The sequence below is a fragment of the Myodes glareolus genome, chromosome 6, assembly GCF_982192425.1.
Source record: "Myodes glareolus chromosome 6, mMyoGla1.1, whole genome shotgun sequence".
NCBI classification, from domain to species: domain Eukaryota; kingdom Metazoa; phylum Chordata; class Mammalia; order Rodentia; family Cricetidae; genus Myodes; species Myodes glareolus.
This window is the reverse complement of record NC_142031.1, coordinates 116,334,266-116,390,953: the sequence shown is the minus strand read 5'-3', so window position 1 is coordinate 116,390,953 and position 56,688 is coordinate 116,334,266. Positions and strand designations below refer to the sequence as shown.

General features: G+C 46.0%; 1 protein-coding gene across 1 annotated transcript; it reads right to left on the bottom strand.

Annotated features, from left to right (window-relative positions):
- Positions 1-22,533: 22,533 nt before the first annotated feature.
- On the bottom strand, positions 22,534-38,757 carry Htr5a (5-hydroxytryptamine receptor 5A). The gene is made up of 2 exons (XM_087907533.1): positions 37,421-38,757; positions 22,534-25,498 (listed from the first exon to the last, which is right to left on the bottom strand). Exons 1-2 carry the CDS (start codon positions 38,159-38,161, stop codon positions 25,166-25,168), a joined length of 1,074 nt encoding a protein of 357 aa, XP_087763659.1. The 5' UTR covers positions 38,162-38,757; the 3' UTR covers positions 22,534-25,165.
- Positions 38,758-56,688: the final 17,931 nt, after the last annotated feature.

Below are 56,688 nucleotides of genomic sequence, written 5' to 3'. Positions count from 1 at the left end.
CACCTAACCTCCACACTAGCTTACTCACGGAAGAAACTGTTCACGGTGCTGATGAGGAGAACAGGATTCCCGCTGTGCCTAAGTATTTAGCAATGTGTGCCCAGCATCTGGTAAGAGCGTGGTATCACCACAGTGCCCAAGGAGAAGATAAGTCTGTCCTCAGGGCATTTCCACTCAACACTCCGTGCCCCTTATCAAATAAAGCAGACAGTTATGAGAACTCATGGAAAGTTGGAGGGAGGTGCTTGGCCCACACTTTCCCTGCCTGCCTGGCTCTGGTGCCAACAGACTGTGGTCAGAGAAGCAGCCGTCACCACAAAGACCCAAAGGAGGAGGCTGAGCATTCAGTCCTAAAGGGGCACCCTTATTGACTCTACCCACCTCGACCACCATCAGGAACACAGCAGAAGAGGAGGCAGAAAGAATGTAAGGGCTGGAGGATGAGGGAGGCGCTGTGAAGTGCTTCTGGACACAGCATGGCCTTTGTAATCATAAACTCAGGGCAGCCATAGTTACCTGAAGCCTGAATTCCAGCACAGATCGGGTAGATGGATGAGCCTCAGGTCCCACCGCTTCCCGAGGAGGAGCTCTTAGCATTGGAGTGTGTGTGTGTGTGTGTGTGTGTGTGTGTGTGTGTGTGTGTGTGTGTGTGTGATTACAGAGAGTGTGACCATTGGTAGGTCTCCTGTGCTCCAGTGAGTGGTCCCCCCACCACCAACACACACATGGGCAGCACTAACTGGACCTAGTGAGTCATTATTAAAGAAAAAAAAGACATGAAGTTGGGAGGGCTGGAGAGATATGCTAGTAGCTGAAGAGGGGAATGGCGAACAGATATGCTCATATTTCATTTTTTCATTGAGATGTTTTTATACAATATATTTTGATCATGTTTTCCCCTCCCTCAACTCCTCCCATATCTTCCCCACCTCCTGACCCACCCAATTTTATGTTCTTTTTCTTTCTTTCTCTGAAGAAAAAAAACTGAAAATTAAAACAAACAAATAAAAGATCAATAAGACAAAAACTTCCAAAATAAAACAAAATGAAACAAAAAAGTCCACAAAAAAACACACACAAAAGTCCATTTGTGTTGGCCCCACTACTCCTGGGCATGGGGCCTGCCCCGGAGTGTGGTTGATATTCCCAATGAGAACTATTGAAGAAAAATGATTTTCCGTTTCCTAGCAGATATGAACTGCAGATAGTTGATTGGTCAAGGGTGGAACTTTGTGTCTACTCCTCGCTGTCAGTGCTGGGACCCTTGTGTGCAGGTCATGTGTGCACTGCCACACTCTCTGTGAGTTCATATGTACATCGGTCCTGTTGGTGAAAGATGCTAGTTCTTAGAGTTAATACAGGGGACCCCTTAGAACTGAACCTCCTAGCCTCCTCTGCAGCATGGTGACGGTGATGAGTCTGCGGTGACAGCTGCCCACTGCTGCTTCTCCAACCTCAGTTGGGAATAGCCTGGGTCTGTTGGCACCAGATCCGGGCAAGTGGGAAAAGCTTGGCTGAACACTTCCCTCCTATTCACCACCTCTGGCTCTTACAATCTAAGAAAAAAAATTGAAAAATTAGAAACAAAAAAAGACTGATGGGAAGGGCTCCACCCTTCTCTGAGGATCTATATGCTGTTAATGGTTGCTATGGAGACAATTTCTTCAGTGGTGTATCCATTGGTAAGATCCCCATGTTCTTGTAAATTGTTCCTCAACCATGTTCCTGTAAGCAACCCTAATGGAACTCACTGGGTCACAAACAAAAGAGGCATAAAAATAGAAGGGGGGCTATATGGGAGGAGAAGGGGTTCAACAGGAGTGGGAGGGAAACAAGAGGGTGGTGGGGTGAATATTATGAAAATACATTATACATAGTATGGAAATGCATAGCAAAATCCATTATTATACATAATTAATGCTAACAAAACATTTTATAAAGCTTTGAATGAAGCTACATCATATTGATTTAAATGCTTTTTCTTACTGAATGCATATGTTGTGTGTGAGCGCAATCACACAAGTGTCATGAGTGTGTATGAAATCCAGAGGGCAACTTTTAGAAGTTGATTGTTACCTTCCACCTGCTGAAACAGAGTCTCTGTTGTTGTTGCTGCTCTGTGAACTCAAGGCTGGCCGTGGACTCTAGGCTGGCCGTGAACCCTAGGCTGGCTGTGGACTCAAGGCTGGCTGTCCTGAAAGCTTCTTGCTGTTCTGGATCTGCCTCTATGTGGGTGCTGGGGATTGAATCTGGGTCCTTTGCAAAAGCAGCAAGTGCTCTTAACCACTGAGTCTTCTTTTCAGCACCCACTTTCTTGCTTTCTTAAGTTAAGTACATTACAGTATTTGAGTGAGCTTCGGACAAACACAATGTGTAAATAACTACAGTTAAATAGCTGTTGGGTTGTATCTGTGACTGATGCCTGGGAACTGTGCCATTCCTGAGGGCATTGCTGCCCAGCTCCTCCTCCTTGTGTTCCAGACTTCTCTGCCCTACTCCTGTCCCCAAAGGGATGCTCTCACCTTCCTGGTGTGACGGAATCCACACGACAGCATACTTCCTCTTCATTAAACCTCCCTCCCCCGTTGCAGTCACTCACCTCCATGGCTGTCCCCTGATTGAGGGTGTGGGGTGAGCTTGGCTGTAGAACCATTACAGTAAATGTCATCTTCTAGGGACTAGGGTTTTATAACATACAGGCCAAATGGCTGGTTTAAGAAGTATTCTGCAGAGCTGGACTGTGGTGGCACACACTTTTGATTGTAGCACTCAGGAGACAGAGGTGAGCAGGTCTCTTAGTTCAAGGTTAGCCTGGTCTACAGAGGGAGTTCCAGGACAGCCAGGGCTACACAGAGAAACCATGTCTTGAAAAAAAAAATGAAAGAAAGGAGGAGGAGAAGACAAAGAAAAGAAAGAAGAATTTTGCAAAAACCTAGTTAAGAAATTCCACAGATTTATTTTACATAGAAAGGAATGGAGGGAGAGAAGGAAGGAAAGAAAGAAGGACTATTCCCTCTTGGGGAAAGACACTAGCAAGGACACAGAAATGAAAAGCCATTATGAGTTTGTGGGTTTGAAGAACGAGCAGTGTCACAGCGCCCGTGTAACCCACAGCAGTCTGCAGTAGTCACCAAAGCAGCAATCCTGCGCTCAGAGTCAGTGTCAGAGAGAGGACCAGGGTGTCATCTGCACTCCCAGGCTCATGCAAGATCGTCTGCAGTAGTTAAGCTATGGAGTGAACTCAGCATTCACTGGTAGATGAGTGGAAAAGGAAACCATGACATACTCACACAAAGGATTGCTACTCAGATATAAAGAATAGAAAAAAAAATCTGTCATTAGCAGCAACATGATGGGAACTAGAGGGTAATATGTTAAGTCTAAGAAACCAGACTCAGAGCCAAGCATGACATTGTCTGCCTTTAATGCCAGCACTCTGGAGGCTGAAGAAGGAAGAACTCTGTGAGTTCAAAGCCAACCTGTTCTGCATAGTGAGTTTCAGGGTAGCCAGAGTTACGTACAGAGACCATGTTTCAATACAAACAAACAAAAGAATCCAGATACAGAAACACAAACAGCACATATTCCCACCCACAGGCAGAAAATGTAAGAACTCCCATGTCTGAAGCAAATGAGTGGGGTGCCTGGGGTTCATGTTCGTGTGGATTTTTCAAAGCAGTCAGAAAAGGACATTTTGACCGTTCTTAGCACAAGGAGTCAGTGCTTGAGATGACAGTTATGCTAATTATACAGAAGACATCACTGCACATCTTATATGTAGCTGTGTGTATTTATACACATTGAAAGAACACATTACAACCCCAAATATGTACAGTTCTGTATCTGTCGACAATTAAAAAGACCCAAGGGGATCCAACATCCTCTTCTGACTTCTGCAGGCACTGCATGCATTTGGTGCATGTATATATCTAGGCAAAACAGTTAGACATACAAAATAAAAATAAGTAAATCTTTTCTTAAAACTAATTATCTGCTGGAGCTGGGGCAGTAACTCAGTGGTTATGAGTACTTGCTGCTCTTGCAGGTGACCCAGCTTCAATACCCAGGACCCAAATCATTTGGCTCACAAGTGCCTGTAATTCTAGTACCAGGGGATCTGATGCCCTCTTCTGGCCCATGGGGCATCTACATACAGACAGGCACACACACATACTCAGAAATAAATAGTTTTAAAGATCTACAGATACCAATGGGCTTCCTAGCACCAGAAGAAATGTTGTACGCTCCATCTTTGGGTCCTGATTTGGGGGTGGGGGTGGGCAGAAGCACAGAGCTGTGACCCTGCCAGTGTCCTGGAGGACCCCCAATCCCTGCCTGTTCCTCATACAGAAACTCCCCTGGGGGCTGCCCTTCTCTGTCTGTTCTGCAGTTTCACACATTGTTCTTAAATGTCATACTGCACCTGTGTGAACAAGCTGTTCACGGGGGAGGGGGAGATTGCCCCCCTGTCTAGCCCCTGCAGACAGCCTCCCATCTCCTGGGGGACACGGTGACATTGCCGGCTCATGTCTATCCAGACTGAATCCTGCTCTCTCTCCCACACCAGTGCGTCTCAGCTGGACATTTATGGGATGTGTCAGAAGACTCTTTTTTTTTCTCCTTGTAGTGTTTGGGCCCAGGCAAGTGAGAGATTTGGGGTTGACAAGTTGTTTGCCTCAATGAAAATGTGTGTTTTCTGCCTTACATAAGGCATTGGGGAAACCAGATGTAGCCCTTTGAATATTTATGGCCTCACAGCTTCTTTTATTAATAATTCATAGTGCATAGTTGCGTCTACCCATCAACAGGGTTACATAGCAAGAAGGGACAGGGAGAGTCCCCCTCCTCCCCTCGCCCTGGAAGTCCCTGCACCCGGAGCAGACAGATGGGCACCGCATGCCTTGTTTGGTTCACCCTGCGAAAGATAATAAAACACACTTTGCTGGAATTTTCTATAACAAGCCTTGATTACTTTAATAAACCCACGGGGGGACTCATCAGGAAGCACACAGCACTTTCCCAGCCAGGCTTCAAAGAGAAACATTTGGCTGCTTTTGTCATTATTGGGCCAAAAAATTCTTGCTAAACTAGTCTATTTGAAATACATTAAAAAGGGCCCTTTGCCACCCAAAGCTTGGTCTCCGGCTCAGGTAGCTTTCAAGGTTACAAACACTTTTGTTTCTGATTGAAATTCGATTCTTGACAAGCATGTCAGAAAGTATATTAAAAGAGAAACTAGCAAGTCACCTGGCATGTAACCCAGCTCCGGTTGTGTGGCCTGAAGTTTTCTGGGCAGAAGAGGCCACAGAGGTCATCAGGTGCTTATTAAATTGGTACCGTGTGGCATTGTGAAGGTGGCATCACAAGGATGACATCTCTAGAGTTGTAGTGTAAGGGTGGCATTACGGGAGGAGCACCGGGAGGGTGGCACTGTGAAGTGGCATCATGGGGTGGCATCATGAAGGCAACATCTCTAAAGTGGTAGTGTGAGTGTGCGACATGAGATCGCATCATAGGGCAGCATCATGCTGCCTTTCCTTCTTTCATAAAGTCCTTCAAGGGGAGTTGTGCTATAACCCCCCCCCCTTCTCATAGTTTACACAAGCACCTGAGCTCAGTGACACTCCATGCTCTCCTGGTTGACAGTAAAGTTGTGTCTCCATTTTTCTCTTACTGAAAACAGTTAAAACACATCACAGCTTCATTTTGTACAGCACACACCTGGCACACAAAAATCCCTGGATTCAATCCCTAGCATCTTGTAAACCAGGCATATGGGACATACCTGCAATCCCAGGAATTGGATGTGTCTCTCCTGGCAGAGACGATCGTCCTGGTCTCCACACACAACTCCTAGGAAGACAAACCCCACCAGCACCTGTCAGGAGCTTGACCTCCTCTTTGGAAAGTGGAAGTCCTGTCCCTGAGACATCCCTGCTTCTTCCATTCTTTTACTTCCTGGAACCAAAACAATTCTCATCTTAGGACTGGGAGACAGCCTAGTCAGTAATGATGCTCTCTGTGCAAGTGTGGAGACCTGAGTTCAAATCCCCAGAAACCAAGTAAAAAGTCAGATATTTGCCTGTGTAGCGGTAACCCTAGACTTGAGGGGCAGAGATAGGTGGATCCTAGGAGCTTTCTGGCAAGCGAGTCTAGCCAAAATCGTGATCGTTCAGTTCCGTGAGCAGCCCTATCTCAAGGCAATAAGGGGGAGATAGCAGATTATATCCAGTGTTCTTCTCTGGCCTTGGCATGTACACACATCCTTGTGCCTGTATACACCACACACACACACACACACACACACACACACACGCACGCACGCGCACACACACACACACCACATTTCATACACACACACACACCCCTTACTCTCTCTGCTCCTCAGGTTCATCTCTGACTATGATACAATATTACTCAAACTATGAGACTCAGCTTCACTTCAGAATGTGGTCTTATTTTTGCTGCATAGCCTGAGTCTCTTTTGAAAGAGAAGGTCCCTTCCCTAAGGGTAACATCCAGTCTTTGTCTTCAGCAGTACAAAAATCAAACAAGAAAACCCAGACATGACTTCCTAGAGCTGTCAATCATTTCAGGTTGGCTTTTTAGCTGGAATGAGAGTAAAGTCTTCAAAGACAGCTGTGTTCATCTCAGGCATTTCTGTGTATCTTGGGGGGGGTCCCTGCTGCAGAGGAAGGAGTCACAGGCAAGAGCTTTCTGTGTGATACACTCATTCAAGGCTCTGTTTAAGTAGACTTGAGTAACTGGGCATGACACCAGTGCTTTGGAAGGATAGAGGCAGGAAAACTGAATCCAAGGTAACCTCGACTTCACAGTGAGTTCATGGCCAGCCTGGGTTACAGGAAGCCTGAGAGAGAAGGAGAGAGGGAGAGTTTGGGAAGTCCTTTCAGATCAGCTCTCTCAGGACTTAACGTTGTCTTCTCAAAACTCCTGCCCTGGTGCCCCTCCAATTGAATCGGAATTCTGGCAGATAGACGGATGCCCTGGTGCCTGGGGAGGGAGCAGCATGCCTTGCATGACTGGAACACATGTCCAGTCAGCATGCTTCACAGACAACATTTTCCTTGAAAAGTGTGTTCCCGACTTGTGTTGTGGGTCAACAGCAATAGTATTGGTCCGCCCAAGAGGCCGTGATTTGGTCAGCACCATGGAGAGGGCAGACGAAGCAACTGAAAACTAGGTGCAGAAAGTCAAAACTGTGAAGGCTTTGCTTGCTGTTGAGGGCTGCCTGGCTAACTCACAACCAAACCCAAATTAAGAAGTCCTAGCACGTTAGGGAGGCAGGACTCTGGAAGTGTCCATAAAGCCATTTCCAGACAGGATTGGCAGAGGGTACTAGCCTAGGCTGGCCTCGCACTTTTCATCCAGGCACCCAAGTGCTGGGATTTACAAGTGTGTGCCACTATGCTATGCTTGAGGACAAAAGGGGTTGTCAACAGACGTCTTCCATGTCCCTCTTTCTCAACTGTGCATCTGCAGTCATTGATATCACCGCCAAACTAGCTTGTTTGCTCTTTGTGGTCCGAGGGAGTATGGATCATGGGCTTCCACATGGTTTCTGGTGTCAGAACAGAACACTAGCAGGGTTCCCAGGCGGAGTAGGGCCATGGACTCAGACAAGGCTCGCTAATGCAACAGGAACCATGGACACCAACAGGGCTTCAGGCTGCAGCGCAGACCACAGACATCTGTGTGGCCTTTGGAGGCTGGACCTCAGTAAGGCCACTGATCTAGACGTGGCCCTCTGCAGCAGCACAGACCTGGATATCACCATGAATTGAGGTGGCAGCACAGGCCACTCAGATCAGTATGGCCCCCAGTGGCAGCACGGTCCATGAACATCAACCTAACTTCAGGCTGCAGGACCTCAACCCTGACATGGCCCTCAGTGACAGCCTAGATCCAGATACCACCATGATCTCAGGTGACAGTGCAGGTCACTCATGTTAGTATGGTCCCCAGGGAAGCACAACCCATGGACATCAACATGAATTCAGGTCATGGCACAGGCCATGAACATCCAAATATCATTAGGTGATAACATGGTCCTTGGACGTCATCCTGGGCCTCAGCCACATCAGGGCCACTGACCCACACATGGCTCTCAGCAGCAATACAGGACATGATGGTCCTTTGAGGAGGTTCAATCCTGAAAGTGGATCTCATCTCTGGCTTCTGTCATTGCCCAGAACTAGGGCGAGCCTGAGGCCAGGGAGCTTGCTTGGGAGCTAAGTCTGTACTCTGCTTAAGCTCCGGTCTGCTACACAATATCCTGTCAATCCCACTGGGCAACGACGTGACCCATCATCAACCTCAGCCCTCTCTCACACCTGTCGCTGCTCTCACGTGGCCAGCCCCACCTCTCTCCACGGTGCACGCACCGCTCTGCTCCTCCGTCATTCCCATCTCTCCATTATCTGTCCCCTCCCTGCAGTGGCACCTGATGGGCCCTCCACACCTGTTTGAGTGATGCTCATCACGTTTTTTTTTTTAAAGTTAGCTTTTATTGTTTTAAAGATTCACAGGGAAATGTGATTCGTTAGAAAACAAGCAAGCCAAAAACAAAACGACAACAATAAAACAGAAGCTGGCACTCAGGAGGCAGAATCAGGTGGATCTATGTGCATTCAAGGTCAAGTGGTCTACATAGTTCTAGATCAGCCAAGAGTGCATAGTGAGACCCCATCTCAAAAAAGAAACAAATACCTTGAGTGTGCAAAAGAAGAAACAATTATCTAGAGTGTGCTAAACTTTTGGCTAGTGTTAAGAATTTCGGCAAATGTGGGTAGAGCTGCTTGCAAGGACTGGCACAATAGACCTTCAATCTCTAGCTGGAACTTCAGCCAGCAGGCATGTGCTTAATTTAGAGAGGAAGTGGTCTAAGGGCCTGTGAATTGGCCATAAACATGATCCTACCTTGCTGGTTGTGCCTTGGCACTGAGGGGGAAATTTGGCAAGTAGAAGAAACTTAGTTCCAACAGCATCCAGGAAGTGGGGAACTGGGGACTCTGCTATCACCTGGAGGAAAGACTGGTCCCCGCTGTAAGCATTGCAGCTCAGATGGAAAGGGATCCTAGCAGTCAGGAGCCAAGGAATACTAAGTGTTAATGGCTCAGATGTAAAAAGCATTTTGGCGATCAGGAGCCAATACCACAGGTCACAGTAAGTATAGCAGCTTGCAATGCTGCTCTAGGGAAAGGTTTCCCCCACTGTAACAGGTCAGCTCAGGGAGTGAACAGGCCCCAGCAAAGTTGTTAGAGTTCTCCTCCGGTCCCCCAGAGTAGAACAACTGCGCTCTACTAGGGGAAGGTTTAAAGTGCCTTGCTCCACTCTGCTCTGCGACGCTCCACCCTGGCAAAAGAAGGTCTCACTCTAACCTCATTCAAGAGATTTATTGGGAGGGAAGAATCCAGGAGGATGGCTGCCTCTGCCAGGGTGGAAAAAGGAAACAGCAAATTGAACAGGTGCAGGGCTTATCTAGGGCTTCTTAGGGGCGGAAGTTTTCCAGGAGGACAATTTTCAGGATGGTAATTGGTCAGATTTCAGTTCCTTGAGCTCAGATTGGCAAGATCTCATGCTTAGGGATTGGTTGGTTGTCTGCTCAGGGGGCTGGTTTGTTTTCCTGTTCAAGGTGTGGTTAGCTTTCTGCTTAGTTGGTCAAGGGAAAATTGTTTCTTTCAGTGGCCCTTTTTAGCCTTTTGGCTCCAATTTCATAGTGAGGACATATTTCTTTTACTGGCTCTAATTCTAGAGCCAAAGTGTGTTTCTTTTGCACTGGTTTCAGGGCCAGGGTGGGTTTCTTTGGCTGGCCCTTTAGCCCTGCACTCACCATCACAGTGAGGCAGGAGAGCATCGGGATGGCTAAGCGACCTGGCACCACCTTTGGATGGCGCTGTAAACACACCCCTCTCCTAACAGTATACCTGGTGACCTGGTGATGCAGGACCCCCACCTGGATCAAACGGCCTGCACATCCTACCTCAAATGGTGGAGTAATGGTGGCACACGCCACAAAACAAAAACAAAAATAGGAAGTAAATTGCTCCTACCTAGTACCCCTGTGGTAACTTCTTTTCATGGTTAGTTTCTGTTAGCATTCAGACATTATGCTGGCCTGCCCTTGGGGACCTGGCAGGACGCATAATCATTGTGCACGTGGGCCTCCTAGTACTCAGGCAGTCCTCTGACCTACTCAGGATCCTGACAAGGTCATCTGCTACGTCACTACGTCACTACGTCGACCACGTGTGCGTGTGCTACATCCTGTCATAAAAGGCAGGTTCTGCACCCTCTCAGCTCTTCTCTCATCTGCAGGTCTCCAGAGGCTGCACTGTGCATGTCTTCCTTCCCCTCCCCCAATAAGCCCGGCATTGGTCACATGCGGTAAGTCTCTCTCCAGTCATTTTTAAATTATAACAGTGTTCCCAAACCTGTCCCAAAACATATCCAACAGCTAGAAGCAGAGGGTTGACCCAGACTACACTGACTTGGGGTCCATGCACAATAAGGCAAACTATGTCCTTTGAATGACTTTTAGGGGAAAAACAAACAACCCTGTTCACCATCTTATTCTTATGCATGATTAGACATGAATATGATTAGAATCAGATGCATCATGAGAAGAAGGAAGATACAGTCCAATAAAGGCTTACATAACACAAACCTGTCAAAACAGAAAGCCTGCCATAACCCATCCTTAGCAACCAACTCCTCTTCCTTCTGCCAGTACCCACAAAAGGAGGCCTCTCTAGCTCAGGTAGCCCTCTGCTCTCTTGCAGTAAAGGGCCTGGCCCTTCACTTTGTTACGGAAAAGTCCCCCAGGCTACTTTGCTATTTCTGTGTGATTCTTTAATTCTCCCAACAAGATGCCAAGGACTGGGAAATACCTAGTCTAAACAAGACCACCGAGGGGACTGAAAAATCATCCATCATACATTCAGACTGAGGACCAGAACTTCACCTCAGCAGCAGTGACAACTTTCTCCAGACAGTGTGGCCTGTGGGTGGTGTCCAGCGTCTGCCCTCCCATCTCCAGTTCTATGCCCTATGTGATTCCAAGCATGGGGAAACGTCACAGGCCTTCCTGGAGCCCAAGAAGAGAAGAAGCGGTATTGGTCAGAGAGGCAGCCTTTTCTCACGAATCTCTGAAGCTCACTAAAGTCTCATTGTTAATCCTTCTGGGCAAGAATAAGACCACTACCATAATTTTGAGCCAAAACTGAAGCAAACTTGATTTTGCTGGGGTGTACTTAAGAACTGGCCAGGCCCCAATGCCTCCTAAGTTAAGAAGAGAGCAGCCCCAAGTCTATTTCTTGGGTCCCCTTTATAAAGTAAAATCACAAGTAGTTGCCAACAGGTTTACAAAGGAGAGACAAAGGGGCAAAAAGAAAGTACAGGAATATATATATATATATATATATATATATATATATATATATATATATATATATATATATAGTTGCTGTGTGATCAGGGAGGGTCAGCAGGGTCTTCTAACAAACTAGTCAAGGTCATGGATGGGTTGGACAGGTCAGACTCCGGGAAACAGACTTAAAAATAATCTCAGCTCTTGTGGTAAATGAAAACTTAACTTTTTGTTTGGTTTTATTTATTTTATTTATTTATTTATTTATTTATTTATTTATTTATTTATTTATTTATTTATTTTGGTTTTTCGAGACAGGGTTTCTCTGTCTAACAGTTCTGGCTGGCTGTCCTGGAACTTGCTTTGTAGACCAGGCTGGCCTTGAACTCACAGAAATCCACCTGCCTCGGTCTCCAGAGGGTTGGGATCTGTGCGCCGCCTCCACCCCGCAGAAACTTATCTTTTAACAATACAGCATAATGGTTCCTGCCTTCAAACCGGAGTCAGCCAGGTTCGTCACTATCAGTACAGCAACTATGCTGTCGTTTGCTGTTCTGCTAAGCCAGGAAGGGAAACAGCGATGAGGGTGTGAAGAAGTTAACAGGACAACTAGAGGGTGGAGCTGGGAGTGCTGGAGGCTGTCGTTTCTTCAAGAAGCCAAGTCACACCAGGGGAAAAGCCCATCCCTGGATAATTCTTCCTTCCCACAGCTCTTAGGTGACACTGAGAAGGAAGCCTGGCTCTCAGAGCTCCTCACTCCACGGGGTCTCCACCAGCAGTCTGGATGCTCCAGCAGAAAACAATGAATATTCATGAGGTGGTGGGTACCGAAGCCTGGGTACTTCCAGGTTCCCTGCGGTCCAAGGAAGGGAAAACCAGTGTTTGAACCAGGAGGCTTCTGTTGCTCAGGCCTCCAGAGAACAGGAAGACGCCCCCAAAGAGAGGCCTGCAGTCCGAGGGAGGAAAGTAACCCCGGAGCTTCAGCAGAGGTCTTTCCAGACCTGCCCTAAGAGGGCGGAGCACGGCTGATAGGTCTTCAGTTCACACAGCCAGACTGCGGGGGCGTGGGTGGGGAAAGGGTTGTGAATACAGCGCTAGTTGGGACCTTGGCAGGTGAGGGCCCCAGGTGGGAGAGAAATAGAGCTTGGGTGTGGATTATTAAGATAAAGGGATAAAGGGAATGGGGAAAGAGAGAGAAAGAGAGAGAGAGAGAGAAGAAGAGAAAGATGAAAAGAGAGAGGGACAGAAAGCTACCTTCTCAGAGAAACAGTGGAAAGGAAGAGAGCGGGAGTAGGCGGGGCTTGTCTCTTAAAGGAACCTTTTGCACCTGTGTACAAAAGGTACGTAGGACCTTGGGCTGTCCAGTTACTGCCTGGGTGCATCCCGCCAGATGACAGGGGCTAGCACATCTGAATCCTAACAGAAGGGTGGGGGGGGGGGGCTGTGGGCCAGCTATAACTCTTTCCTAAACATACCCCTCGTCTGTACTCTTGAGGCTGGTGGGCACCAACTTCAGTGTGGAGATGTGGTGGATGGTCTTCCAAATGGCTTTTGTTTGTCTCTCTGAGTAAAGAAGTAGAACTGGGTTTCCTAGTATACGCCATAGCTTTCCAGAAAGTTCTTTCTCCACCACCACACAAAACTTCGTCCGCCTTCCAAGGCCAGAGCCAAGCTCTCTTAGGCAATAAGGAGAGTGACTTCCCAAACACGTTGACTCCTCCTTCTTGAAGGACGGACTTACCTCCGCATTACAGAGTCTGCTGGAGGCACAGTTAGGTGTGGTGTGAAGGGTGGAAGCGACTGATGACCTCCTCTCCTGGTGAGCTTCTGTGAGTGTGATAATATGTCCTGACAAAAAAATGGGTTTATTCTACTTCCAGTTGCAGGTTACAGTTCTCTTTAGGAGGTCAAGGGAGGCTCCTCAGGCACCACGTCAAGGTTGTCCTTTGACACACATGGATGCACACACGTATTCATGAATGGAGGCAAAGATAAAGACATTTTCAGGTAAGCAAAAGTCTTACCGCACCCTATAAAAAAAAAAATTCTAAGGGTAGTCTTTCAAACTGGAATAAACAGGATCCTGTTTGCCTAGGCTGTGCTCAGCTAGCTTTCTGCTCTGTTAAACAGTACAGGGCCCAGCCTATAACATGGAGCCACCTACTTTCAGGTCTACTCACCTCAATTAACAATCAGAACACTCCGCCACAGGCCGCTTTGATCTAGATAACTCCTGAACTGAAACTCTTTCAACACTGGGGTGTGGTGGCACACACCTTAGACCCTGGAGGCAGTGGTAAGTGGATGCATCTTTCTGAGGCCAGCCTTGTCTACATAGCAAGGTTGAGGGCATACTGAGAGCCTTTCCGTGAAGAGAGAAAAGAAATTAAAAAAGAGAGAGAAACGCTGTCCTCAAGTGGTTCTAGGTTTTCAATGAACATTTAAATTATCCAACACACTTTCCAAAGTAGTCAGGTCTCGCCAAAAGAGAAACAAGACAAAGCAAAACCCACCCCAGCTCCAGATGACTCTTCCTTCCCATGAGACTTAGACCAGCAAGCTGGAACATTTGCCATGGCTGCCTGGAAGTTGAAAGTGCTTTCTGTAAGGGGTTTTAGTGTGAGAGTCAGCATTGTTTTAAGTTTGAATTACTGTACCCAAGAGATCTACGAAACAAAATGCCTCTAACCTGTAAGCCCCTCGCTCAAAGACAGATACTTCCTGAAATGCTGGAGGCCATTGTTTATGAGAGATAACAAGTCACATGTTTTTACTGCCCTAAACAAGCTTGTTTGACCCAACTACACCTGACATGCTAGATCACGTGTAGGTGGGAAGTACATAGGCAGGAAATACATAGGATGTATGCTTGCTTCTGATTGGACCTGATGGAAAATGTGGTGGCTTTATGGGGTTGCCTTTTTCAGCGTCTTCAAAATGTGACTCATTGTCATTCCCTGGGAACCCAGGAATGGATCTGTCCAGACTCCCATCATCCTGACATGTTGTGGAATGATCTTTTTGTACACTGTGAATATGTGTCACTCTGACTGGTTTAATAAAAAGCTGAATGGCCAATAGCTAGGCAGGATTCTTGGGGTAGAGAGAACACTGGGAAGAAGGGCGGAGTCTGAGCAGGGTGAGCAGTATGTAGACGAGGTAAACGGCTCGGGGCAGCACATAGATGGATAGAAATGGGTTAATTTAGGTTATAAGAGCTAGCCAAAAACCTAACCTATCAGCCGAGTTTTCATATTAATAAGAAGTCTCTGTGTGGTTGTTTGGGAACTGGCTGGTAGGACAGAAAAATCTGCCTACACTTTCCAGTATTTAATTAAAGCTTGTTCCAAATTTGGCCCAAAAATTGTGGCAGTGATCTTATCCTTGCCCTGCAGGATTAATACCAGGAATAGGCAGAAACCCTGTACAAGTTTGTTTGGGTGGAGACAAGCTGTCCTTTAGCCTCCAGGAAGCAGTGGTGAGAGATCCTAATGTTGGATGGACCACTTTCCCACCCACACCCCTTGGCTTATAGAGTGGATAACCCGTTTTCACACATGGCTTCTGTGAGTGAGTTCTGTATCTTCATCACACTGGGGAGGGAGCCTATTGGCCGGTTCTGGATATGTGAGAAGTTAAACACTCTGGAGGGCATCAGCAAAGTCCTGCACAACTGTCCCAATACCTTGTCCCTGATGAGTCACTGCTGAGATCCCCAGAAGGGTCTGAAGTTCTTGTCTTGTGCCTGTTGGAGGACACCACCATAGTCTGCCACCACCACCCTCCCCCTTGTGCTTCCTGGGATCAGTTCCCAGATACAGAACACCTGGCCCTGGCACGGAAATGATACCTAAGGAAGCAGCCACCACCTCCCAATGGAGGGAAACCAGGAAGCTTAGAAACCACTAAGCTATAGGAGCCCAGAGGTTTATGGCCATGGGAGGAGCTTGGCCATGAGAGGAGCTCAGCTAGGGTCCTGAAGAGCCAGGAGTGAGACCTTCAAAAAGACAGCTGCTCACACATGAGGACAGTCATCCCTCTTCCTTCTGTAGCCTTGGGGTCTCTCAGATAGAAAAGTGTGTCTTCAGGTCTGAGCTGCAGCCACACCCGAACCATGCATGAAGAGCAGCAAGCACCCTTTCAACTCTGGTCTCTAGAGTAAGCAACACATGCAGAAGGTGAGGGGAAAACTTAGGCCAAGGCTTCACAAGTGACAGGAAGGAGGTCAGTGCCATCGGTGCACTAGAGGCACCCAACCACGTCCATCTCGAGACCCTTCATCAACCTTGAGAACAGCATCATTTTCTCCTTAGCAGGATAGCTGGGAAAGAGTAGCTGGGACCCACATCTCTTAGTGGAGCCGCTCAATCTGCCCACGGTAGCTGTGCCCTCGGCTCTGGAGTCCCATTGCACGGTGAGGACAGGAGGTTGCAGTAGGTGCCTTGTAGATGTAGGAAGACAGACAGACATCACAGGACACCCTGTGTCTCAGATAGAGCCCAGTAAGGAAGAACAGCAGGGACTCAACTGCCTAGTGTGGAAGAGTCTTCGGGACACCACCTCATTTCCCTCCCATGTCCCCATTCCTGCCTGGCTGCCATCCCATGCTGTCTGGATACTGCCAAATTGGGAGCGTAGGCCCCAGCCCCTCACATCTATCCCAGTCCCCAGGCCTAGTCTGGACTCCAAATCCCAGCAGGCCAGGTCCTGACCCCTCCCTGGGGGTGGGGTCAGGACCACTTTTCCCCAGGGTATTTAAAAGAGTTCCCAAAAGAGAAACACATGGTCTCCCTTTTTTCCTCCTGGTGGTCACATTCCCTCGGGACCACCCAAGAGCACAGAACTCCCATTAAACCTGAATATTTCTTAATTTGGCTTGTTTTGATTTGGCTTGATTAGGAATTTTGTGTCAGCAGGGAGCTCGCGTTTGGAAATATTCCTAATACATACTACACTCCCATTCCCTTGTGTGAGGACAACAGAACCCACACAGAATCCGAAGTGCTCCTCTAGGAATACATGACAGATCACAAGCTCATCTCAAGAATAAGTCTGGGGCCTGGAGAGAAGGCCCAGCAGGTAAGAGTACATACTGCTCTGTCAATAGACCTGAGTTGAGATCTCAGCACTCAGCAGCTGACTCAACTACCCCTAACTCAGCTCCAGGAGATCCAATGCCTTCTTCTGGCCTTCATGGTTACCATACACATGTGGTACACAAACGCACACACACACACACACACACACACACTCATGAATATGCACACACATACTTAGACATACTCACACACTAAAATAAAAATAAGTGTTTTTAAAGTCCACCAGATTATCTTAATGCTAAAGACCTGGCAGCGTCTTCTCACCTGTCGTTACTGCACCTGGAGAATATCAGCCTTCAGATGTCCCAGAGAAACTCAGGACAGTGTTCCCTTAGTGTGCTGTCTGTAATGGGACAGCAGAGCTGTGGTTTCTTTCTTGGTTCTATAAGCACGCTCCTACTCACCCTCAAGAGAACCTATGGGCAATCTTGAGCCCCTTCAAGCCTGTCTGAGAAAAGTGGTCCTGGCAGTATGGGCACAAGGAATGGGCACTGGTGTTTCTAGTGACTGGCTCTGCTGTGATTTTTATGAACCACTAACCTGACCATATATTGGCATTCAAGAGTAATGGAAACAGGGTGGAGAGATGCTCAGTGGTCAAGAGCACTTGTTGCTCTTGCAAAGGACCTGGGTTTAGTTCTCAACACCCACATCAGGCAGCTTACTGTTGCCTGTAACTCCAGCCTCAAGGGGTCTGTTGCCTCTGGTCATCATAGGCACCTGCACTTGCACGCACAAGCTCATTTTAATTTTTAAAATATTTTTAAAGAGTAATGGAGGGGGCTGGAGAGATGGCTCAGCGGTTAAGAATATTGCCTGCTCTTCCAAAGGTCCTGAGTTCAATTCTCAGCAACCACATGGTGGCTCACAACCATCTGTAATGAGGTCTGGTGCCCTCTTCTGGCCTGCAGGCATACACACAGATAGAATATTGTATACATAATAAATAAATACATAAATATTTTTAAAAAGAGTAGTAGGAAGCACTCTGCAAATATTTTAGTTGCGTACTAGAGACAGGAATCAATATTTGCACCTTGCAGTGTTTTATCAATACATCTTTGCATTGAGATGAAAGTATGATAATTAGTTGCTACTTATTCCTTGTGTATCGGTTATTCCGTGCTCTAGGTAACATTTGCAGAACATGTGTGATTTAAGTGTTGTCTGGGAGACGCATCTGAATGAAAATGTATGAGTTCTTCTTATGAGAAAACTGATAATAGCTTCTATTAGAGATTCAAGCGTGTATAGAATCACGGGACAGTGAGGGACACTCTGACCTCATCTTTTCCTCAGCCTTAATGAAAAGTTTCAAAGAAATGGACCTTAAAAAAAAAATGTGTCTAGGGGTTAGAGAGATGTCTCAGCAGTTAAGAACACTGGCTGCTCTTCCAGAGGTCCTGAGTTCAATTCCCAGCAACTATTAGGTGGCTCACAACCATCCATAAGGAGATCTGGTGCCCTCTTCTGACCTGCAAGCAGACATAAAGGCAGAATACTGTATACATAATAAATAAATAAATAAATAAATCTCTTTTTTTTTTAATGCATCAGTAGTTAAGAGCACCAGTTCCCCTTCTAGGGGACCTGAGTTCAATTCCCAGTACCCATATGGTGGCTTATAACCACCTATAACTCCAGTCCCAGGAGATATGGTCACCTCTTCTGGCTTACTCAGTCACTTCATGCACATAGTAAACAATCATACCAATAAAATAAAAGTCAGGTGGTGGTAGTGCACGCCTTTAATACCAGCACTTGGGACCAGAGACAGGTGGACCTCTGTGAGTTCGAGGCCAGCCTGATTTACAGAGTGAGTTCCAGGGCAGATTCCAAAAGCTACAGAGGAACAGTGTTTCCCAAAAAATAATTAATTAATTAAAATAAAGGTAAAATAAGTATATTTATTACTTTTAAAATTGGGTGTGTCTATGTGTAAATTTGCACATGTGCACGCATACAGGTGCCTGCTCAGGCTGGCAGTATCAGATCTCCTAGAGATGGTGTTACATGTGTTTGTGAGTCTCCTGACCGGAGTGCTGGGAACAGAATTCAGGTCTTCTGCAAGTACAGTATGTGCTCTTACCCACTGAGCCATCTTTCCAGCCTCAAATAAACCTTTAAGAAAAAAACAGTAAGATAAATATTGAAATTTGGAACTGGGTGAGAAAGCTCACCAGGAATTTCAGATAGACAAACATGGTACAGTTTGTACTGGATTCCATATATTATGTTCATTACTTGTGGGCACTCAACAAACACATTCCGCATTATAGAAATGAAAAGCAATAGGGCCCAGTGTTCCTCCTGGTTCCAGGTGACTGTGGGGACAGGGAAAATAAGGAAGTAAGCAAGTCTATATTTTAAACTATCTATAAAGGCCAGGCCTTGGACAGTGAACTCCATGAGAGCAGGAGCAGATCCAGAACCAGGGTCATTTGTGGAAGCAGGACTGGACCAGAGACCTAGGCCAGAGCAGGCGAGAGACAGAGAGCTCCTTGGGAGCGGGAGTGGATCCAGTCCAGGGTCATTTGTGGACAAGGACCAAGCCAGCAGCCTGGGCCAGAGCAGACCTGAGACAGTGAACTCCACCAGAACAGGTACAAGGGAGCAACCACTGAGCGAGTGAGTGAGAGCCAGAGACTGCTGCGGGTTCAGACGTGAATCTGGGACCTTCAAGGAGTAGACCTAAGCCAGGACCCCAGTGAGTCTGGGCGTAAGTCCAGGGCCTCCCAGGAACTAGGCCTGAGCCAGGATCTGGGCATGAATCTGGGACCTCTGAGGGAGTAGGCCTAAGCCAGGACCTCTGTGGGTCCAGGTGTTGGTCTGGGACAGCAAAGGGAATAGGCAGGAATCAGAAAACTCTGCAGGTCCAAGCGTGAGTCTAAGACCTCTGAGGGAGTAAGCCTGAGCCAGGTCCTCTGTGGTTCTGGGCTCATCTGAGCCTGGGAAGTTCGAAGGAGTAGATTTGAGCCAGAGTCCTTTACAGGACCAACCCCAAGCCAGGGACATCTGCAGGAACAGATCCAGACCAGGGACATTTACAGAAACAGGTCTGAGCCGACAACCTAGGCTAGAGCAGGCCTGAGACAGCAAACTCCAAGGAAATAGCACAAAGCCCGGGAGTACTGAGCAACTTCCAGGATCACAGAGTGACCAACGGGGTAACTAGAACCATGGCACTGACTGTACCATGAGGAACAACCATCTGAGCCTTGGATTCACTGGAACCTGGAAGATTAATCAACAGAATCACAGACAGCCCCAACCACAACTATTAGAGGAAAAGATGAGTAGACAAGGTAAGAACACATGCAACACCACAAAGAGCAACACAACACCAGTAAAACCTAAAGACCCTACAACAGCAAGACTTGAACAATTAAATATAGATGAAGCAGAAGAAAATGACCTAAAAAAATAACTTCAGAAGAATGTTTGAAATTCTTAAAGAGGAAATGAGATATTTCCTCAAAGAAATAGAAGAAAAGACAAGCAAAAAAATTGAAGACATCAGCAAATCCCTTTAAGAAAACCAAGAAAAAGCAATCAAACATATGAAACTATTCAAGACTTGAAAACTGAAATAAAGACAATAAAGAAAACACAAGCAAGGGAATTATAGAAACAGAAATCATGAGAAAACAATCAGGAATCACAAACACAAGCATGAACAGCAGAATACAAAAGATAGAAAATAGAATCTCAAGTGCTAAAGATGCAATAGAGAAAATAGACTCATCAGTCAAAGAAAACATTAAATCTAACAAAAGCTTAACTCAAAATATTCAGGAAATACTGGACACCATGAAAAGGCCAAACCTAAGAATAATAGGTATAGAAGAAAAAGAAGAAGTTCAACTCAAAAGCACAGAAATTATATTTAACAAAATTGTAGAAGAAAACTTTCCCAACCTAGAAAATATATATATATATATATATATATATATATATATATATAATAGAAAGATATGCCTATGAAGATACAAGAAGCATACAGAACACCAAACAGACTGGATCAAAAAAGAAAAAGTCCCCTCGCCACATAATAATCAAAACACAAAACATACAGAATAAATTAAGAGCTGCAAAGGAAAAAGGGCCAAGTAACATATAAAGGCAAACCTACCAGAATTATACCTGACTTCTCATTGGAGACAATGAAAGCCAGAAGGTCGTGGTCAAGCATTATGTAGACATTAAGAAGATTCCATCCAAACAGAAAAGAATATACCTTCTTCTCAGCACCTCATGAAACCTTCTCAAAATTGACCACATACTCAGTAACAAAAGAAACCTCAACAAATACAAAAAAAATTGGAATAACCCCATGTATCCTATCAGATCACCATGGTTTAAAACTAGAATTCAACAGCAATACTAATTCCAGAAAGCCCACAAATACAAGGAGCTTAAACAATGCTCACCTGAATCATCAATGGGTCAAGGAAGAAATAAAGGGAGAAATTAAAGACTTCCTAAAATTCAATGAAAATGACCACACAACTTACCCAAATTTATGGGACACATTGAAAGCAGTGTTAAGAGGAAAGTTCAAGCCGGGCAGTGGTGGCACATACCTTTAATCCCAGCACTTGGGAGGCAGAGGCAGGCAGATCTCTGTGTGAGTTCGAGGCCAGCTTGGTCTACAAGAGCTAGTTCCAGGGCAGGCTCCAAAAGCTACATAGAAACCCTATCTTGAAAAACCAAACCAAAAAAAAAAAAAAAGAGGAAAGTTCATAGCACTAAATGCCTACATTAGAAGCTGGAAAAAATCCCACAGTAGTGAATTAACAGAACATTTGAAAACTTTAGCACAAAAAGAAGCAAGCTCACCTGAGAGAATTAGACAGCAGGAAATAATCAAATTGAGAGCTGAAATCAACAAAATAGAAACAAGAAAACAATACAAAGAATCTATGAGATGAAGAGTTGGTTCTTTGAAAAAAGTCAACAAAATAGACCCATATCTATCACCATGAACAAAACTCAAGTCCAAGGGCTGGAGAGATGGCTCAGAGGTTAAGAGCACTGCCTGTTCTTCCAAAGGTCCTGAGTTCAATTCCCAGCAACCACATGGTGGCTCACAACCATCTGTAATGGGGTCTGGTGCCCTCTTCTGGCCTGCAGGCATACACACAGACAGAATATTGTACACATAATAAATAAATAAATAAATAAACATTAAATAAAATAAATATTAAAAAAACTCAAGATCCAAATGGATCAAAGACCTCAACATAAAGCCAGCCACACTGAACCTTACAGAAGAGAAAGTGGGAAGTACTCTTGAACACATTGGCACAGGAGACCACTTCCTAAATATAACCTAGGCATCACAGACACTGAGAGAAACAATTAATAAATGGGACCTCCTGAAACTGAAAATCTTCTGTAAAGCAAAGGACATGGTCAACAAGACAAAACAGCAGCCTACAGAATGGGAAAAGATCTTCACTAACACCACATCAGACAGAGGTCTGATCTCCAAAATATACAAAGAACTCAAGAAATTGGTCATCAAAAGAACAAATAATCTGATAAAAAAAAATGGAGTACAGACCTAAAACAGAGAACTCTCTACAGAGGAATCTAAAATGGCTGAAAGACACTTAAGGAAATGCTCAACATCCTTAGCCATCAGAAAAAAATGCAAATCAAAACAACTCTGAGATTCTATCTTACACCTGTAAGAATGGCCAAGATCCAAAACACTGATGACAACTTATGCTGGAGAGGTTGTGGGGTAAAGGGAACACTTCTGCATTGCTTGTGGGAATGCAAGCTGGTACAGCCCCTTTGGATGTCAGTGTGGCGATTTCTCAGAAAATTAGGAAACAACCTTCCTCAAGACCCAGTAATGCCATTTTTGGGTATATATCCAAGGATGTTCAATCATACCACAAGGATATGTGCTCAACTATGTTCATAGCAGCATAGTTTGCCATAACCACTCTCATATCTATTCACACTCTCATATAAAGGTCGTCATTGCAGGAAATTCAAGATAACTTCATGTCGAAACCACCAAGAAATCATTACAAATTTTCTATGTTGGAATGTTGATGAGTATAATTTATTATAAACAGTATAACAGACCTGTACATTCATGTTACAATACACAGTTTTAATTTGTGCATTTGAGGAATCAGAGACATGGAATATAATGGAGTTTTTATTGCCCGAGAGTTTGCAGACGTTTTGAATGAGTAAGGGCATTGTCTTAAATTGAGGTGATGTGGGCAAAGCTGCCCTGTGTAAAAGTGGTGGCAGTCAGAACCCTTCGGGTGCTAAGGATGGAATAAACAGTTGGGAGCCCTCAGCCTGCAGCTGAGTGGGCAGTCACTGGTGGAGGTCTCTCTACACATGCAGCTACAGGGGAGCAGAGAGGGAATAACACCCTCCTGCGTTCCTCGGCTCTGCAGGCTGAGGGGAGCAGTGAAGGACAAGTGCAGAATCTGCACAGCTTAGAACATTCTATGTGCATCGTTTTCAGAGGACTCAGACTGAAAACACAGACAACCGCACAAACTTCTTAGGTCCTGTCAGTTGTGACCAAGGCCAGAAAAAAATAAACAAATGAACAAGCAAACAACAACAACAACAACAACAACAACAAAAAAGCTCTTGTTCAAACAGTTAGCAAACCCTGGTTATAAGAACAGTCATGGATGTGTGAGCCATTCTGTTCAATTTCCAGCCTGGCTTAGACCCTGTCCCTTAGTATAGAATGTGTGACTGGTCCAGGCAACAGCTCCCAGAAAAAGGGCCCCAGAGTACTGGAAAATTTTTTACTTAAAAAAACCCTTGGTCCAGGTATGGGAGTACACACCTTTTATCCCAGCACTCGAGAGGCAGAAGCAAAGGCAGAGGCAGGCAGATCTCTGTGAGTTTAGGATCAGTCTAATCTACATAATAGGTTCCAGGACAGTCAAGGTTACTTTCGTGAGGCCCTGTCTTAAACGCGAAGAAATACTTAAAAACTCTGAGCCAGGCAGTGACTGCTCACACCTTTAATCCCAGCACTCAGGAGGCATTGGCAGGCATATTTCTCTGAGCTTAAGGCCAACCAGATCCACAAAGTGAGTTCCAGGACAGCCAGAACAGTTACAACGAGAAACCCTATCTCCAAAACCAAAAATCAAGCAAACAAAATCCCCCCCAAAACTCTTGAGGATGAAGTCAACAGAAGAAACACACCAGCTCTGCAATGGCATCGTCATCCAGCCGTAAAAGCCCCACAATGTTTCTCACTGCTCTGATCGGAAGCATGGGTGCCTTTGCTCACTCAGAATTTTGCTGAGAACCAAGTCCATCCTCAGTTTGTGTGAGAAGTCAATACGCACGGGGTTTTGGAAAGGTGACTATCTCTTCTTTTTCACCTTAGTTTTTTTGGATAATGCTCTCAAAGCTCTGTCAGGCGGTATGGGTGCACCCAAGGTTTTCTGTGACCACATAAACTCTGTGTCTTTACCGGACTCTCTAGACACACCCGTTACATTGCCAACTTGATAGAGACCCTATGTGACCGTTGTCTGACCATCTTGGAGACTACTGATCAGGTTCATATACCAACAAAACCACAGCTACAAAGTGGCCAGCACTCCTATAAACGCACATGTCTGATTGGACAGACCCTTGTGTCTAGTTAACTGTGAAACCATATTGAGACGTCAGCAGTTCATGGCCATCATTAACCTGAAATCTATTATCTAGGGTGAAACACTAAGGCCAGAGACATTTGAAGGAATTACACAAAGGAAAAACTCATAGCAAATAAACAATTTTAACAAATTCTGTGAAATTACTAGATTTTTCTATTTTGTGACAGTTGTTTCCAAATGGAAGGAAATATTTTGTTTTTTTCCAGTTTCAAGCTGATGGACTGAGTTGATTTTAACTGGAAACTGTCCTTTTCTGCAGTGTGTGTGTGCGTGTGCGTGTGCTTGTGTGTGTGTATGTGTGTGTGTGTGTATGTGTGTGTGTGTGTGTGTGTGTGTTTACCATGAACAAAACAGCAGTTACTGGCCTCACAAGTGGAACTGTGCTTTGATATGCTTGAGGACAAAGCTCTGTCGTCAGACACTAGGAAGCGCTCAGTAAGTGTTAGGGCACACACTCAAGGCCCGCAGAGCACAGCTCTGAAATAAGGACTAGCTATTCTGGAAAATTTGGCCTCTGGTCTTCTGCTCTGCAAACAGCCTCACCGGGGCATTTTGTTGCCCAAGTTGGTTTTGAACCTATTATGTAGCCCAAGCTGGCTTTGAATTTGAGATCCTCTTGCCTTAGTCTCCTGAGTGCTGGATTTACAGGCGTGCAATCGCCGACAGCTTTAGGCCTTGCCATTCTTTCTGCCTCTCTCTACCTGCCTGAGTTGTTTCGCTCCCTCTCTCCTCCCTCCTGTCTCCTCATGGCCGTGCTGGAGTGCATTTAGAGGAGGAATGGGCACTTTGTGGGCCAGGTCCGTGGCTGCTGGTACAGAGTAAGGGAGAGTACCCAGATTGGGGACAGAAGCCACCAGAGCCTTCAGGGGAAGACAACTCCCAACACACGAGCACAGATGTGAGCTGAGCTGAGCTCTGATGTGACCCTGGTGCCCTTGGCAGGTGGACCTTCAGGACTGCTGGGCGGACTACGAAGGTTCGTGGGACAGGAGCGTCCACTTCCAGCTGGCTGCTCACTGTTGCTTAGAGAAGAAGACCTTGAAAGCACTGCTGTAGCTCCTGTTGAAGGCTGTGTAGATGAGTGGGTTGAAGAAGGAGTTGGAATAGCCCAACCACAGGAAGATGCTCTTCCAGATGGCAGGGATGTCCCAGGAGCACAGGGGACCAATGAGCTCCGTGGCAAAGAAAGGGAACCAGCAGAGCACAAACACCCCGATGAGGATGCCCACCATGAGGGCCGCCCTCTGCTCCTTCTGCTCCCGCCACGTGTCCCCTTCTGTCTGGAAGGTAACAGTGGCATGGCGGACGGTGAACACCATCTGAGGCTGTTGTGTTGCATCCTTCACCTGCAAAGTACAAACAGACATGGTGTAAGGAGCAGACTATTCCCACCTGCCAGGTGGTGTCCAAGCTGAACCGAGATACAGATGGGTCCGAGTCCCACAAGCTCCTCCAAAGGAAGTGTTGGCATTTAGGTGGGGAGTCCCATTAACTAGAGGGTATAGCAATGCAATGACAGGGCCAGTGTCTGCTTCTTGGAAAAGGGAAGATGTTGCAACACACAGATTTCGATGCAAGGGAGTTTGTGGATATCTTATCAACTAAAGGGACAACAAAAACAAGTAGAGTGTGGGGTGTCCTCATTAGCTTTGGCTGTCAACTTGGCATAGGGCAGAGAGGAAAGCCTTAATTGAGAAAATGCCTGAATCAGATTGACCTGTGACCTGTGTGTGTGTGTGTATGTGTGTGTGTGTGTGTGTGTGTGTGTGTGTGTTTGCCCAGCTCACTATGGGAAATCTCATCCCTAGGCAAGTCATCCCAAATTGTGTAAGAAAATTCATTGAGTTTAAGCCAGCAGTTCTCAACTTGTGGGTCAGGACCCCTTTGGCAAGCCTCTATCTCCAAAACTATTTACATCATAATTTATAACAGTAGTAAAATTACAGTTATGACATAGCAATGAAAATAACTTATGGTTGGGGGATCATCACACCATGAGGAACTGTATTAAAGAGTCGCAGCATTGGGAAGGTTGAGAGCCACTGCTCTAAGCCATCGTTCAAACCAGCTAGCAAGAAGCATCCTCCATGTTTCCTGCTTTCCTTCTTTGGCTGAGAAGCAAGTTTCTCAACTGGAGGTGATGCTGTGTGGATAGGAGGCAGGCCTGCCTTCCAGTTCCTGCCTTGGCTTTCCTCAGTGATAGACTGTGGACTGGCATTGTAGGCTAAAATAAACACTCCCCTCTCCCAAGTTGATTTTGGTTGGTGTGTTTTATCGCAGCAACATAACTGAAACTAGAATATGAGGCATGTGGATTTTGTGGCAAAGGCACAGAAGACAGGTCTATTCTGTGGTCGTGAATTGCAGGTTGAAAACTGGGTGGAATCCAAATCGCCTGGGAGGCTAACTTCCAGGCTTGTCTGTGAGGGAAAGATACACTGTAAATGTGGGTGGCACCATCCCATAGGCTGGGGGTCCCAGACGGAACAAAAGGAGAGAGCAAGTAGAGCACCAGTGTCGGCCACGTTCTGCTTCCCAGTTGCACATATACAGTGTGAGCGGCTACCTCAGGCTCCTGCCACCATGACCTCCCTGCCATGATAGACTGAACCCACAAACTGTGAGTGCAAAGCCTTTCTCCCCGGAGTTGCTCTGTCAGGCATTTTATCCCAGCAAAAAGAAAATTAATTAACATATATCCCGATGAGCTTATCATAAACAAAACAGTGAAGACTAAAAATTTATTTGCTATTCTTCTCATACCAGGTACCTAACCCAACCAGCTAGTACCCTGTGGAGATGAGTGACTTTCCTTTGCCATCTGGAGGCTGGCTAGCTGTGGGGGTGGACTTTGAGGTCCTTTGCTCAAGCTTCAGTCAGTGTGACACTCAGACTACTTCCTGTTGCCTGTGGGATCAAGATGGAGCTCCTTCTCAACTCTCAGCTCCTTTTCTGTGCTTGCCTGCACACTGTCATGTCCTGTCATGATGATAATGGACTAAATCTCTGCTAAAGTAAGGTCCCCAATTAAACGTTTTCCTTTTAAAAGAGTTGCTTTGGTTAGCTGGGCGGTGGTTGCACACGCCTTTAATACCAGCATTTGGGAGGCAGAGGCAGGTGAATTTCTATGAGTCAAGGCCAGCATGGTCTACAGAGTGAGTTTCAGGACAGACTCCAAAGCTACAGAGAAAGCCTGTCTCAAAAAAAAAAAAAAAATGTTGTTGTGGTCATGGTGTCTCTTCACAGCAATAGAAACCCTAACTAAGCCATCAGGTGAGGTGGCTCAGTGAGTGAAGGCGCTTGCCATCAAGCCTGATGACCTGAGACTATCTATCTATCTATCAGCAGAGACTACACAATAGAAGGAGAACAAACTCCCCCAAGACTCCCAGGAGGTCCTACCCTCTGACTCTTGCTCCCTCAAGAAGTCGTCAGCACTCTTGACATTTTTTTCATGGGACAAACTGGGCATTGCTGGTGGCAATAGGAATGCTGGCAACATGTGGGTAACAGCAGCACTGGGAGTACTGAAGACACAGGGGTGCTGCAATACTCGGGGTGCTAGAGGCATGGGAACACTGGGATGTGGTTTTTGCATCAGAAATTCTCCAGAGTGTAGTAATAGAGCCCCATATTTCTCAGAGAAGCATCCCCCCAAGCCTGTTTTCCTTCTGTGACTGGGATAAATACCATGACCAAAAGCAACTGGAACAGGGGAGGGTTTATATTCAGTTTACACTTCCAGGTCACTTCTCCTCAGTGAGGAAGTCAAGGCCGAAACCCCAGCAGGAGCTAAAGCAGGAACCCCAGAGGAGTGCTGACGCTGAGGCTGACTCACAGGTGCTGCCCACAGGAGTCTGGGCCTTCCCACATCATTAATCACATACATGGCCACAGAGCAAGCTGATTTGGACAGTTTCTCTGTTGAGGCTTCCTCTTTCCGGCTCACTTCAGGTTATGTCAACTCATCAGAACACACTTCCACGTGAAACATGGATCCTTCTTCCAGGCCATGTTCTGGTGCTGTGTTCAACATCCCCTCACGCAAGAGCTCAGTGATTGAAATCCCTGTTCATGGGGCTGTCTGATCCATTGGTAGGAGATTCTAACTGTTTGAGAAGCTTCCACGTCCTCTTGCTTTCAGGTTTGTGTGCTTCCCTTCCCTTCCCTTCCAGATCTTGTCTCTGCTCTCTGCTAATCAACAGCTACAATGGAGCACTTAACTGAGTCTGTACTGCCTATAACCTATAAGGATTACCGTAAAAGCTTAATACATTCGCTAGCAGATCTCAGGAAGAGAGTAGAGGCTAACACAGAGTGAGTGAGCAGTTGGACCGAGTTAGATCTACCGCCATCTCTGCATGCACTTCAAACAGGTGTTTCACAATTTTAGATTCATGAAAAGTTTCCAGCTTTACAGGCCTTTTGTCTTTCAATAACTGAGTTATTTGGGGACAGGTACCACTTGCTAAAGCTCTTGGGTTCTTTTTATTTTTTGCTTTTGTTTTGTTTCAAAACAAAATATTTGGTATGCTAGGTATTTGTTTATGGTTTTACTACAAATCTAGCATGCTCTATCCACAGCTTTGTGGTGCTGAAGTTGGGGGACAGAGACACTCAGCCCTGCAGTGTGGATTCAGTTGATTTGCAAGACAGGTCACCTGGATCCGCCAAAATGCTCAAGAAACAGATTTACAGATTAGAAGGAGGCTCTGCATGTGGTGACTCAGGGACAGACTGCTTGTTCTGTAGCCATGGTAACAAGGAGGCTTGCTGGTTGTCTAAGCCTCTTCCTCTGATCAAGGACAATGCAGTTCCCAGAGCACATGCTTGTAAACAAGCCAGTCATCAGCAGCCCTCACTCAGGAGCCAGCCAATCAAGTCAGAATCACCCGAGAAACCTGACTCTGAGAACCAATCAATGTGAGCACCCACACTCTACAGATGATGTTGCCCACTGTCCTGCAGAATGACCCCCCACCCCAGAGCCAGATCACTCTGAGTTCACGGAGATCATCACGATTTCCTTTGTCCTGGAAACAGTTTGGGGTGACAGGACATCTCTTACTGCCTAGGCCATAGATTCACCAATTCTTTTTATCCCAGCCTTTGGGCCACAGCTGTGACACCCTTGACCGGCTCGACAGGTAATGCTGAGATCATTTCTAGGACCTGCCAAGACATTCACTGAACCCCAGCTTCAGGTACCTGCTGGCTCAGGCTCTTGTTCAGACACTCCTGGTTTTCTTGGGTTCTGGCTGGTCCCCTTGGCATCTACTGATGTTTTGCTATTCCAGAATTTGCAGACAAAGGATGTCTTTGTGCCAGGTCTGAGGTGTTTGCTTCAAGTCACTGGAGCCTCAGCTGGAAGTCTGCTTGCTGTTGGGTCCTGGATTCGATTTTGGGATAAAGTGTAGCCATGCGTCAGAGTGCAGTGCTGTCCAACACCACCATGCTGTGCAATTAACCTGCAGCATCTACAGTTGCTTGCATTTTGTTTTAAAGATTTGTTTCAGCCGGGCAGTGGTGGCGCATGCCTTTAATTCCAGCACTTGGGAGGCAGAAGCAGGTGAATCTCTGTGAGTTCGAGACCAACACGGTCTACAAGAGCTAGTTCCAAACAGCTAGGGCTGTTACACAAAGAAACTCTGTCTCGAAAAAGAAAAAAGAAAAAAAATTTTTTTTTGTTTCACGTGTGTATTTGTTCACCTGGAGCTGGAGTTGTAAGCTGCCAGACGTTATGATTGCTAGGATGGAACTCAGGCCCTCTGCAAGAGCAGTAAGTCCTAATCACTGAGCCATTTCTAGTCCCAGTCAGTTTATTGGATATCCAGAGGCCTTACAACACTGCCCCCTTGGGATCTCTCTCTAGCATGTTCTGGGAGCTGTATCCGACTTTCTAAATGAACCACCCTTTCTTCAAGACTTTTTTGTTCAGAGAAAATCTAAGCATTCTGTAAACTTGCTATATATAAAGTCAGATCTGTAAGCTGTACATTCAAAGACTACATCAGAGTTAGGGGCATAAGGGAAATTTTTCCTAAGCTTCAGAGAAAAGGACAGAAATTTGCTGTGGAATTTAGAGTTTCATTAAAATATCAAACAGACCATATTACCAGGACCCATCACAGCCCAAATCAAAATCTCTTCAGATTTGGAAATATTTAAAAACAGGACAGAGAGGAAAAGAGTTATCTAATCCATTTGTGGAAATTTAAATATCAAGATAGAATATGGATTACATAAGGCGATTTCAGACGTTTCCCTTGCATGGGATGACTGAAGAAAGCTGCAAGATTGCAGAGCAAACAAAGACAGAAAATAGATTTAGTATCTATGCAGCATTTGTGTAGAACAGAAGCCCACAGCCGATGGAGTGAGATCTCAGCTAACATGCAGTTTTCTTTTCCTTTCTTTTCTTTCCTTTTCTTCATTCCTTCCTTATTTTCTTCCTTCCTTCCTTTCTTTTATTTATTTGGATTTTTGAGACAGGGCTTCTCTATGTAGCCCTGCCTGTCCTGGAACTCACTATGCAGGCCAGGCTGGCCTCAAACTCACAGATGTCTTCCTGCCTCTGCCTCGTGTATGTGGAATTAAAGGCAAGTGCCTGGCTTAGTCTTTACTTTTGATAAAGGGACTCAAGCATAAGAAGTAATGGAAGGGCTGGAGAGATGACTCAGTGGTTAAGAGCTTTGCCTGTTCTTCCAAAGGTCCTGAGTTCAATTCCCAGCAACCACATGATGGCTCACAGCCATCTATAATGAGATCTGGTGCCCTCTTCTGGCATGCAAGCATACATGGAAGGAATGTTGTATACATAATAAATAAATAAATATTTTTTTAAAAAGTAATGGAAAAAAAGAAAGAAGAAGTAAATAGAACAGTCAACCTAGCAGCTTAGAAAATACCCAATATGAGGTTAGTCATTTCCAAATAGCCTTAAAGAGTAAAAGTCAGGGATCTATCTAAGATGTGGTTCTCTGGATACACTTGACTAGGCCTCTACACCCAGAGATGTGGGAGTCTAAATAAGACCCATATACTAAAAGGTTATTTATCATTTATCTACCTGTCTTTCTTCTCTTTGTAGCTATCATGTATCAATTATATGTCATCTATTACCTATCATCTATCATTGTCATCTATCTCTTTCATAATTCATTAGAAGAAGGCGCCTTAAAAGAATCAATAATCTCGAGCTAAAAACCTAGTGCAGTGAAAACTCCCCAAGACTCTATGACGATGACAATATCTAAGACTCCTAGCAATGGAAGAGATGAAGCCTGAACTGTACATCTTCCATAACCAGGCAAGATCTCCAGTAGAGGGATTGGTATCCTAACCCAGCCACATAATCTCTGACCCACAGTTTTTGCTTCTTACAAGATATGCTGGGACAAAGGCGGTGCAGAAATTATGGGAGTGGCCAACCAATGGCTGATCTAGTTTGAGACCCATACTTTTAGAGGGAGTCTGTCTCCAGCAATGCCTGGAGGGCCAGGACCTAGAGACTGGACAGCCCAGAGTCCTAGGGTACAGCCAATCATAACAGGTAAAAAAGGAAGAAAAAAAAAAGTCAATGAAATGATTCCTAATGATATTGTGTTGTATTCATAGATTGTTGCCTAGCCCAGCTGTTATCAGAGAGACTTCACCCAGCCACTGATGGAAATATGCAGAGACCCACAGCAAACATTAGGTGGACCTCTGGAAATCCTGTGGAAGAGGGGAAAGAAGGATTATGGGAGCCAGGGGGGCCAAGGACACTTCAGGAAAGCACAGAGTCAACTGACCTGGGCTCTTGGGGGCTCATGGAGAGTGAACTGCCAACCATAGAGTTTATATGGGACTGACCTGGCCCTCTGCATAAGTGTTGCAATTGTATGTCTTGGTCTCCTTATGAGACTCCTGTCTCTGTCTCTGTTGCCTGCTCTTAAGACCTTTTCCTCCTGCTGAGTTGCCACTTCCAGCCTCAATAGGAGCAGAAGTGTCTGGTCTTTCTGCACTTGATATGGCATGGCTGGGTGATATACATGGGATGCCTGCCCTTTTCTGGAGGGAAGGGAGAGAGAGTGGATGGGGAACTTGGGAAAGGAGCTGGGAGGGGAGAAGGAAGGAGGGGAAACTGTTATTGGACTGAGAAAATTAATTAATTAATTAGAAAAAAATAAAAAGGAATCAGTATCTCATATTAGTTGATGAGCAAACTCACTATCCAAAAATCTGCTCACTAAAGTCATTCCAAGGGGGACATAATCACCTACCAAGTCTCCATCCTTCTAACTTCAGAGGACATCTGCCTAAACTGTGGATACCCTGCTTGTACTGAGTTAAAGCTACTTTTCACCTCCACGCTATAGGAGATAAACTCATTTGGTATACAATTTAAAAGTTATTTGGGGGTGGGCTGGAGAGATGGCTCAGCAGTTAAAAGTATTAGCTGCTCATCTGGGTGTAGCGGCCCTAAGTCTTTAATCCCAGCCCTCGGGAGGCAGAGGAAGGCAGATCTCCGGATTTGAGACTAACCTGGTCTACACAGTGAGTTCCAGAACAGCCAGGGATACATAGAGAGACCCTGCCTCAAAAACCAAAAGTATACACTGCTCAACTGTTCAAGCAAAAGACCCAGGTTTGATTCCAGCATCCATACGGCAGACAAGAACTGTCTGTAACTCCAATTCCAGAGGATCCAAAACCCTCTTCTGGCCTTTGCATGCACCAGGCACACACATGGTATACATACATATGCACAGGCAAAACACCTATAACTCATAAAATAAAATAATTAAAAAATAAATGAAGGAAAAGTTATCTGAGAATGACAAGTTGGCTCAACAGGTAAAGGTGTTTGCCACTAGCCTTGATGACCTAAGTTTGATCCCCTGGAACCCACTGGTTGGAAACAGAGAACCTACTCTGGTCGGTTGTCCTCTGGCTTCCACATGTACATGGAGGCACACACACACATACACACACACACATGCATGCACGCACGTGTATACACACACACACACACACAATGTAAAACAATGAAAAAACAAGGTATCTGATAGGCAGAGGGAAGTTGGTTTGCAGTTGGGCATAGTATGTGCTGTAATCTATTTTGGAGGCTAAGGAAGGAAAATTCTCAAGTTGAAGGCCAACCAGGGCTATATAAGGAATTCCAGCCTGTGTTGTATAGAGAGACCCTACCACAAACAAATAACAGATAGACAAAATGATTTGTTTTTGCCAGGTGACACGAGAAAGAATAAACGAATCTGTGGCTATGTAGCACAGTTTTCAAAGGATGGAGGGAACCTGGGTCCAGTGGTGAGAGAACAGCCTTTCTCATCTCTCTGATTCTCCCAGAGTCCGATGAGTATTGTCTGCTCCCATTCGACTGTGCTGCCACTCGTGAGGAGATTGTGCTGAGAATGCTCACACTGTAGACCAGAGCATTACCAAAAAGACAGCAAGGGGCCTGGAGTCCCTATAGACACCCCACAAACAAGAGAAACTGCAGTCCAATGCACCCATGCAACTGGATCAGAGTCCCCAGAAACATTTCCTTTTAAACTGTTAACAGTATAAATTAACAGTAAGGGGGTTGGAGAGATAGCTCAGTGGTTAAAAGCACTGGCTCCTTTTTTAGAGGACCTGGGTTCAATTCCCGGCTTCCACAAGGAAGCTTACACAACCATTTCTTTTTCTTTCTTTCCTTTCTTTCTTTCTTTCTTTCTTTCTTTCTTTCTTTCTTTCTTTCTTTCTTTCTTTCTTTCCATGGAACTAGCTCTTGTAGACCAGGCTGGCCTCGAACCCACAGAGATCCGCCTGTCTCTGCCTCCCGAGTGCTGGGGTTAAAGGTGTGCACCACCACCACCCAGCCTCACACAATCATTTCTAACTCCACTTCTAGAAGATCCAACACCCTTTTCTAACCTCCACAGACACCAGACACACATGTAGTGCACAAACACCCATACACATAAGATTAAAAAAAATGTACTGAGGTCAGTTGGTAGCATGCTTATGGCATGTGCAAACCTCAGGTACAATCTTGAGCACCAATAAACTGAGTATGGTGAGATACACCTCTAATCCCAGTACTAGGGAAGAGAGATCAGTCCATAGAGGATACATGGAGAGCAGGAAGAGATCCAGCACCCTCTTCTGGCCTCCATGGCAAAATGCTTGTTTTTAATTATTTAATATAGGAATGTTTTGCCTCTGTTTATGTCTGTGCACCATGTGCATGCAGTGGCCTCAGAGGCCAGAAGAGGGCATCCCTGGAACTTGGGTTACAGAAGGTGATGAGCCATGTGGGTGCTGAACATCCCACTGAGGTTGTTTGGAAGAGCTGGTGCTCTTAACTGAGCCATCTCTCCAGTCCCCTAATAAATCTTTTTAAATTAAAAAAATAAATACACACTGACTTTGCTCCCCAGCCCTCAGTTCAGTAATCAAAGCTTTGTTCCCTTGGCTGGTAGTCTTATATCACTACCTGCAATGAGCCCTGACCTCCCAGTCCCTAATAAACTGACCCAGCATCTCCCCTCCATTAGAGGAAAAAAACAAAACAATACAAACAATACAAACCAAAAACTGATCAAGAGACTAGAATCTTTGGCCTGAATCGGTGACCTAACATTCAGTTGGGCAGGATCATTCATTTGACCAAGAAACCATGCCTAGAAACAAGACTTCCTTAAGACATGCTGCAGAGGTGGGTAGGTGGGTAATTAGTCCTTTAATGAGATACTGAGTTTGCCTTCCCCCAGCCCCTGTCCCAGTATAATAACTTACTAAGCTACAACCACATCGTCCTGCTGCCTCCTTTTCTAAGTGTAATTTCTCCTTTTCATCATTCTGTCTCTTTTCTTTTAGGGGAGGGGTTCGAGACAGGGTTTGTCTGTAGCTTTGGATCCTGTCCTGGAACTCGCCTGCCTGTAGACCAGGCTGGCCTCCAACTCACAGATATTCACCTGTCTCTCAGCCTGGGATTAAAGGCATGTACCACCACTACCCATCCTCTGTTTCTTTTCTAAGTGTGCTTTCCTTGTGACTTTGGGCTCCCCCACCCCAACATTTGGACTTCCTTACTCTTTCTAAAGCCTCCTCTCACCCCGTGGCCCCCAGTTCACCTTTCATCTGACCTCTACACAGGCTTAAACCAAATAACTTTTTCCCTCCTCTCCTCCTTCTCTGGGCAGCAGCTGAGGTTTCAAGGGTTGCCTGCCTTTGAGATTTTCTTTTAAATGCTAAAATTGTCTTTTGTGTTTCCATTTGAGTCTATTCTTAAATTATTTTAATAATGAGACCAGTCCCCTCCCAAAAAAAGGGATCTCAATTTCCCAGTGTCACTATTGTTCATAATTGGGGTCTGTGTGTGTTCTTGGGGAAACTGAGGCTCAGTTTTTAGGCTCTTAGTCTCATCAGTCATTCATAAAAGAATTTAGAAGCAGACTAGAGAGGAAGTTGGGGGCAATTTGATTAGAGTTTGAAAGGAAAACAACAGGGTGAGGTGTGACTCTCAGCAGCTGCCAAGGGCTGGGAGAAGAGGGAGAGAAGAAGTCATGCTGTTTGCGGTGGCAGCCAGGAAGCAGCCACAGGGTGCCAGGAGAGGGGGCTTCAGAGAGAAAGTGACCGAGTCCAGAGTACAGGGAAAGCACACTTGGCCTTTAGCCAGTGTCTAAAAGAAGAGGAAAGGGGGAAGGTTATACTGTGCTGATCCTGAAAGGGGCTGCAGCGGGGAAGGGGCCTCTGGAAAGGAAAAGTACCTCCTTTCATTGGGGGGAGATTTATCCCTACCACCTCCTTTTTGACTGCTTGAAATGTCAGCTCTCCCCTCAGGCTAGGGATAGAACAACCTTCACCTTTTTATATGGTAATTTAAATTCCTAGGAATAGCAAAGCCTTCTGTTACCAGGGAAATTAGAGGTGGAGCCCAGTATCCCCGTTGCCTAAGGCTACTTGGAACCTAATTCCAGGCTCTTTGGTGAATACATTAGTCTCCAAAATTCAGTTCTATGAATGTTGATCCCTGCAATTTTTTGTTGTGGGTCTGTACTGTGCTATTAGAAATCACCAGGCAGTCCAGACATCATCCTTGGTGAAGGACTACTGTTCTAGGTAGTCCTTCTTTATTCTAAAAACCAAAATTGATACCCCTTTCCCCTACCTCCACCCATCATGCCCTAGGCTTGGATGACTGAAATGCAGCCACGCTCACAAGGTACAAGCCAGTACAACACACTCAGCGCACTCAGAGTATTATGCTTTCCCAGAGCCCAACAACAGAAAACTGGGACAGTATCCTTGTCTGATCTAGCTTCAGTACACAAGCGAGGCTCTCAGCAATGGGTTGGGAGCCGGTGCCTTTTTGTGGAGCTTGAGAAACTGACTCACCAAGTCAGATTTCCAGGAGTTAAGGAGAGGGCTGGCAGAGGATAGAAGCAGAATTTCCTTGCAGGGCTTGTCTGTTTCAAATGTCAGTTGTAGGGAGCTAGGGAGCTGTCTGTCCTGAAACTTGGACTTCTTCCTTTCTGTTACTCAAAGGGAAAGCAAATAGGCCAGGTGGTCCTCAGGGGTGCCCATGGCCTGGTGCGGTTGCAGTAAATAGGCCCAGAAAGCAATGGTACACACCATAATGCAAGGAACGCAGACAACAAATGCGGGCTCCAAGATGACAGTAAACAGTTGTCTTTAATCTGGGGATGAGGGATTAGACAGGACACTGAAGAATGGCAACCCTGAAACTATAGCTGCTAAATAGCCTAGAACACAACACAAGCGATGTGCCCGCCATGGGCAACCATCCTAATCTCCCATCCTCGGATACCCTCACTATCAATGCAGAAAAACCGGAAGGTTTTTGGTTTGGGGGTTTTTTTTTTTGGAGGGGGTTGTGTTTTTTTTTGTTTGTTTGTTAGTTTGTTTTGTTTTGTTTTGAGCACTGAGCCAGTGTCCTCCAGACAGCAGCTTCTCCAGAAGTTCTAAAAGGAGTGCTGACCATTCACAGAGTTTCAGTGCCAAAGTGGACTCTTTAGGACACGAATCGCAACCCCCACATTTCCCACATAAGAAAATGATCCACCAGAGACACTCAGCACGGGAGAGGCTCTGTAATTCAGAACTTGGAGCAAAGGGAGTCTCTGGCGCCTGCACCCTCCCTTGCCTACATCTCCCTAAACTGGAGAGTTTCGCCTTCCATAGACGTCGGGGGAGGTGTGCTGTGAAGAAAGCAGAGATGCAAGTGAAATATTTTTAGCGATCCTTGTAGCACCCACCTCCACAGCTTCGGGAACCGGGGAAACGCTGTTGGTCTTCCTGGAGCCCACGCGGAACTTCGCGGCCTTGTAAATCTTCCAGTACACGAAGAGCACCACGCACAGCGGCAGGTAGAAGGCGCCCACGGTAGAGAACACGGTGTAGGAAGGTTCGCGACTGACCTGACATTCCTCGCTGAGCTCAGAGTATGTCTCCCCCCAGCCAAAGAGCGGTGGGGCCAGAGAGATGACGGCAGAGAGTGCCCAGGTAAGCACAATCATCACGTTGGAGACTCGCTTGCGGGCACGGAGCGTGTACTCCAGGTGGCGTGTGATGGACCAGTAGCGATCCAGGGCTATGGCTGTCACATTCCAGATGCTGGCTGTGCAGCAGAGCACGTCACACACGATCCACAGCTGGCACAGCCGCCGGCCCAACTGCCAGCGGCGCCCCGACAGTTCGTGCACCAGGCTCAGTGGCATGACCAGCGCGGCCACCAGCACATCCGAGATGGCCATAGACGCCACCAGGTTGTGTGGCACGCGATGGAAGGTGCGTACCCTGAGGATGGTGGCCAGCACCAGCAGGTTCCAAGCGAACGTGGCCGCGGCTAGAAAGCCCAGCAATGTCAGGACTAGCACTCGGAAAACTGAGAGAAACGGCCGACTAGGACGTAGGTCTTCTGCGCCCAGGCTGCGGTTGGGTTCCAAAGAGGAGGGAGTGGAGAGGGAAAAGGAGGTCAAGTTTACAGGCAGATCCATTGCTGGCCCAAGACACCTGCGTTCAGATTGTGTAGCCACCGAGCCCACCGGAGTCAATCTAGAAATGTTTGCGACAACTGACCAGTGGAGAGGATTCTGTCAAGAGCCGGTGAACCTGGCCCCAGTATCCAATCAGTGAGAGTCTGGAGGAGACGCTGGCAGAGAGGAGGGTGCTAGACTGCAAGCCGCACAGTCTCGGTATCCTTAGAAATTTGGAAAGCGGACTCAAGGGGTAGAGTCTAGAAGCCAGGGCCCGCCTAAGCTATCACATGTCTGCGTTTCCTCACCTCGGCGGAGACTGCTGTCTTGTTGCCGGCAGCAGAGCATCCTTGGGATGGGTTCCGTGCAGGGTGGATGCCTGGAAACCGGCTGGTGCGTCAGAACAGTCGCTGATCCAGGGTTGCTCCCTGTCAGCCCGCCAGCCCCTTCTCCGGGCAGTGACTCCCTGGGGAACAGCCGGATGCTGGGAAAGCCACGCAGGTACCTGCTTTCTAGAGATGGTCTTCTGCCCTGACCTGGCCTCTCTCCACCATGCCTGGGGCTGCTACTCTCCGAAAACGCGCGCTGGCGCACCCACCCGGACCAGTCTTAGCGAAGTGGGGATCCGGCGCTACGTAAGGCATCAGCTGATGGAGCCGACTCTCCCCGCCCCTGGCTCCAGGAGCGGGTGTGCTTGGAGCTGTCCACGGTGCTGCCGCCTACCCTAGCACACAGCTTGGTGGCTGTCCAAGGTCCAGTCGCTCTTTACCAATTGGTCATTGGCCCGGATCCAGTTAACTAATAAACTTTCCTAAAATCTTCTCCAGGTGATTTTGAGACCCCCCGAACCGCATCTTGGTCTCCAGTGGGTATTGTGCACAAGTGTCCCGAGTGAGGCACTTAGCTAACAATCTGGTCTACCACTGTTTTCCCCTCCAGATTTCAGTACATAATTTCCTACTACGAAGATGAGCTCAGTGACCTCTCTTAAAGACATAGATGGCTGTTTGTCCTGCTGTCAGAGACGACTGAGGTGTGGAACTAGGCTGCCTGTTTCCCGACACTTAGAAAGAGGCTTGCAGGAGTCTCTCCAGAGGCTCTATTGAACTCTCTACTGAGAAGGATCTGGAGAGGCGGCTCAGCCATTAAGAGCACTGGCTGCCCTTGCCAAGAACCCGCTTTGGTTCCCATGATTCACACAGTGGCTCACAGCTGGCAGCAACTCCATTTTCAGGGGATGTGACACTCCCTCTGGTTTCCACAGGCACCAGGTACACATGTGATGCACATACATACAAGAAGGCAAACACTGACACACATAAAATAAAATTTTTAAAAAATCCTAAAAAAAAAAAAACGCTCCATGGAACTTGAAAAGCAAGGGCACTGGGCAAAGTGTGACAGCGCAGCCTTTAATCCCAGCACTCGATCTCGAGGTAGGTGGAGCTCTGTGAGTTCCAGGTAGCTGGAGCTACGTAGTGAGACCCTGTCTCAAAAAAAATCAAAAGTAAAACAAAACAGTCATGGAGATCCTGCAGGTATCTTCTGTTGGGAGCCACCTGGAGGCACAGGTGGTCCTGCAGTTTGGAGGTAGCCATGTGGGGCTGAACAACCCTGCCTGCACCCTTGCCTGCACATGCTCAGACCAGCAGAGTGGCATTGACCAATCGGGACAGCGTTCAGGCTGCTCCGCCGTTTAAAAGCAGCTGCCTCGGGGCCCAAGGCTCTCTCTCTAAGCTTTCTCTCGTCCCTGCTCTATCGTCCCTTCCCCTAATTTTCCTCAAGGGAATGCTCCAAATAAAGATGTGACCAGAAAAGAAATTCTCGTTTTTGGTGGGGTTCATTCCTGCTGGACAGGATGGCGCCCCGCAACTGGTGCCGAAACCCGGGACGCTGAGGGACCCTGACAACTACGCCGGGGGACCCTGAGAAAGCCCGGGAGAAAAAGCCAAGATCAGACACCAGCACAGAGAGCCTTGAATTTCAGAACTCTGAGAACATGGAGCGGTGAGTGACGTCGGTTAAAATCCCCAGAAAGGGGAGGAAAAAAAATGTAAAAAGGAATTTCAAAGAATAGGCCTAAAATAAAAAAAAAATACAAAAAAAAAAAAAAAAATCAAAGTTAAGGTATCTGAAAGAAGGTACAAAAAGCAACGGGGAAGAAAAATCCCTTAAGTTCAGTACAGGTGGAGCTGAGAAAAAGCGAGGTTTACGGTTGGGAGATCCGCGGCTTCCTCCGTGCATACTCGCTGATAGAGACTGGAGGCAACAGTCTCGTAGGGAGACAAACTTGATCACTGCCTTCCCTATTCTTAAAGAGCCACAGAGCTTTTGGAGGTGATTTTCGCCTAATTTTGATAAGAGAGCTCAGTCTCTGGCTCTCACGTACAAAAAACTTTAATTTCTTGACTGAGAAAGACAAGCTGCTTGATCGTGCTGAGAGTGCTGGCGGCAGCCGGCCCGCCTTTGAGCGGTAATGCCTGATTAGAAACACGGAAGTGGGCCAGGCACGGTGGTACACACCTGTAATCCCAGCTACTCAGGAGGGAGACGCAAAATTGCACTCTCCAGTGCTAGCTCGTTCGGGAGGCATGGCCATGCTAACCAGTTGCTGGCGGAAAATTTGCTGGAGTCCTCAGAGGCCTGCGAATAGCCAGGTCGCGGGCAGGCTAAAGTCCGTGTGACATCAGAGGCTATATGTCCCGGCCTTCTGGCGGGGCTATGGTTTTTGGAGGACTTTTTCAGCACCTGAGCGGACTCGCCTAACTGAGGCGGAAGCTGCGTGGTGAACAGCGACGCCATAGAAGGCAAAGAGGAGCTGAATCGGCTCTGCGGAAAAACTGTGTTTCCATAGCAACATGGGCGAGCGGGGAGGTGAGTTCCCAGAGAACGGGGCTCTGCGTGCGGGCGGACCGGGCAGGAGAAGCCCCTCCACGGGTGGGCGGATGCCCCCCCTCGCCGGAGCTTGGCGGTGCAAATTCAATGCCTGAGGTGAGGCTGAGGTACAGTTCGCAGTTACGGGATAACCGGCGAGCCCGCCCACGGCCCGGGGTGGAGTCATGCCTTCGGGCCATGCGGAGCGCGCCATAATGGGCTTCAGAGGCGGAGCTGTGGCAGCCGCCGCCTCCGCTGCTGCCGCCCTCAGTCAAGGTCGCCAAAAATTCAGTCAGATAAAAACATTTGTCGCCAAAAATTCAGTCAGATAAAAACATTTATCCCCCAAACATCGCCCCTTTGTCAGCAAGAAGTAGTAAGATGATCGATGCTACGCCCATTCTCCCTTAAAGAACTGGTCGTGATTATCATAATAAAGGCATGTTTACCTGGTTACCGTATCCTAGGTAACAAAAAAAGGCGGACCTTTTGCCTGAGGCACCTGGTGAGATAAACAATGCTACCTAGAGGTTTTTCCATCTAAATAGGGGGGCTGGAGAGATGGCTCAGAGGTTAAGAGCACTGCCTGCTCTTCCAAAGGTCCTGAGTTCAATTCCCAGTGACAACTGCTTTGGTTTTTAGACATAAGAGGGGGACTACACTACCAGTGACAGCTTCCCCCAGAGAAAGGATTTCTCTTACATTCTTTACACTTAATTTTTAATTCAAAATTTTGCTGGTACAGGCAAACAAGATTTGCTTTTTGAAGCAGAGACCTGCAGATCTCTAAGTTCAAAACCAGCCTACTTCCAGTACTGATTGTGCTGAATTTTTACACTGAGAGTTTTTAATACTCTTAAATGTTTATTTGGGAGGAGAGTTTTGTTTATGTTTTTCTAGGAATGCTGACATACATCTGGATGCCAGCGAGACTGACAAGAGAAGTAAAGAAGAAAGATGACCCAGTGGATGCTGAGTGTCCTGCTGTGGAAGATTCGTGCGGAGACAACAGAGATGACCTTCTGGGCGGTGCCAAGAGCAGCTGTTTCACACCATCGACTTGAGCAACACCCTGTGCAACCTCTTATCTCTTAACAATTTTCTGACTGACTCTATTCTGCCTTTCTCCCTCCTTGGAGATGGGTGGGAGCAGAGATATCCTTGGCATGCTGCGTCTAGGTGGGGACCAGATTGGAAAATAGTTTTGCCTTATTGCTCTTAAAGACAATAATTAGGGGGAGATGTTGGGAGCCACCTGGAGGCACAGGTGGTCCTGCAGTTTGGAGGTAGCCATGTGGGGCTGAACAACCCTGCCTGCACCCTTGCCTGCATATGCTCAGACCAGCAGAGTGGCATTGACCAATCGGGACAGCGTTCAGGCTGCTCCGCCGTTTAAAAGCAGCTGCCTCGGGGCCCAAGGCTCTCTCTCTAAGCTTTCTCTCGTCCCTGCTCTATCGTCCCTTCCCCTAATTTTCCTCAAGGGAATGCTCCAAATAAAGATGTGACCAGAAAAGAAATTCTCGTTTTTGGTGGGGTTCATTCCTGCTGGACAGGATGGCGCCCCGCAATCTTCCACAGAACCAGTGGGTCCTAGATGGGGTAGATGCTACGGTGGACCAAGCCAAGGCTCATCTATGGGCATGGGTGGTAGCTGAGCTGGTCAGTTCAGGCCCCTGAGGCCCCTGACTTGGGTGACGGGGTGGAACCAGCTCCCCGATGCTCCTGCTGTCAGTGTCAGTTCCCCCTCACCTGTGGTGAGGGATGGGGCCAACGCTCCTGAGTGCAGGGGCAGCTCTCTTGCTTCAATGTTCAGCAAGAGGCAGGGCCAGCTTTCCCAGATAGCCAGCATAGGACTGAACTGGGTCAACATAGCCCTCTGACTTCATCACACATGGATTCTATAGTCCCCTGAGTGATGCAGGCCACAGACATCGACACAGACCCCAGCTGCTATAAAGGCCACAGACCCAGACATGGCCCTCGGCAGCAGCTGGACCTTTTTCAGGATAGTTTATCACAGCAGCAGAAATATAACTGAGACTCATACAACTGGTGAGGACTCATGGGACTTCCTCCTTGGGAAGTGAGCTTTCCCTAGCAAACTGTGTGCTGTCCCAATGGGAGGCTTTCCCAAGTTCTGTAGATTCCCTCCCCTTGGCCTGAATGCTGATAAGCCATTTCTGCCGGAAGGTACCTTCAGGGTTGGCTGAGGTCCAATTACAGGTGACCAGCCTGCCCCTGGTATGTAGCTCTTCCTATCTCCTTGTGGGTTTATCTCCCAGGTAGGGTTCCAAGCAGAAGCTACTCATGATTCTCTGCCCCAGAGAATACAACCTAAGGCAGGAAGTGAAACTCCTTTATGGAAAAGGTAATATGTGGGTAGACTTTTCTTTCCCGTTGGCCAGTTCCCAAATAGTCAACATGGAAACTTAATATCAATTGTAAATGCTCAGCCGATAGCTCAGGCTTGTTACTAGCTAACTCTTACATTTTAAATTAGCCCATATTTCTTATCTGCCCTCTACCATGTGACTCATGGCTTGTTACCTCATTTTCTGCACATTCTGCTTCCTCTGCATCTGTTGGTATCTCCCCTGACTCTGTCCTTCTTCATCTCAGCACCCTTCGTTTGGTTGTCCTACCTATACTTCCTGCCTGGCTACTGGCTGGTCAGCTTTTTATTAAACCAATTTGAGTGACAAACCTTTACAGTATACAAAAGGAATATTCCACAGCAGTGCTATGCTATTAAAAGATGGGTCCTGGATGGGGATATAACTTTCATGCGTGAAGCTCTGTATTCAATGTTTAGTATTGCAGTAGCAAAATGCATTGGTGAGATGGCTCAGTGAATAAAGGCGCTTGACACCAAGCCTCATGAACCTGTGTTCAATCCCTGGGCCCACACTAGAGGGTTAGCTTCTGCAAGTTGTCCTCTAACCCATGTTCTTTCACACACTCCATGGCATGTACCCTGTCCTCACTGAAAAATAAAATTGTGCGACAATAAAAAAAATCAAGATACGTCCTAAAAATTGGGCTAACATTCCTCAGAGTATTTGGTAAGTGCACGTACTAAGATAGACACAAATGCAAAACCCAGGGTAGCTAATTTTTCTAAAGAAGATCCATTCCACTATGTGGTTAATTTCTATTGAACAAAGTCACTCCAGTAGAATTCTGGGAAGAGATTGTTTTTACACACGTACTGGAAGTACAGGGCAATTCTTGTTTGTTTTGGTTTGAAAGTTTCTGGAGTGTGAGGGAACAAGCATGAATCCTTCTATTTGAAATCGTACTTGTCTTGTGTGACAATGGAGAGAAGCTACAGTGTGACAATTTGTGGGCTCCAGCCTGTTTGCAGTTGCTAAAGCCATCTGGCCCTTGGAGGACAGTTTAAACTCAAGTGTCGAAATGTGTTGCTGTCCTGTCACATGCAAGCTCATTCTTCAATACAGCTCATCTCTGTGAAGCCAAAACATGGGATCCTAAGATGCCCTTGAAGCCCACAGCGGCAGAGATCTTTTCCTCTGTGCTGGCTCAGAGGTCTTTTCCCCCTATGCCCTTAGTATCTGCTCCTCCTTGCCTGGTTTCTTCACCAAAACAAGTGTTGGAACTAGAGGGACAGCTAGAGGTGGGATGCTCGCCTAGCATGTGTGAGGCCCTGGGTCCCTGTACCACCACTGAGCAAAGTCTTGGGCCCAACTTTGCCTGGATGAAGGAAAGGGGTAAAAACAGACCCTGAGCTGGAGTGCTGCAGGTTTATCTAGCAGGCCTTAGCAGGAGCAGAGGGAGGACTCCCAGTGTTTGATTTTCACAGGATGAATGAAGGATTCCAGAATATACAACTGATCTGGGGCGCTGTCAGAACACAGGACTAACTTGCCTAGCAAGGGAGCCAGAGGACCCATTGCAGTCCCAGAGAATATCTTCTTCAGAGAGACCACTGGAAAAGAACTGGCTGACATCTGAGTGGTGGATCAGAACATAGGAGGAAAAGGGTGGAGATGCTGCATGCAGAGTGCATGTGCCCTCCAGCATTGCAGGGAACTGTCCAGCGCAGTTACTCCTGAAGTCAGAACTGGATCTAAGGATCAATCCCAGAGGGGATTCCAGACAGACCAAACCTGAGCCTCTCAGAGGGTCAAGTGTTTTCCTTGCCCCTGGCTGTAATGGCAGATATTGACCCTGCTTGACTGGCTCTAGAGTTACCAACAAGACAAGTCTCCAGGTGTGGCTCTGAAGGACTGTCTAGGTAGGTTAACCTCTAGGCAGGCCTGTAAGGGATTATGATAATTGTGGTGGGAAGACCCACCCTAAATGTGGGTGACACCATTTGCTAGCCTGAAGTCTTGAACTGTGTGAAAAGGAGAAAGTGGTGGAACCTGGGAGATGGCTCAGTGGGCACGAGTGCTTGCAGCCAAAATTTATCCCTAGGACCTTCAAAGTGGAAGGCAAGACCTGACTCCTGCAGGTCATCCTCTGATTTCCACATGTGCAATGTTAGTTAATAAAGGAGGTGGAGGGAGAAAATAAAAACCAGCATTTATCTCTCTCTGCTTTCTGACTGCACAGGTAATGTGATCAGCTGCCTCAAATTTCTGCCTCTTTGATTTCTCTGCCATGATGGACTCTACCCTTGAACCAAGAGCCAAAATAAACCCTTTCCTTAAATTGCTTTTGACACAATATTTTGCCACAGAAACAGGACAAATGATTAAGACACTGGCAAAGGACCACAGCCCTTCTGAATGAAGCCCAAAAAAGAACTGACTTTTTTTGTTTCTCGGAAGTGAGTTTTGAAAAAATTCTCACTATGTAGTCCTGGTTATCCTGGTATTTATTATTTAATGCAGAGTGGCCTTGGACTTTGGGAAATCCTCTTGCCTCATCATTTGAAGCATTAAGACATACACCATCAAGCCTGGATGTAAGATATATAGGGTACATTAGTGACCACATTTCAGGGGTTCTCTTGAAAGGAGGTTAGCCATCTCTTCAGTTAAAAAAAGAACATATCTGTGGAGGTCCAGGAAGGGGGTGAATTTGGGAGACCACTGTGGCAATTTGAGTCAAGGACCAGCTCAACCACCACATCTACCAAGCATTCATTCAGAGGACACCTTTATCAGTAGTGGTAGTTTGAATGTATTTGGCCCAAAAAACTCATAGGGAATGGCTGTAATACTCTGTCCTGTCCCTTTAAGAGATAAGTCCCACCCACTCTCTCCCCTGTCAACCACCAAGGCAGGCAGATAAGGCTGGCAGATCTTCCTTCCACTTCCAGTCTGAGCCCTTCCTCTCTCTCTCTCTCTCTCTCTCTCTCTCTCTCTCTCTCTCTCTTTCTCTCTCTCTCTCTCTTGCCCTCTCTCTCTGAGGTAGCTTCTGTCTCACTTTCCTCTCCCCTTTCTCTCTCTCTCTGTCTCTCTCTGTTTTTCCCCCTTCTCTTCTTCCCTTCCATAACCCACTAAATAAATATCCAGCCTCACTCTGTATGACATGCCTATCTGTCTCAGTCTCTCACCCACCACACAGCTCCCTGCCTAGGACTCCCACGGGCCACTTGGAGGCTCCCTGCCTGGAACTGGCTGCCTTAGTGGCCTGCCATGGTCTCAGAATTGGCTGCCCACTGCACCCACTCAGGGAAACAGCACCACTTTTACTTAAACCATAACATTGGTGCCATGACTCAGAAGTGTGACCTTGTTGGAGAAGGCTGGATGACACATATTCCATCCAGACCTTGAGGCTGGAGGGCACACCTTTAAACTGGACTGCACCTTCTATTGGAAGTCTGTCACAGTGGGGACAGGCTTTGAGGTCTTTTTTCAAGCTTCACTCAGTGTGACAGTCAACTGACTTCCTGTTGATTTTGAGTCAAGATGTAGGGCTCTTGGCTCCCGCACTATGTCTGCCTGTGTGCCTCCATGCTTCCCGTCCTAATGATAATCAAATGAACCCCTAAAACTGATAGTGAACCCCCTCAACTAAATGTTTTCTTTAGAAGAATTGCTGAAGAGCTTGTGTGTACAAGTGTGTGAATGAACATTTGTGTATAAATACCTATACAGATCTATATTATATATACAGCTCTGTACTATCGTTTAAAATAAAGACATTTCTTAATAAAAAAGAATTGCTGGGGTCATGGTGTCTCCTCACAGCAATAGAAGACAAACTAAGGCAGAGGTGTACCTCTGTAGTTTGTTTCTAAGGATCTTGTGGGACCTTGTAGCCATCTGGGACCTTGTAATCAAAATAACTTTCCTATCTCTCTTTCCTGATGATCTGGCACATGAATTTCATCTAACAGACATTCTTCCTGTCTGCAAGGCATGATTTTAGTTCAAGAAGGATCCTATTCAGTGTGTTGTTTTCTTCTTTCTGCCAGCACTGTACCCACAGAACTTTGGAGCCTCCCTTTTCCATTCAGCTCTGTAACCTCAGAATTTAGGAGAAGGCTTACCTAGAGTTCAAGTCTAACTGGGCTGAATAGTAAATTGCTGGTCAGCCTGGGCTGTATTGTGAGAACATGAATCAAAAACAAAATGGAGCAGAAACACACAAGAAATGAAAGCAAACAGCAATAGTTAGTTTTCATTGTCAGTTTGATACAGTCTAAAATCACCTGGGAAGAGAAACTCAGTGAGAGATTGTGGAGATCTGGTTAGCCTGGCAGGCATGTTGTCTTGATTACATACATGAGAAGACCGCCCATCTGAAGGTGGGTCACATTCCCTAGACAGGTGATTCTTGACTACACAAAGATGGAAATGGTAAGCTGAGCAGTAGGAATGCATTCTTTATTTCTTGACCATTCTTGGCTGTGGATGTGATATGATGTGACTTTGCTATTTTAAGCTCCTACTGCATTGATCTCTCTACTATGAAAGACTGTAGCCCTGAATTATTAGCTAAAATAAACCCTGTCTTCATTAAGTTGTTTTTTTAAATAAGAGCAATTTCTCATAGTAACTGGAAAAGAAATGAAGACATAAAAAGGAAAAATGTAGTCCTAATGCCTGTTTATTAATGTTCTTATTGTTGGAAATGAATAATCTTGGTGTCACACAAAGAAATACATTAACAAAATGAAAGTAACCAGGCAAGGCAATTTCTTTTTGTTGTCTTAGTTTTTGTGTGTTTGATTGTTTTCAAGACAGGGTTTCTCTGTGTAGCTTTGGAGCCTGTCCAGGAACTCACTCTGTAGACCAGGCTGGTCTTGAACTCACAGAGATTCACCTGCCTCTGTCTCCCAAGTTCTGGGGCATACACCACTACTGCCTGACTGGCAATTTCTTTTTGTGAAAAGAGTGGGCCATGACCAAAATTGGGGTAGCAAGCATGCAGCAGCAAGATGGCCTACGGCTTTTATCCCCAACTTGAGGGGAGACTTGGCTATTCCTAATTCAGTCTCACAGACTACTCCCAATTTAACAAGAGAAAGAATAAAAAAGAAAAAAAAGAAAGATTTCAATTCAAATACTCAGGAAGCAGAGGAAGTTCCAGACCAGTTTGGTTTACATAGTGAGACTATCTCAAAAACAAAACAAAACAAACAAACAAAAAACCAAACAAGCAAAAAATGTAACTCCAGTTCAAGCACCTTAGAGAGTTGAGGCTGGAGGAGTAGGAATTCAAGGCCATCCTTGGCTACTTAAAGTTTGGGACCAGCCTGGGCTAGATGAAACCCTGTTTTTAAAACAAACAAAACAGTACAGCCATGCTGTGGTGTCGCACCCCTTTACTCAGCACTCAGGTGGATCTCTGTGATTTCAAGGCCAGCCTAGTCTGCAAAGTGAGTTCCAGGACAGCCACGGCTACACTGAGAAATCCTATCTCAGAAAACAAACAAACAAACAAACAAAGACAGCAAAACAGAAACACCACACCTAAAATGTTTATCACTAGTCCTACGCCCAATCCTTTCCTCTTTACATTTGGTTCACTGAGATCACCACTCTGCTTTTCAGGCTGAAATCAGAATACAGGTAGGCCCACCTTCTATGCCTAGCTGCTTTGTCTCTTTAGTCTTTAAATGAGGACTCCTTGGCCCTTTCATCCCTGTGCTGGCTTTAATTGAGGAAGATTGGTCATGTGTCCTGCATACTCTGCTTCTTGACTTCAAAGGGCGCACAGATCACCCAGCAGTCTTTTGAGGTATAGATTGGTGTAGAGTCAGCTCTGCCCAAGAGACACCCCTGCTACCCTCTGCTGACCACACTTGCCTGACCAAAATTTTAGTCCCTCCTTGTTTAACATATATGTTCATTTGCTTCCATGCTGGGAGCTAAACCCAGGAACCCACATGTGCTAGGCAAACATTGGACCTCTGAGTTACATTTCAGCCCCAATCTTGTTTTAATTAACTATTTCTATATACATATATTTTTTTGAAAAAAAAAGTTCACTTGGACTCTAAATTTTAAAATCATTTAATGCCGAAATCAGTTTCTATATCCTATGGTTTGGAATTTATAGCATTTTTCACAAATTTGTTTGCTTTCTTTTTTGTTATTATTTATTTATCTAGCTATCTATCTATTCGACAGGGTCTTACTACTTAGCCTGGAACTCACTATGTAGATCAGAGTACTTGGGTTAAAGACATGTGCTACCATATCAAGTGTGTGAGTGTGTATGTGTGCACATGCGTGCATGTGCGTGTGTGTGGTATGTGCACGCATGTGGAGGTCAGAGAGCGACTTCATGGAGCCAGTTGTCTCCTCTCTCCTGCACATGGACTCCAGGGGCTGACCTCAGGCAGTCAGCCTTACGTGACAAGCACTCTACCTGCTAAGTCAACTTGCTGGTCCCATGAGTTTGTTTTTCAGATGTGAGAGAGACAGCCCGAAGACAAAAAGAATTTGAAAGTGTCACTGATAAACCAAGGAAATCGGGCATGGAGAATATCCATATTTAGAAAACCAACCACAGAGAACAAAAATACAGATGCTGTGTGCTACCAGGTTGCCATAGTGAGGGCAAGACTGCCATGGCGTTAAGTGATGCAAAGGTAGCCATTGCTGATTAGCGATGCCAGCCTGATACCAGTGATGGAGAAAGTTAGGGTTTGGTTGTTGTTTTAATTAAAGGTAGTTAGCCCAGCAGAAACCCAAAACTTTTCAGCCTTTCCCTGCCCCTTTGCACCAATTAGCCAATTTTGTCAGGTTGTGAGATTAAGCTCCCACCAATGGGATGAGGCACAGTCACTACCTATGTCAGGGATAAAAGATAGAAGCCACCTTGACCCCAATGTGCTTGCTAGCCTAGGTGGAGTTCTGGTACAAACTTTTTAATGAAAAGGGTTGTCTTGCTGAGCTACTTTAGCTTTGCGTGCTCCTTTGTGCAACACCAGGGTTATTCATCTTTTCTAAAAATGGCAAGAGAAGGCATTGCTGCTGAATGGGGAGTTAGTCCTGGCATGAACTAATTTTCATGTGAAGAAACCATGTGTGGAGATGGGGGTGCTTCTCTGACTCACAGGAAAACTGCTCATTCCTGAGGAGAGGACACTGGTGTCCTTACTTCCCATGGGCTTGGCTTAGGAATCTTGTTCACACACCTGGACATCATCCTATGAACCTGTCTTTGGGCCCCTAGTATAACCTGGCAGAGGCAACAGAGTGGGCACCGACCTAGGGAAAAGTAAGAAAAGATAAGCCAAACTTAGTGGCATTGTATCCTTCTTACAAATCCTTCTTGGATAGACCTGACTGGCTGCTCACTGAACACTAGATATGTTCAGTTTCATGAAACCAATTTCCCTATATGCCTACTTTATGGTAGGAATTTGACTGGATACTAAGAACAGGAAAAATAATGGGCAGACATTGATCCTGCTGTGAGGGGGCATGAAGTCTCCTAAGTGAGTGATTGTGGTATGCCCAGAGTCATAGCTAAAGGAAAGTGAACTTAAATAACAGCTTGGTGCAGGAGAATTGTATGTATTCTGTCAATCATGTTTTAAATAAAACGCTGATTGGCCAGGCAGGTGTAGGCGGGAAAGCCAGACAGGAAGTGGAAATGATGCAAGGAGAGCAGGAGAGGGGAGGAGGAAGTTGATTTCTCCCACTCCTGCCCAGATCTCCGAAGCAGCAGGATGTGAGCTGCCCCACTGAAAAAGGTACTGAGCCACATGGCTAACATAGATCAGAAAAATGGGTTAATCAAGATGTGAGAGTTAGCCAGTAAGAAGCCTGACCTAATGGGCCAATCAGCTTTATAACTTGAAGAGATTTCAGTGTGATTTTTTTCTGGGACTAAACATCTGGGGGGGGCAGGCAGGACAGAAAAACCCCCAACAAACAGGCCTCCTCATGTTACAGAATGGCGCCCACAGGCCAATCAGCATTATAACTTACGGAGTTCTCTGTGTGGGTGATTTTCTCTGGGACTAAATAATTGTGGGGACCTAGTGGGAGGACAGAAAAACCCACAAACAAGCTGGCTTGACCTCTTCATGTTACATAATGGTGCCCACGCAGATAACTGCATCCACAGAAAGCCTGAGAAAGCTTGGTAAAGACTAGAGTAAAGCATTTCAGTTTTCAGCTGAAGCAGGAAAAAAGCTGCACGCCGGCTTTCTGGGCAGTCCTGCCAGGGAAAACTCTGACTCTTTCAAGCAGGCAGTCTGGACTATGGACACAATGTTGCAGCTTGCTTCCTGGCAAGGACCTTGAAATGCCTTAAGAGCTTTTGAGTGTTGTCTTCTCCATATTCCTTAGCAAATTAAAGACCCACACGGTCAGAAAGAGAGAGGTATACAGTAAAGAGAGATTTAAAAAAAAACAAAAAACCTCTAAATGGTTTAAAGTCCTTACAAATAAATAAAAAAGAAAGAAAGAGAATAGTTGGGTGTGGTGGTATACACCTTTAATCCCAGCACTGGGGAGGCAGAGACAGACGGATCTCTGGGAGTTCAAGGATAGCCTGGTCTACAGAGGAAATTCCAGGACAAAGATATACAGAGAACCTGTCTCAAAAAGCCAAAAGTTAAAAGTAAAAATAAAGGAAATAGAGGTTAAAATAAAGCCACATAAAGATGAAAAATACACAGAAAATCTTGATACTGTATGCTATTATGCTCTCTTTGAATTGTTTAAATGCTGAGGAAGGAGCAACAGCTGCTAAAAGATATTTGCTGATAAATGCTGAAGATAGGTATTTTGAAAATACCTTGACTTCAAAATTGAAGTCAAAAGGTATGTTACTTTGGAGAAGAGATTTTGCTTTTGTTTCCACAGAAAACGAGAGGCTCTGGATTTATTCAGAGTTAAGAAAAATCATCTTTGGCCAAGGGAGACCACCTGAGCAATCTCTGGTAGGAACAGATGGCCCAGATGTCTGAGTTCTTCATCCAGAACAGATTCAAGACTGCTGCCTGAAATGACGAAGACTCACAGGATACTTCAGTCAGGACTTGATCATCACTCTAAATTTTCTTTAGGTCCCCATAAGATTATCAGTGCCCCCAAACAGCTGGAAGTAGCCTGAAATATCACAACCACATTCCCAAAAAATGGACTATAGATATTTTCCTTTGTTTGTTTTTTTTAAAAAAAGAGGGGGAAGTGGTGCAGGAGAATTGTATGTATTCTGTCAGTCATGTTTTAAATAAAATGCTGATTGGCCAGGCAGGAGGTGTAGGCGGGAAAGCCAGACAGGAAGTGGAAATGATGCAAGGAGAGCAGGAGAATTCTGGGGAGGAGGAAGTTGATTTCTCCCACTCCTGCCCAGATCTCCGAAGCAGCAGGATGTGAGCTGCCCCACTGAAAAAGGTACTGAGCCACATGGCTAACATAGATCAGAAAAATGGGTTAATCAAGATGTGAGAGTTAGCCAGTAAGAAGCCTGACCTAATGGGCCAATCAGCTTTATAACTTGAAGAGATCTCAGTGTGATTTTTCTCTGGGACTAAACATCTGGGGGGGGGCAGGACAAAAAAAACCCCAACAAACAGGCCCCCTCATGTTACAATAGCTACATTCTGACTCTAAAGAAATGGTAATCCATTTGTCATAGCCAGAACCTGGAAACAACCTAAATGCTCCTCGACTGAAGAATGGACAAGCAAAATGTGGTACATTTACACAATGGAGTACTACACAGCAAATAATAATAATAATAATGACAACTTGAATTTTGCAGGCAAATGGATGGAGCTAGAAAACATAATATTGAGTCGGGTAATCGAGACACAGAAAGACAATTATCACATGCACTCACTCATAGGTGATTTTTAAACATAAAGCAAAAAAAAAACCCAGCCTACAAACCACAATCCCAGAGAACTTAGACAACAATGAGGACACTAAGAGAGACTTACATAGATCTAATCTACATGGGAAGTAGAAAAGGACAAGATCTCCTGAGTAAATTGGGAGCATGGGGACCTTGGGGGAGGACTGAAGGGTGGAGGGGGAAGGCAGGGAGGAGAGCAGAGAAAAATGTAGAGCTCAATAAATATTAAAAAAAGGCCTAATACCATCAAAAAAGAAGAAAGAAATGGTAATCCATGAAGGAGTTTAAGACATGGACTGTGGGCATTCTTGTTGGTAGTCCCCAATCCTAGGGATAAGGGGGAAGTTTAATGAAGGGGTGTCTGGCCTCCACGACCATCATTACGGAGTCATGGGGTATTCCACTTAAACCTGGACACTTTCTGGTTATCTTCAACATAGAGAGGTCCCCTCCACCTTAGAAACCCCCCAACCTTAGACGTCTTCTCCTTCTCAGAGGCCCTCTCTGTCTTAGAGATCTTCTCTGTCTCAGAGCCCTTCTCCCTCTCAGAGGTCCTTAAATCTCGGAGGTCCTCTCTATCTATCTCGGAGGTCTTCTCTATCTATCTATCTATCTATCTATCTATCTATCTATCTATCTATCTATCTATCTATCTATCTACCTCGGAGGTCCTCTCTATCTATCTCAGGCCCTCTCCATCTTAGAGGTCCTCTCTATCTCGGAGGTCCTTTCTGTGTCAGGTATTCTTTATCTCGGAGCTCCTCTCCATCTTGGAGGCCCTCTCTATCTTAGAGGTTCTCTCCTCCCCAGAGGTCTTCTCCATTTTAAGGTCTTCTCTGATTTAAAGGCTGTGGTAGTTAATCTCAGTTGTCAACTTGGTGATCTCTAGAGTCACCAAAGGGGAGGTTTCTAGGTGTGCCTGTAGGACATGATCTTGAAGCAGTTAACTGATGCAGGGAGCCCCATCTATTACGGGCGGCACCATATAAACAGGAGAATGTAAGCTAGCACCAGCGCCCATCTCTGTCTTCTTCCTGACTGTAGATGTGATGTGATCAGTTGCTCCAAGCTCCTGCTGCCTTCCTTTGCCCACCACAATGGGCTGTACCTCAGAACTATGAGCAAAATAAGCCCTTTCTCCCTTAAGATACCTTTGTCAGATATGCTATTACAGCAACAGGAAATGTAACTAAGACAGAGGTCTTCTGCATCTCAGACGCTGTCCCACCTTCTGAAACACCATGATTTTATTTAGCTGATTGCAGCTTGAATGATATCAGTCGCCATGTTGTCTGCCACATATATTTATCAATTGTAAATAAGATTCAAAAGATTGATGAGATTCCAGTCTGGATTTGGGCAAAGGAGGGAGCAGGATAGGACTATCCCAGGAAGATCCAGCTTCCTTCCATGTTGATACAGAATTCAGGCTGTGTCCTTGTCATGGCGGTGTCACAGTGACTCCTGCCAGGTCCTCACTTAACTGCAATGATATCAACTCTGAGCTTCCTCATTTCACTCTAGGTTGCTAAAAGGTGATATCTGTTACTGTACCTTCTTCCATCAGTAGGTGCAGTATTTTGCAAAACTGTTCTTGTAAACTATTTAATGGCCTTGAATTATATTTAGTATAGAAATGGTGGGACAAGGTCTAGAGAGATGGCTCAGCTCTTAGGAGTGGGTACTGTTCTAACAGAGGGCCCAAGTTTGGCTTCCAACACCTGCATCAGGCAGTTCACAGCTCCATGTTCAAGGGATCCAATGCCCTCTTCTGGCCTCTGTGAGGGCCTCACTGGTGCATGCAACCTCTCGTATACATATTTTTTAAATTATTTATTTATTATGTATACAATATTCTGTCTGCATGTATGCCTGAAGGCCAGAAGAGGGTACCAGACCTCATTACAGATGGTTGTGAGCCACCATGTGGTTGCCGGGAATTGAACTCAGAATCCTTGGAAGAGCAGGCAATGCTCTTAACCTCTGAGCCATCTCTCCAGCCCCTCGTATACATATTTTTATAAAAGAGATAAGAAAGCTTCCTAGTTATTTCTCTTTATTCATAGTTTTTGGCCATTGGCTACTTGAAATGAGGATACTATATCAGATTTCATAAACTTGGTTTGAAAAAAAGAATGTGAAGCTAATTTTCTCCTTTTTCAATAGGTTTAATTATAAATGTTTTAAATCACAGCGCCACTGGCCAGCAGCAGCCTTCTACTTTTTGTGTGTTATTGTGCAGTCATTTTTTTTTTTTAAACCAAGACTATAGGTAGCAGCAAGTAGCGGAACAGCTTGGGAACAATGGTTCCAAAGTGGCAGTATCCCATGAGACAGGATTCTAGGAATGTGCAGCCAAGGGTCAGAGCGTGTCAGGTTGTGACTCTCTCTCTGGAGGTGCCTCATGCTTTGCAGAGTGGCTTGCCCCTTTGTGGCTGCAAACTGCCTGATGCATTTCTGACCTTCTGTTTTGTTCACTCATAGGAAGAAAAGGGTGGCCCAAAAGGCTTGGTTTCACTCAACAATTCCCATACCTCTTCCGGGTAGTGTGAAAAACGGGTCGCCCCAGACACACACACATACACACACACACACACCCCGCGGCAGACTTCCTCTGCTTCCCAGTGATCATCTGCTTTGACATTTCACTTGTCGTCAGACCAGTCTTGCTATAAAGGAAGCCAGGGAAGGTGTTACTTTCTGTCCATACATCAGAAAAAAATGGGGGTAATACGGGTTTGGAGTGATACTGGGACAACTTTTAATGATTGCTGTTGCAGTCATGGGTTTCTCTCTTCTTTTTAAATATTTAACGCACTACTATAAATCTTTCTGTTACTATACCGTGTCTCTCATCAATCCTTTGAACCTCCCTTTTTTGACAAGCTTCAATGAAATGCCATTCTTACAAGAGCTGAAAAGGGTGTCTAAATTTTTATTGATTTGGTTTTTGCTTTGTGCTGTGTTTTATTAGTTCTTTGAGAATTTCACATGATGCATTTTTATCATGTTTACCCCTCAACTCCTCCTAGATCCTTTTCCACCCAGCATTCACCCTTCTGCCTCCCATAACCCATCATGGTCAGTCTGTGCTGCCCATATGTGGCCTTCCACTGGAGTGTGGCTGACTTATCAGGGGCTATACACTTAAAACAAAAAAGAACATGACTTTCCCTGCCCCAGAAGCTATCGTTGTCAATAACTCTTCAACTAGGGGTAGGACTTCATGGCCACCTCACCTCTCCATGCTGGAATTTGGTCTGACTGGAGCTTGCAGGGGTCTGGAGCATGCTGTCACATGGCTGGAGTTCATGCTGTGTCCAGAAGACGATGTTTCCTTGTCTTCGTTCTCTGCCTCCTACTCAGTAGGTGCATCAAGTAGGTTGGCGCCTTAGTCAATGTTCTGTTGCTGTGAAGAGACACCAGGGTCA

Excerpts from the sequence above, each read along its gene's own strand:
- Htr5a (XM_087907533.1), bottom strand. The coding sequence starts at position 38,161 with ATGGATCTGCCTGTAAACTTGACCTCCTTTTCCCTCTCCACTCCCTCC. Across the intron at positions 25,499-37,420 it reads CGGTTCCCGAAGCTGTGGAG|GTGAAGGATGCAACACAACA; the intron begins GTGGGTGCTACA and ends TGTACTTTGCAG.